This window comes from Glossina fuscipes, unplaced genomic scaffold, assembly GCF_014805625.2.
Source record: "Glossina fuscipes isolate IAEA_lab_2018 unplaced genomic scaffold, Yale_Gfus_2 112, whole genome shotgun sequence".
In the NCBI taxonomy this organism is placed as follows: domain Eukaryota; kingdom Metazoa; phylum Arthropoda; class Insecta; order Diptera; family Glossinidae; genus Glossina; species Glossina fuscipes.
In genome coordinates this window covers 9353833-9425607 of record NW_023998455.1, presented here as the reverse complement: position 1 = coordinate 9425607, position 71775 = coordinate 9353833, and the positions used below count along the sequence as shown (strand labels likewise).

General features: G+C 33.8%; 7 protein-coding genes across 8 annotated transcripts in view; 2 read left to right on the top strand and 5 right to left on the bottom strand.

The window, feature by feature from the left end:
* Positions 1-25675: 25675 nt before the first annotated feature.
* LOC119639264 (28S ribosomal protein S5, mitochondrial) lies at positions 25676-27620 on the bottom strand. The gene is made up of 2 exons (XM_038036553.1): positions 27452-27620; positions 25676-26891 (listed from the first exon to the last, which is right to left on the bottom strand). Exons 1-2 carry the CDS (start codon positions 27570-27572, stop codon positions 25750-25752), a joined length of 1263 nt encoding a protein of 420 aa, XP_037892481.1. The 5' UTR covers positions 27573-27620; the 3' UTR covers positions 25676-25749.
* Positions 27621-28830: 1210 nt separating this feature from the next.
* LOC119639226 (autophagy-related protein 2 homolog B) lies at positions 28831-47185 on the bottom strand. Its single transcript, XM_038036507.1, has 20 exons — positions 46840-47185; positions 45793-46117; positions 44588-45729; positions 43764-44035; positions 41406-41571; positions 40449-40531; positions 39759-39892; positions 38309-38432; positions 37687-38246; positions 37455-37627; positions 36956-37060; positions 36818-36900; positions 36616-36748; positions 34750-35466; positions 34004-34221; positions 31086-31931; positions 30906-31033; positions 30691-30845; positions 29775-29921; positions 28831-29079 (listed from the first exon to the last, which is right to left on the bottom strand). Exons 1-20 carry the CDS (start codon positions 47002-47004, stop codon positions 28849-28851), a joined length of 5907 nt encoding a protein of 1968 aa, XP_037892435.1. The 5' UTR covers positions 47005-47185; the 3' UTR covers positions 28831-28848.
* Positions 47186-47539: 354 nt separating this feature from the next.
* On the bottom strand, positions 47540-48684 carry LOC119639419 (U3 small nucleolar ribonucleoprotein protein IMP4). Its single transcript, XM_038036779.1, has 2 exons — positions 48450-48684; positions 47540-48375 (listed from the first exon to the last, which is right to left on the bottom strand). The coding sequence occupies exons 1-2, from the start codon at positions 48634-48636 to the stop codon at positions 47660-47662; spliced, it is 903 nt and encodes a 300-aa protein (XP_037892707.1). The 5' UTR covers positions 48637-48684; the 3' UTR covers positions 47540-47659.
* A 514-nt stretch (positions 48685-49198) lies between these two features.
* Positions 49199-62064, top strand: LOC119639564 (E3 ubiquitin-protein transferase MAEA). Of its 2 annotated transcripts, none has more exons than XM_038037013.1 (8): positions 49199-49444; positions 49563-49735; positions 51595-51700; positions 52368-52643; positions 52720-52844; positions 52900-53042; positions 53727-53799; positions 61986-62064. In XM_038037013.1, exons 1-8 carry the CDS (start codon positions 49258-49260, stop codon positions 62055-62057), a joined length of 1155 nt encoding a protein of 384 aa, XP_037892941.1. In that variant the 5' UTR covers positions 49199-49257; the 3' UTR covers positions 62058-62064. The 2 variants fall into 2 exon arrangements, with proteins under 2 accessions (XP_037892941.1, XP_037892940.1); XM_038037012.1 differs by lacking the exon at positions 61986-62064 and adding an exon at positions 54357-54470.
* Positions 55627-57054, bottom strand: LOC119639566. The gene is made up of 2 exons (XM_038037015.1): positions 56544-57054; positions 55627-56476 (listed from the first exon to the last, which is right to left on the bottom strand). The coding sequence occupies exons 1-2, from the start codon at positions 56660-56662 to the stop codon at positions 56164-56166; spliced, it is 432 nt and encodes a 143-aa protein (XP_037892943.1). The 5' UTR covers positions 56663-57054; the 3' UTR covers positions 55627-56163.
* On the bottom strand, positions 56611-65226 carry LOC119639565. Its single transcript, XM_038037014.1, has 5 exons — positions 64858-65226; positions 62083-62229; positions 60238-60414; positions 57996-58268; positions 56611-56696 (listed from the first exon to the last, which is right to left on the bottom strand). The coding sequence occupies exons 1-4, from the start codon at positions 65000-65002 to the stop codon at positions 58192-58194; spliced, it is 546 nt and encodes a 181-aa protein (XP_037892942.1). The 5' UTR covers positions 65003-65226; the 3' UTR covers positions 56611-56696; positions 57996-58191.
* Positions 65227-71742: 6516 nt separating this feature from the next.
* The window catches only part of LOC119639348, a 918-nt gene continuing 885 nt past the window's right edge, over positions 71743-71775 (top strand). Inside the window, exon 1 of the mRNA XM_038036656.1 lies at positions 71743-71775. This exon is cut by the window's right edge and continues 261 nt beyond it. The gene's annotated coding sequence lies outside the window, so the exon portion shown is untranslated.

Below are 71775 nucleotides of genomic sequence, written 5' to 3'. Positions count from 1 at the left end.
TTATTTTTTAGATCGTCAAACCTGCTGGGCTTAATGATATTTGCAAAGAGCTTTTTTCAGTTGGGTGAGATAGTGTCACCACATAAAGGATATCTAGCTTTGAAGTGTCCTGCTAAGATAACACTTTTTCTCTATCAAAGAATTTACAAAGGCATTGCATATTATCACTAGAGGAATCTCGGTAAATTGTGTACACTAACATAACACATTCATAATGTTAGGCGTGAAGTTAAAACATAACAACGTCAGAAGCAGACTTGCAAAACATCTGCTTACACTGAACTCCCTTTTTAGCATTTGGTGACTGAGATGAACTCGGCAATTTTGCAATCGTAAACAATCCAATTGGACATTTAGAGTACAAAAATCTGTATCTTTTTTGGTCAAGAAATAGTCGAAAAATGGGATATTCTTTAAACACTTAGCGGACCATATTGTAGAACGACACCCACAGAAGCCTTAGAAGAGGTGGATGGAACACCCTCACTGACCAGATTTCTGACATCTTGGAGTAAAAAATGTCTTTTTAGTCATTTTGAATAACTTACGAAATTTCTGCAAAACCTCAATCAATCTTAAGAAATTCAGAGGAACGGATAAAGTTATAACAAGTCAATAGTTGTTGAAAGCCGTTCAGGTGGAGGCGGATTCGGTCATGACCGAAGCTTTTACACCTGTCACCGTTATTCTAGAAGAGGGCAAAAAAGCAGAAGAACTAAATCTTCGTGCTCTGTAATATGGGGTGGGCGAGGCTCAATTTGTTTATTTTCAAAACGAAAGATTTTGTGACATAGGCGTGTGGGTGTTGTAGGCATGTCCTTAGAAAAGTTTGTCACCTCCAAATTCTTTTGTGAATTTTTAGGCAATATTTTCATTTTAATTTTAGCTAATGGAAGAATGTTTACCGCATATACTATACAGCCGCGAATATAGACAGATGAATAAACGAACATATTTAAGTACATTTTAAATTTGTAATTGGCCAAGAATATGTATACTTTAAGGGGTTTTCGAAGCTTATTTCTGTGCCTTATAAAGGTATCGAAAAAATATAATTTTACTATACTACAATATTGGTCAATTTTTTCCATATTCGTACAGGTGCTACAGCGTAGCCCACAGAATATGCGTCCAAAGTTTTGTAAATTTATCTGTTGTAATTTATGAGTAACGAACAAAAAACCAATTTTTTATTCCTTTTGAAACACAGAGGTGTTCTCAATTTACGTGCCGCGATTTGGCCCATTTTAATGCCCACCTGCGTGAAAGGACTCTCCAAATTTGAAGTCGATAGTGCAAGCGTTTTGACGAGACTAGTATAACCTACATTCTCCAGTGATAGGCGTAATCGTCCACAGACAAATTGCAACAATTAAGTTGGATAGATTTTGAAATCAGATTATCTTTAAAATCAATTTTGACGCCCGCAGTCGGGATAAAATCCCCCTTATCTTCTGTAGTAATTGGTTGAATGTCACGATCGTATAAATTGATTTATTCTTGTTTTATCGGAATCAATAGCCTTTTTCGAATAATCAGTGTTTACATCCTCGCCAGGAGAACGGTCGTTGTAAGTGTTAGTCCTTTTATAGGTTTTTTTGACACCAGATGTATTTTGATAATGGTTTTCATAAGTGTCCTGATTAACAACAATTGACTGGGACCCAGTCTCCATCGAGAAGTAGAACGCATGAATTTGGTTTCCTACAGGTGCAAATCAATTGGAACTAGCTTATTGTAGAAAATATATCTATAGGAGTTTAATGTTTTTTTCTTCTGTTCAATTAAAAACTTACTAAAACACTCCAAAGCATTTCTTGTTTTCGACGGTTGCTTGTTGACGGTTAAAAAAGTTTTTATGCCCTTTATAGTTTAGTTAATCTGAAAGAAGAGTCAGCTGTTTATTTTTTGGCTTATAAGTACCAACATAAGTCTCTTTATTTCTGCTTTTTCGTGCCTTGCGAATTATAAAAACAAAGCGACGACAAAGGTCTAAAATAAAGAAAGCAAAGCTTAACTTTCGGGTACGTCGTGGACAAAGATGTAGACACATAGTTAAGCAAGGTGATGGTTCAGTTTTGTTTTACTGCGATATAATGTAGAGATAAGCTACAGCTGATGTTTCAACTTGTGATTAAGTGCATGTTATTTTTTGCCCTTTTTGGCAAAATATTATCAAATTTCTCAAGTAATAAATATTCCATGAATCTTGTACATGAAAACACAAAAAAAATTCCAGCGATGTGTCCAGTGTATTTCGTAAATAATACATCATCATCAGAAAATTTTTCTTGCTTCAATGGAGACGCATAGACATTGTTGAAAAACCGATCATCATAAATTTTAAGTTTCAAGAATGTTGGCGTAAATCTGGAAGCGAATCTTCTTGATAGTCATCGATACAAAGTATACATTGCGAAATTTAATTTGGTTTCATTTCATTTCATTTATAGTACGCATATTAGATATTTAAAATGTCAAGTTTTTCCTTTTTCAGCCGAATAGGGAATTACTGTCTACAAAATTTTATAGACGAATATATGTAAAATAAATCTTCTGAAGGTAAAAATTAACAAAACTTATTTTATTGAAAACAACTACTATAATACCTATGTTTGGTAGAAGTGACGAGGTGTGAGGTAGAAAAGAAATGAAATAGTTTATATTTTATATATATTAACTTTAATAGAATATGGGTTACTTGTAATTCGTTTAAGTGACGATGTGTGCGTATAGGTCAGATAGGGGTATAGAGTATAAACTGCATAGAGTATAGAGTAAACAAAATATTGGCTTCGAAAGGAGTTTGTTGTTATTAATATTTAAGCTGGATTTGCAATTTATAAAAACTTTTTGGTTTCCATTGAAAGGTACTACTATTATTTATTGTATTGGTCTGCGAGACGTTACAGTCCATGCTTTACCTAATGGAGGATATCGCCTAAGTGTTTGGCGGCTTATTTATTAAAGTCGAATAATGTTTTTGCAAATGTTCCTTGTAGATTAGCTAGTATATTGCGCGCCATGAGTTGAGAATTAATGTGTCATCAGTAAAAGTGGACCAGACGACAAGGTACGATAGTTAAATTGACAAAACATTTTTCCCGCACAGCAAAAGAAGAGAAAGAATGGAAGGAAACAAGAGTCGGTGATGATAGATCGGCAGCAAAAGCAATGAGAAAAATAGCTTTATGTCAATCTTTTCAGGCTTTCATCGTCATGTAAAAATCAACATTACGTAACGTTTAAGGAACGTAAAGTTTAAGGTGCGTTTTGCTCGTGTATCGTATAATATGTATATTTTGCCCATTTCGCATAAAATAGTTTGTAGTTTAAAACGAATTGAACTGTACACACATATAATAGAACTTTTAATATGAAAGGTCGAAATAACTATTGTAAAAAAAGATCAGCAGATAAAAATAAAAGCAAATATTAAGTTATCGATCTGCTTATAAAATAAGAGATATACTTCAAGTAAAAATTGCCAGTTAAAATATTGTTATGGAAATCCCAAATTAGTTGATTCCAGCTAAGTGATTTTCCCAAATAATAAACTCCGTAAAGAGAAAAGAAACCAAATGCGTGAGGCGTCATGCAGCTGCAGGCCGATAAAAGCGATTAGCGGAAAAGCAGACGGGTAAAAACCAAGGGCATATTCGCAGGCGCGTCATGCAGTTGCAGATCAATGAAAACGATTACCAGAAAAGCAGGTTAACGAATTAAAAATCAAGCCATTTTGTGAAAGACAAGAGAAGTAGAAAAAGAATACTTGAGTTAGGCAGTCCAAAAGTATTGCCAAAAATAAATTCTAAATAATTCTACATTTAAAAAAATATAATTGTAAATAAAAGAACTTTGAAATGTATTTCTCTTGAACAAAATATCCGCGATCCAGTGACACAGACTGTATCTTACCAAAGCGAATTCCATAACAACTGGTGTCAGAAGTAAGATCGTGGAAACCAAGACAAATAGTGAAATTAGAAGAACTCAAAGTGGATCAGCTTAAACAGGAGCTGCGAAAAAGACACCTTCGTACAGTCGGTAGCAAAACCGAATTAAAACAAAAACTGGTCGAACATCTGGAAAAAGAAGGAGGGGACTTGCCCGTACTTGAATTCGAATATAATATCGAGGGAAGGGAGCAAGCAGACAACTTGGGAGGAACAGAAAATGCAGCTAGAGCAGGGAAAAACACAGCAAAGAAAAAGGCGAAGATGGTGCAAGCACATCAAACGTTATGCAGTTTTTACGAAAAATGCAAAAACAAATGCAACAAATACAACAACAAATGCAACAACAAATGCAACAACAAACGGAACAGATAGAATCAAAAATTGACGAGAAAATACAGGAAAATCAACGCATCCTGGGAAACATATAGACGAATCGTACAAGCAATTCGAAGGCAAAGTTAATGTGCTGGAAGAAAAAGTTGATAATACGATAGGCCAGATGGATGCCAGAATAAATGCCCAGAAAGAAAATGCAAACGCCGTGAAAAGTGAAGTAAAAGACTTAAAAAAAGAAGTGGCTAAGCTACAAACTAATGACGTAACCACCAGCTCTATCAGAGTAAAAACACCTCTATTTGACGTCACCACTAACTTTAACGCATTCAAGCTACAATTCGGTGTTGTTGTAACAAAAAAATGTGAACTGACGGCGATAAAGCAGTCGCCTTGAGAGGAGCAGCAGCGGAAATTATCCAGATAATCCCGGAAGGGAAAAGAACGGAATTCGCTGCAATTATGTGTGCACTGGAAAGAAAATATGGTAGCAAACATGTGAAGGAGGTAAGCCATCTAGAATTATCTTCGCGCTGCCAGAAGCTGAACGAAAGGATCCCAGATTACGCTACCGAAACCGAACCCCTGGCCAATCTTGCGTATATCGGTGTGTCCGACAACGTGCTGGAAACATTGAAAATCGATGCCTTTATTAAAGGACTGTGTGACGCGGACCTTAAAAGAGCTGTAAGGACTTCACCGAAAACGGCGTTTACGAAAACGCTGGGCTTGGCGCTTATACAAGAAGCAGCTGTCGATACCATGCATGAAGGTGAGACGCACAGAAATTACCAGCGGGAACGATATTTTGGAAGTGGTCTGCGCGGCGCTTCGACAAGTCATACGCGAAAATAAGCAAATGCCGGCTTCAAAAACACGCAAGTGTTATGCCTGCCAATAACCTGATCATATTGCACGGGAATAAAATAAATAAATAATAGGTTTCAATACCTAACTTGGTTATTTCGGAAGATGATGTTTTCAAAGGGTTGAGTTCTCTAAAATACAGTTGTTCGCCTAGACCTGATGGAATTCCGTCATGTGTACTTAAATCTTGCGCTGTCGAGTTGTGTGGTGTGATCTCAAAGACTTTTAACTTTTCCCTTCATTTTGGAAGAGTAGTTTCTTTATTCCTATCCACAAGAGTGGAAGTAGACAATTTGTTGAGAACTACAGAGGCATAGCCAAGTTGAGTGTCTTGCCCAAGTTGTTCGAGCTTATTGTGACTCAGCATTTGGCCTTTGCCATTAATTCGTATATTTCTCCGCACCAGCACGGCTTTCGGAAAGCGCGATCTACAGTCACCAACTTGTTAGAGCTTACCTGTCATGTTTTCAAGGCTTTTTCTAGTGGCTCTCGCACAGATGTTATTTGCACTGATTTAAACAAAGCATTTGATATGGTTAACCATAGACTACTTATCTTTAAACTCCAAGCCTCTGGTTTTCCACCCTACTTAGTGAAATGGATAAGCTCTTATCTGGACAATAGATCCTTCAGAGTTTTGTTTAACTCCATTAGCTCGGATGAATTCCCCGTTACGTCTGGCGTACCTCAAGGAAGTCACTTAGGTCCCATTTTATTTAGTTTATACATTAACGATCTCCCATCGGTGGTTAATTCCAGCCAGATCTTAATGTATGCTGATGATGTGAAACTGTTTTCTTCCTTCTCTGTTGAATCGCAATCACATCAGCTTCAAGGTGATTTGGATAATTTTGTTGCATGGTGCTCTTTGAATCTCCTGAAACTAAATCTGAGTAAATGTAAGAAGCTTTCATTCTCAAGAAGAAAGTCATTCATTACTCAGTATTTCATAGATTCTCATAAGTTGGAGCACGTCGATTCGATTACGGATTTAGGCGTTCTATTTGACCATAAGTTTCGTTTTAACTTGCATATTGAGCTCTCGATTAGCAAAGCTAGGTCCGCGCTTGGTTTTATAAAAAGGTGGTCCAAAGAGCTTGATGATCCCTACATTACGAAAAGGCTGTACATATGTTTGGTTAGACCCATACTCGAGTATGCCTCAGTTGTGTGGTCTCCTTCATATAGGTGCTATGTAGATTCAATTGAATCTGTTCAAAAGCAATTCTTGTTGTTTGCCCTTAGAAATTTGGATTGGTATCCGATTGCCTCTCTTCCTCCGTATGAAAATAGGTTGCTTCTGCTATCCCTACCGTCTCTTGAGAAACGTAGATTTGTTCTTGGCGTTTCCTTTCTAATTAAAGTAATAAATGGTGCTATTGACTCGCCTTCATTACTTGGTGAAATAAGCTTTAATGTCCCTAACCGCTTCTCTAGGCACTTTATCTTGGTTAAGCTTAATCAGTGTAAATTTAATTATGAGCTGTTCAATCCACTCAGAGTAGTTTGCAAGAACCTAAATGACGTCTACCACTTATTCTCATTATCGGACTCTTTAAAGTCCGCGCGATTTACCTATGTCGTATTTAAACTAGCTTTTATCCTTAAAAAGTCGTTACGTTTCGAAAATGAATTATTGTCAATTTATTATCGGTTGCCAGGCTTATGCATGTTTGCGATGGCTTAGGAGTTCATTTGCAATTTGGTCCTGTACCGGTAGTAAGTGTGCTCCTATGCTGATAGTGTACATGCTTTTTTTTCTTTTTTTTTTTCTTCTTATTTGTTTTATTATGCTTATACTCAATTTTATTGTTAATTAATATTAGTTTTGCATTAAGAGCCTATTGAACTCGACTGTTATTTGTTTAGTTGAGTTTCTAGTATAAGTGGAATAAAATAAATAAATAAATAAATGTCGATCAAAGCACAAAGAACACACTCGACATCACCTACATGGAATTTTAATGAAGGTGCCAATGAAATATCCAACAAAAAGGCGTTAAACTAAAAAGAGTCAGCACAGCGGAGCAACGGCTGACTCAGAAATTTAGTAGCCCTATGGTCATTATTACTCATGCAAAGAGAAGTAATAGCAGCCTAACGATCGATGGGAAAATCCAGCGCTGTAAACACGTCATCACGCTGGACACTGGTGCCTCTCATTTAATTATCAATAGTACAATAGTCAAAGAAAAATTCGACCCGGTAGTTGGAGCACGGTTCCGAACGGCAACTGGCGAGGAAGCTGCTATTAAAGGTAAAATTATGAGAAACATTACGATTAGCGATGTTTCGATGAAGCATAAATTTCTGGTGGCAGATATAATGGGCGAGGTATTGGGGATGGATTTTATGGCAAAACATGGTTTCGTACTGGATATGAAAAGGCAAGTGTTATAATATGCTAATGTGACTTTGCTGTTGATTCTGGGATACGACAGACAAGCCGAAGTGTTACAAGTTGTACTACGACGACACCAGAAGATCCCTCCAAACTCTGAAGCAATAGTGTGGGCCACAGCTACTCAGGAGCTAAGGCTAAACAAGAAGTAGAAAAGTAAAGAATGTATGAAAAGCAACATGATCATTGGAAAAGCGGTTGTCTCACCGGTCAACAATTTAATACCAGTACGGCTATTAAACCCAACCAGCGTTACAACAAAAATTCACAAAAGAGATATTATAGCGCAATGCCAAAAAGCCGAATATGTGGTAAATCATCAAGCCGAAATTCCGGAAACATGCCCAAAGATATCCCCAGAGGCTAAAATTCTCATAAAAAGATGGACCAGCAATCTGGATGAGCAGCAGAAGAAAAGTCTTCCAGCCAAAAAGTTTTTGCTGGAAAATTGGTCCGGCGGTACATATTCAAATGGACTAATGCAGCGAAGCGTATAATCAACACTGCAGGAGCTGATCCGATTCCGCAACGGCCTAGAAGAATTTCACTGGCAAGAAGAGGAGAAGTGGTGGACTTGATCAAAGACATGCAGGAGCGAAAAGTTATCGAACCATCGAATAGCCCTTGGTGTTCGCCAGTAGTTCTTGTAAAAAAAAAGATGGGGCTACCAGATTTTGTGTGGATTACAGTAAGTTGAACGAAGTGACTAAGAAGGATAGCTACCCTTCGCGGGTACGCGGGCACGCGTTCGCGCAGTTGGAAGAGCTGTTATGTGCGGCACCCATTTTAGCTTATCGAGTACCAGGAGAAAAATTTATACTGGATGCCGATGCAAGCGCAGAAGGCTTAGGCAGTGTGCTCTCCCAGCAAATTGATGGTAAAAGTAATAGCATATTACAGCAAGAGCCTATCCAAATCCGAGAGAAATTGTTGTGAACGAGAACTGCTGGCAATAACGCAATCTGTCAAGCACTTCCACAAATATCTGTATGGGCAACAAGGACAGATCGTGCTGCTCTGAGATGGTTACTCAACTTCAAAGAATCAGAAGGGCGGCTAGCCAGGTGGATTGAAAAACTGCAAACCTACCAATTCTCGATTTCCCACCAGAGCGGCAAATCGCATGGCAATGCCGATGCTATGTCCAGACGACCATGCGACCCGCACTGCAAACACTGCGTAAGAAACGAGAATAAAGGAAGTGGCGTCATCTGCTGGACTATTGTGGAGTCCAACGGAAGCTTTTCGAAGGAAGACATGCGCAGTGCTCAAATGGCTGACAAAGATTTAAACACAATATTAAAGGCCTTAGAAAAGGAAGAGCGTCCTACCTGGGAAGAGATTTCAAAAAAAAATCCGATTACGAAGGCGCGTTGGGCTCAGCGGCAACGCCTCATCGCTGAAGATAGGTGCTTGTGGCGCATATGGCATAGTGAGGATACTTCATGGGCTAAGAAATTACTGGTGGTCCCACAAGCGAGAACTCGTGAAATTGTAAGGGAATACCACAACGGACAAAGCGGAGGAGCGTGGAGAAGATCAAGGAAAATTTCTATTGGGTAGGCATCAAGCATTCCGTAGCTGCATGGATTCGCCACATGCGCCGACAGGTTCGAATTAGAACGCAAATCGCAAGTGACAGGATGAAAGCAAGATACGATCTGAGGGTTAAAGCTGATGGATTTAATGAGGGGGATTTAGAACTGACCGTTGTTCAGAATAGACATCGTCAACTCATGAATAGATAGACCAAGGATATCACCGAGGACGTCGTCTATACGTTATAAAGTTTACATCCAATGTTATGAAGTTTACATGCATACAAAAACAGTATTTTCTACCTTGCGCTAACGCGAAATTTTTGCGACTTGGAAGTAATTACACTTCTTGATTTTATGTTTTTAACAAGATAATGACTTTGGGGATCGCTTTTGGAATATGTCGCCAGGATTGAATCCCCGACGATGATGACAGCATTATCTAAAATCATCGTAATTTCGGTAATCTTATCTTTGGCAGTTATACGCAGCACATTGTGAATTTGTATACCTAAGTAGGTGACTGGCGAATTCGAAATGGGTGCCTTTGTTCTAGTCGACACTGATACCATGGCTGAAAAAGCGTCCGTTGACGTTACGGAAATAGTGGAGAGGCTAATATTTTGGTGTTTTGAAATTATGTAAGTGTTTGCTCATAACATTAACTCAAAACGAGGAGCGAAAATATCAAGACAAGTGCTGTAATTGTTAATTTAAAAAGGAAAGAAGAAAAGGAAGAAAGTGGTACTTTACCCTGGATTGCATCCTGTAATATGTATAAATCTTAATATATGTAACGTTTGTGTTTATTTTTATGCATTTTTATAAATTAAAAAATCATTTTTAATATTTTAATGTGCCAATAATATAGATATAAATAAGATTTTAATAGTTTGGTAGGGGAAAGTGAAATGAAGGAAAGAAGATTGTGTGCATAATACTTTACCCTGAATTGTATCCTGTACTATGTATAAACTTTAATGTATGTAACGGTTATGGTTATTTTTATGTATTTTTATTAACTAAAAAATTATTTTTAATATTTTATTGTGTCAATAATATAGATGTATATAAGATTTTAATAGTTTTGTAGGGAAAAGTGAAATTAGACAAAGGTTATTGCGCAATGGGAAGAAAAATAATATACCTCAATGTAATAACATGCGCACTTAATGTGAGGTAGACATACTGCAGGAAACGAGTTGCAAACGGACGTCAGAAAAGTTACGGACGAAACCCTGACAAGTAACAAACGAAGCCTTTTTTAATTCTTCTGTATTGTCATTTTTTTTTTAATTGTAATTCTTCTGATGTCGATTGAAATAAACCGAGGTAGTGATAAAATATTCCCCAACGTTGTACGTTCTGCAGGATTTACTGATGCTCGACAATAAATTAATAGAGCAATAAAAGATGAGCAATCTGTCATTGTATGCATTGCCAATCTGCCGAACCAAGACTTGGATTCTTGTAAATTGGAAAGCGCGTCTTTTTCTTTTCAACATTGGTGTTCAAATATACAACTAACTTTAGTAGAAAAGTCGACGCCTGTCATTATTTCGATAAGGAACCACCACTTTTTTAAAAGTCATCCGATCACTAATATTTTTAAATGACCCGAAATTTGCAAAAGAAAGTACTACAAAGAGTTAATCGACTGATCCAAAGTGTTCTCGGTTGTTTGAAAATGAGGCAAAAGTTAACTTATAAATTACTAGTATTAATTGCCATATCTGCGTCAGTCCCGTCCAATTCAATAGAATTTCCCACTTCTCCTGACGTTGAATTTATCTCCATTCGTGCGAAAATGCCTAATAAACAGCTATTTATAACCTGCTCCTATATTTCCCCAAATTGTGATATCTCCATTTACAAGCGGCCTAGACTTGACGATTTGGTCGTTGCATTGGGTGACTTCAACTTGCCTCAAGTCACTTGGTGTAACAATAATAATTCTGGCTGTTTGATTCCTTCTTCAACGTCTGATAGGGCTGTTGTGTTCTTTAATGAATTGTTTGATCATAATTTGGTTCAATATAATCGTACCCCTAATTGTAATGGTAGACTGCTTGATTTCCGCTTTGCCAATTTTCCTGAGATTAACGTAAATCGTTGTCCACCTTTTAGTTTACCTGAGCATCCTTATATCGTCTTTGTCTGTACAGATGACGCCGATACGAGGAAAACGAAACTTCTTAGACACAATATTTCCAAAAATGTGTTCGAACTTCTGAAAATTAACTATTTGAAAAAGTCTTTAAACAGTTTAATACGATAAGAAATGATATTAGACGTACCTTGCACAAAAAAAAAAAATCAAATTTTTCTTCGACGTCAATAAGTAGAACTTTGATAAAATAGCTGTGATATATGTTAACTTTGATATTAGCAACACGTTTAGTTTGGTGACAAGTTGAGTGCTGTGATCCGTAACAGTACTCAGATATATAAACCAAGTTATTATCATTTGCAAATTTTTGGAGTCTAGTGGCCATAATTTTTTTGAGCAATTTGTCCATCGAAATTAAAAAACTAATTGAACCCGCTTGGGAATAGGAAAGATTTTGGTTTGAAAATGCTTGGAAAATAGAAATACTCTACGCAAAAATTAAATATTTTGACCAAGATCTCTAAGACACAAATAGAAAGATCTTTATCCAAAGATATTAATTTCGCTGTCAGATGCATTAGCATTTATTGAACATTTGTCTTAGATTCTTCGAAGTTCCAAAGATGGGCAACTCAGGGTTGATTCCAATGGTGGAGAGATCAGCGAAAAATCATCGTATTGGAATGTTGTGTTGAAAAAGCACAATCATGGAGTTTTATTTATTTATTTCTATTTATTTTAATTGTACTTATACATGAAACTTAAGTAAACAAATAACAGTCGAGTTCAATTGGCACTTAAAGCAAAACTTATATTTACTAATATTAAAACTTAGTATAATTACAATAAAACAAATAAGAAGGAAAAAAAAGAAAAAAAGCATGTACACAACCAGCATAGAGCCACACTTACAACCGGTAGAGGAGAAAATTGCAAATGAACCCCTAGGCCATCGCAAACATGCATAAGCTTGGCAACCGATAATAGTTAACAACAATTCATTTTCGAATCGTAACGACTTGTTAAGGTTAAAAGCTAGTTTAAGTACGACATAGGTAAATCGCGCGTATTAAGCAATGTTGCTTTAATGGACTTTAAAGAGTCCGATAATGAGAATAAGTGACAGACTTCATTTAAGTTCTTGCAAACAACTCTGTGCGGATTAAACAGCTCATAATTATATTTACACTGAGTAAGCTTAGCCAAGATAAAGTGCCTAGAGAAGCGGTTAGGGACATTAAAGCTTATTTCACCAAGTAATGAACGCAATAACATCATTTATTACTTTGATTACAAAGGAAACGCCAAGAACGAATCTACGTTTCTCCAGTGACGGTAAGGATAGCAGAAGCAACCTATTTTCATAGGGTGGAAGAGGGGCAATCGGGTTTCAACCCAAATTCCTAACGGCAAACAGCAAGAATTCCTTTTGAACAGATTCAATTGAATCTACATAGCACCTATATGAAGGAGACCACGCAACAGAGGCATGTTTAAGTATGGGTCTAACCAAACACATGTACAGCCTTTTTTAATACAAGTTAAAACGTAAGCTATGGTCCAATAGAACGCCTAAATCTGTTATCGAATCGACATCCTCTAACTTATGCGAATCTATGAAATACTGAGTAATGAACGACTTTCTTCTTGAGCAAGAAAGCATCTTACATTTACTCAGATTTAGTTTCAGAAGATTCAAAGAGCACCAAGCAACAAAATTATCCAAGTCACCTTGAAGCTGATGTGATTGCGATCCAACAGAGTAGGAAGAAAACAGTTTCATATCATCAGCATACATTAAGATCTGGCTGGAATTAACCACCGATGGAAGATCGTTATAAATAAATGGGACCTAAGCCGTTTCCTTGAGGTACGCCAGACATAACGGGAAATTCATCCAAGGTGATGAAGTTAAACAAAACCCTGAAGGATCTATTGTGCAGATAAGAGCTTATCGATTTCACTATATAGGAAGGGAAGCCAGAGGCTTGGAATTTAAAGATAAGTAAGTTATGATTAACCATATCAAACGCTTTTACAAATCGCTGAAACATTTAAGCTGAGTTTCTTAATCTGCAAACAAACTAAAACATTCTAAAAGGGGCAGTAATTTCGGATTTATAAATATTTTCACGCTAAATTGGGAACGGGTCGAATATTTAGCTATCTTGGAATAATTTGACGCGGCAGTTAGGGAAGGCTTCTTCGTTAGTAATTTCTTGTATTCCGTTTCTATCGGGAATAACGTCGGTAGGGGTACACTGCAACTCAATAAGACATTATAAGAGTGCATTGTTTTGAGATTATTTTTTATTAGCGGGTATCGTTCCATTTCTGGACGAAACCTCCCAAAAGTCATCAGCCAATTTGATCATTTCATTACTGTCTGTTTATGTATGGCGTTTAACAAAGGTCTAGTATAGCAGCCAAGGCTCAGTTTGCTGGCCTTATGCACAACTAAAAGTGTCTTGTTCAACGCTTCTGTAGTTTGTTGGAATGACGACGCTGTTTACTTTTTTTTACGGAGGTGCAATATATTCTTCAAAGCTCCCTCGACGTTTTTTGACGATAAGTCTTCCGACTGCTAGAGTCAGTAACTTTTGCTCTACGTCGATTATTCGAAATTCAATTGTTCTAAATGACAGGATCACCATTTTTGTTAAGTTATTAGGATATGTGTTGTGAAGTATTAGCAAAATTATATTTTCGTTTTATTTTGAATGTTGATGTCCTGAACACAACATTTAGCACAACCACTTAGGTATGTAGTACGTTGCAATCACCTTAAGATTTTATCCGTCTATTCCACATTTACTTTTATTGTAAAACTGCAGAGACTTTTTACAATTTAATGCCTTTTTTGAAAAACTTTCTTTAATGCAAAGGTTTAATAAGAGAGTTTTTGGTTTAAAGCGCAGGGGTACGTAACATCTTGAGAAGCTAGACGTCGACTTATTTAACTAGCTTAAAACTTTGCATATTTTCACGAAGCGTTATTACTTACTAATATGTTTTAAATACGGTTTTTGAACTTAAGGAAATTGTGAAGCTAAGCTATAAAGTGCCAAACGCACTAAGGTGCAGTGTTTGCTGAAATGCGAACCAATAAAGATATCTAATATATATCTACATACTTCATAACAGCGTGGCAGACAAAAACATTTTTCGAAGTGCCATTCCACATGTTCGTTTTGCGCTTGTATGGCACTTTCTTTGAACTAAGCACTTTATCGAATTTTCAAAATAGGCATGGTACAAACTGTCTGTCTTCGCCGATTGTAATTTGGCGTGCAGTAGCAAATCTAAAAACCAGTCATGAAATCCAAACATGAAAATTCTATTCTTCGATCCTTCGAAATATTCAGATTTGTTCAATCAAGAGAGATTTCATTTTTTAAATTATGGTTTTATCTATTTGTTTCGAACCATTATTAAGGAACTGAGTTTGACCATTCCTTCAGTTTAATAAAAACCCCGCTAGCTGCTTTAAGAAGCTAATAAGTTCTTTCCTTTACGGTTATAAGGGATTGGAGTGCTAAAATAGAGTCTCCGCATAAACAGACCCGTCCATCAAGAAGTTGCTCTTCCAGATTCTAAAGGCTATTTGCATCTACCAAACATACGTTAACAAATTTTTTTTATTCATCATATAATCATTTTATAAAATTAACTAATTAATAATAAGCTTACTATTTCCTCCGGTTTGTCAAATCTTTGTGATGGCGTTAGCAAGCACACTAACATTAAAATAAGTTACGTTTGTGTTTCAAAAAATTTCCAAAACGTTGCACCGGCACCTTGAAGAGGAATCGCAATTTAATATTATTCGAGCAAAAAAGATTATCAACGACAACTTGGAAGTAACAATGAATGAATGCCGTTTGTTGCGTTAATAAGGATAAATTTATTTTGCCTGATACTCAACTAGTCTACGATATTACGATGATACGTTTCGTACAGCGAAACAAGTTTGCCGTCAATTAGAGCATGGTGCACAGGTTCTTTTCGGTCCCACCGATCCCCTCTTGGCGGCCATATACAATCTATGTGTGTAAGTTTTGATTTACCTCACAGTGACATACGCCTCGATTTAGATACAACTATTAAAGACTTCTCCATTAACATGCATCCATCGCAATACCATCTCAATTTGGCTTACCGAGATTGAATGGTTGATCTTAATTGGCCAAGGTCGGTACTTTGTAAGGAAGATAATGGTAAATTAATGAATTTGAAAAATTTCCTAGTATCGATATTTCTATCCGTTTTTTTTTTTTTGTAGAACTTTTTAAATAACAAGATTTACCACCACTGCTGATTTACGTACACAAATGCAACATCTCCTGATACATATCGTCAAATATCTGTTGTCTGGACGACACTTTATGACCCTTTACTCACGAAGGCATGCTAGGCGTTTATCACAGTCTCACTTAGCTTATCGTAAATCGTTAGCTATGGTCTTTAGTTCTTCCAAATTATCTTTGCAAAAAGTTCTTTACGTTCCAAAAATTCTATTCGATTTTGTTAGTATGAGAATTTTGCGTTCGATTTTATTAGTTTGAAAATTTTGGGTACGATTTTGTCAGTTTGAGAATTTTGGAGTCGATTTTGTTAGCATGAAATTTGGATTCGATTTTACTTGGATTTTCAAACTTTGACAGAAAACTATTCAAAACTATTTAAACTATGAATATGTGATTAATTTCACGTTCTTTTGTTCATTCAAAGTGTTGGAATTTATGAAAAGCAACTCTTTGCGCTCTCCGTTCTCCACACGTGATATTTTTTTTTATAAAACTGGTAAAGGAAAAACCAGCAGTTGCATATGATACCGTCAGCATTGAATCACTCTTGTTATTGTTTATTTTATCAACGATATGTATGCCAAGCGAGAAAATGGATGTTTAATTATTCGGTCTGTTACAATAAAAATTCGTCCTGTTGGCCTTCATATAATGTTTATTAGCGAATTATGGATGATGAAAGACAACGTTTGGCCTCTTGAACATCTGAACGTCTGTTAACAAAATTATTTTCGATAGGTGGACTTTCTTTTAGAAAGCCTTCCAAACGCGCTTCATCCACCAGGAAGGTAGCCAAACATTCTAAATATTATTGGCTAACAGAATTTTATCTTTCTTGTGTGCTTACGCTTAACATTGTGTTGAGATCCTGTTTTCAATTCCTCTGATAAATTAATTAGCTTTTGCGATCTGCCTTTACATCTAGAACTTGTAATAAATGCTCCTAGTGCTTCTACTTTTGTAGAGTTACGCATTCAATCACTTTTGGTTTTCATCTTCAACAGTCACCAGGTTCCAACATGCACTGCACCGTAACTAACGCAATTTCAGCGTGTTGTAAATGCAACTGAAGATGAGCTACAACAATTTATTTTCCGAAGGTATCAAGCAAATCATCCCAGTCCATGTATTTTTAGTTTAAACTGCTAATTACTAATCTGGAGATGGCATTGGATCAAGCATTTTTATGATTCTTCCCTTGTCTGAATAAGTAATTTTAAGAAAATTTATTTTTATTAATATTGGTTGATCTTACATATTAAATAAATGAATATGAAAAATTTGGATAGATTGGAATAATTTTTCAAATACCCCTTTTTTCATGTTTGAACATCTTTCTCAAACTAAAGGTGCTTACAGGAAAAACGGGTAATGTGTAATGTTTAGTATTTAGAAATGGAAATTGATGATTTTTTTTTATATGCCGGGAAGCTAGGTGTACTCTTCTTTGCTTTCTTAGGAGAATTAATTCAACGTAATGATTTGAAATGAAGTGTAGGTAATTACTAGTCTATTTATTTTTTTTATGCATATACGACATTTAGAAGGACGGTAATCTGTTTTCCACAGTTTCTCTAAGATTTTTTTTTTAATTGCAATAATTTTTTTAAATTTTTGATGTATAAATGTTTTACCTATTATTATTTTTATATAAAAAAATATTAATTATTCAATTATCTTCAGAAAATATCCAATTAAAGAAGTATAAAGTTCAAGTAAAAGATTAGAAAAATTGTATTCATTTTGTATTAAATAAATGTATATAAAAGTTAAATATATAAAAGCATTAGTTTATAGAAACCGCCCAGATTCCACAAGTGGAATGGTTAAAAAGAATGGAGGAATAACAAACAACATAGGTGAAGATCTTTATAAAAATACAATTCACAAAAATATATGTAACAACTTTTTGAGATAAATCTACATCTTTTGGGATATTCTTCATGTTGTATGAACAAAGGAAAAGCAAATAAAACATGAAAAGTTGCTAAGACAATTTTTATGAAAAGATATCCACGTCAGCCTTTCGCAAAAATTCCAGAAATTATCAAAGTAACGAAAACTTTGCAAGAAACGCAAGAAAGTTCATATTAATTTTCAATCTTTGATGAATGGAAACTGAATTATGTTGAAAGGCATGTTTATATATATATATATACATTTGTCAAGTTTATTCTAAGACTCCAAATAACAAAAATTGCACCACCATCATATTTAAAGTAATAATTAAAGTTTCAAGAACACTATTGCTATAGATTTAACACTATTCACATTTTATTTAACAACTACCGTTTATATACTCATACATGTAATAACTTAATTAAGAATGGTCTTAAACATATGAAAGATAACAAAAACCGGCCAGAAAAATTTTCTTTTTTTTGTAATTAATCAAAAGTTAGAGCTATCGAAGTAAATGGAAGTGTAGGACAGGTCGGTTCCAACTGTAGAGCTGTAGCCATGCAATTCGCAGAAGCCGTGTATTCTCCCAAAGTTTCCAAAACTTTACCCAATGAAAACCTATCAAAATTTTTGATTTTATTACAATGTAAAGTGGACGATGTTCCAGATAAAAAAACAGAAGAGTAGTTCACCATATTCTAGGACAATTTGGATCAAATTTGGCCGCATCTTTTAATAATTTCTCAACTAGGCGGGGTTCGCCCAGCATATTATGAGTTTCTCCTAAAGCTCGCAAGGCATCCGTATGATTTGATTTGGATTGGCTGCTGTCGCATTCAGAAAATACTGCTTTGCTTCGTGCCATTGTTCCATTGAAGCGCATATTTGGCCTTTCTAAAACCAAAAGAGTTTAATATGGTTCACAAAATTAAAATAAATATGTATGTACCATATACATTATTTGATGCGACAGAGAAGCCACATAAACAGAATCTTCAAATTAAAATTTTTGTGCAATTCAATTTAAATTCAAAAATGATCTAAGCCAAGTACAAAAATGAATTTGAAACCATAGGGTGAGACACAAAAGAGGCAAGAATTCCATAACAATTCCAAAAAAGTATTTGAATAAATTTCTTTACATGTATTGTCGGCCTTTAGAAAATAAGCGTATACAATTATCAAGAATTTTGCATGTATTGTCGGCCTTTCGAGAATAAACGCATATTCGTTCTCAATAAATCAACAGGTCTTTATAAAAAAGCCATCGATGCGAGATTAAATTAAGGTTGTATGTGCATTTTCACAGAGATGTATCAACAAAACGTTAAGTGTTCTATTTAGTCATCACTGAGAAGATGACTTTTAACAATTGCCTGGTATCTTTTGTTTTATCGAGGAAATGATACATTTTCTGTGCAGATGTTAAATCTACCTCATTTATGTGAACTGCTTTAAATATGTCAGGAAACACCGTTCACTATTCATACCATCCTTCAAATATTTGAGTATCATATCGGAGTACTTTTACATGCTTCAAAAGCAAATTGATTTACGGTCTTATTTGCAAAAAAGCGTCCTTTATATGTCTTTTATATGTCTTTATTCGTAAAAATCCAACAATACGGGATTTATACTGAAAGTACATTAATCATTCTTTGTTGTGCAGACTTCAAACTCCAAGAGAATAAATTGCTTCGACTCAAAAATTAATTCGAGCGGTAGGGAATTATGATCACTCTAATCAGAAGATAGCTGCAAAGCTGACCCAAAATCTCAAAATTCAAACTTTGGCTTTGCTTATGATATATACTATACAACGATGGAATACTCAATATGCAAAAACTCAGAATGCAATTTTCATAAATTTCACAGATTTTAAAGTACGTTTTACATTCGGATTCAATTTCGGCAAACTTACCGTAAGATTCCTTATCGTCTTGCCAAACACGTATTAAATTTGTAACTTGTAAGTGGATCTTACGTACACACTCTATTTTAATAGAGTTTACATGCGTGTGCAATTGATGTAAATGAACGCTATTGACGAGCAAGCTTTGCCACTTTGTGTATGTATGTATATGTACTTACATTATGAGTTTCAATTTTTTTATTACTTACAAAACACGAATATATTTTAGTTATTTCATGTTCGATATCTTTTGATATAGATTTTATTATTCGTTCTTTGATTGAAAAGTTCATAAATATAATGTAATAAACAAGGTAATACATGTACAGCGGTTAAAATACTGCGACGAAAAAACAATTTACTTCCCACTAAGTTATTGTTTCACAGCAACGGAACATTATTAATCCGCTCTGTTTTTGGAAAATGCTGCCAACTTTAATTCTTCTCTTTCAACCCAATAAAGTAGGGTTACCCGCTCATTCCTTAACACAGCAATTTGATGATACGCTGAACCAACATGAAAAAAAACGTCAAATGATCACATATAGTTTATGATCAACGTAAGTGGATATCGTAACCATGAGTCTCTCCAAACTCCACTTTTTTTAGTACCATCTAAAAGGCCTTAAACGACGCTGTATGATGATGTATTCCACTTTTTTTATTATTAAACCGTATTGAAACATTATAAATTTGCTGAAATTTTTCGAATAATCTAACAGAAGTTTTAGCTAATATATTTCTATCAACTAAGCGCAATTACGATGGACGTCTTTACTTTGTCCACTTTTTATTGGTAAGCATCATTCTGTAAGACAAGAGAAATGGACACAATGACAACCAATCGCCAAAGGTTCTCATAGCCGGGTATGAGTCGCAGTTAGTAAAGGAATATTTGATGAACGCTTCTCATCTTACAAAAGGCAATTTGCTTAACAGATCTCTCAAGCAAGGTAGCATTGGTAAAATAAAAAATGCGGTTAAAGGGTTCGAGAAAGACTATCTGGTTTGTACCGATGGCGATAAATTTCAGTGTCTGCCTATGTGGTTTTGAATCAATATCTTTGCTCGACCCTAACAAAATTTTAGTGTGGCCAGAATCTGATTCTCTTTGACGAATTACCAGAGTTTCAATCGCTTCCTTCGTCTCTCATTTTTTTTAACTTTGTACGTACACATAGGTATTATTGATGAATTTAGTGCATGGCAGACAAAACGCGTTCTTTGCAAGATGGCGGCAGCCTACATTGTGAAACTTGAACACGTAAGGAAATTGTAGCAATGTTGATATAGTAAACAATTATTGTTGCTTGCGAAATCCAGTTACGGCAGGATATTAAAACTTCTTTGTAATTCTATAATTCTTTCAGCATCTGCTGTGTGCATCAATTTCTGCTTTTCTTCTTTAAGAAAGAGCACTTTTCCGTACCTTTCTTGAATTGTTTATTTTCCATTTTCTCTTTCGGACCCAGAAACTGTATTTTCGTATTCAAACAAAGACATCTTATTTATCAATCTCCCATTTTGTCTTTTCATATCAGTAGTTGTTACAATAAAGGATAAAAAATGTTGTGTTGTCCTAAATGGTTAAAGGAGTAATTAAAATAAAGCTCGCTTATTTCTAAATACTTGTAAAAATTTATTTGGAGTTGGTGCGTTCCCTTATATACAATTATATTCTAATATTTTTGAACATAATAAAACAAATTGAAATTCATCTTACTTGTTGGGTCCTTCCTCGACTTCGCAGCTTCAAGAACTAAACATTGTGGCATTTCCGATCATTGCAGACAGCAAAACTAATGGTCATGTAAAGAAAGCAATTCATCTGCACAGGCGTGAAGAGGAAAATAATGGGTCATTGCATACATAGGAGTAACCGTTTATTCCTTGGTATATGTGGCTTATCCTTGCGATCTCCTTTAGCTATTTAAATAAGTACAAAATTTATATAAATGTAAATGGTAATAAATTGTTTCTGTTTTCACTGCTACGGTGTAACCTAAACATCGCCTTTAAACTTGAATAAATTCAAAAAACTTTCTTACTCCTTTCCCCAGTTTTTACAACGTTTATAATTTGAATTCAGAGGGTGTCTCCTCATTTTCTGGTCCAGTTGTCAACTTTGACATTAGTTTTCGTTCCAATGTGGCTATAGAGCGAATTGTTTACTAGATTTAAATAATTACACGATGATCTAAGGACATTTGGCGATCTTTATGGAACAAAACGACTGTTCACTAACTCCACATTGATTCAATTAAGGCAATCAAGAAACAGTTGTTATTATTTGTGTTGCGTAATCTTAATTGGGATTCATGCGCTCCTTACTAATTTAAGAATGTAAGTATAGAAATATTGATGCCCTTATGAAAGCGCAGAGGTTTTAATTATGACCCTTATGTAGCCCGCTTAAAGACAGAATTGGAACCTTAGTATTCACCTGTCAATTCCATCTAAATAAGCTTTAACAATTGGGACCTAATTAAAAACTATTTCACGGGTTCCATCACATTTACAACGCTAATTCTATAACGAAATTATATAATACTATCAAAAACAACTGTTTTGGATTCTTCAAATTTCCAAGAATTGTTTGCAAATACTGCTTGTTACTGCTGATGTAGTGACGTTCGTACATAAGGTCGTTGTTGTTCGCTGCGAATGTGTATCCACTTTAGCGCTTATAATCTTTTTTATCTTTAGTCTATTTATATACATTTTTTTTTCTCTCTTTTTATTTATTTATACATTAATTATTGTTTTTAACTTACTTTTTTATTATTATTTTACTTTTTATCTTCCTCCTCTAGTTTTTAAAACAATTAGTATAAGATTTTCTCTTTAAATGCACTGAATTCGATTACAATTTTCTTTAGTAGAATTTCATGTATAAATGGGTAGAATAAATAAAAATAGAAAATAAAAAATTACTTAAATTCATGGCTTCATTTTTTATCCTTTAACCTGCTTTTCCGCTAATCGTTTTCCGGCCGGCTGCATGACGCGCCGCCAATGTCCACTTGGGTTTTCCCTCTCAAGGCAATTTATTTTTTGGGAAAATCAATTAGTTGGAATAAGCTGTATTTGGGATTTCCGTAACAATAATGTTGGCGAATTGGCTAAACGCTAAAAAGCATTAGGAATGCTTTAGATTAGAATAGGTTGCTTATAATTTATTGCTTAAATGCTACAATGGGAAACAAATACTCAAAGCTAAAACCTAAAGCATTAACGCATAACGATAGAGTAATCGTAAAATTGGATAATACGGTGGAAAAGATCGAAACGCTTTCCTGGAGGTGAATTTGTGATAAAAACGCTGAAACAAGGACATTTTCTGGTAACTTGTTATTTTATATTACCTCGTCACGGTTTCAGTTGCCGCTAACCCTTTTACGGTTTGAAAATACCTCAGACAAATTAATTGGCTTTCTCGAATTTCCAATTCGTCAGATACAATTGTAAAGTGCGCTTTATTTTTTTCAATTGTGTGGAGGCCACTGTAGAATGTGTAGATGTGTCATCACCGTAGGCATAAGTGTAATCTTTGTAAGGGCGCTATTTGTTATTAGATTTTGGTGCAAAAAGCAAAGAATGTACTAAGTCGTCTTGGATGGAATATGTTTAATTGCGACACGTAATTAATTCTCTTTATTTTAAGAATCTCAGAAGTTAAGTTAATTTATGTTTGCAATGAGGGGAATGTTCTTTCACTTCGATGTGGTGGTTTATTGAACTGTCGATCAGAGGCAAAGTACGTAAAGTCTGCGTAACGTCTTTAAATATCATAACGGAGCATAGAACGACTCTGCGGTTAATTGCGTTTTAAAGCGGAAATATTGATATTAACTGAAGTCAAGCAAGGCGCTTCCAAATTTGTCATCACATCGTGTTCATTTAACGCCGACAAGCAGACCGAAATGTTCTCCGCACTTCGTTGACTTTGGACCATCTGCTACGATAAATTTCCGGATAGTTTCTCTTTACAATATTTAAACGTAACATATCTTGAATGAAAATTTTTGTTTTTAAGTCTTTTTCATTTGTGAATGCGGGAAATTCCGAAACGTCAGCTTAAAAATCTGTTAGAAATCAATATGCCAAACATATGTATCGCACGAAACGGCTTACTTTCGAATTTTCTTTGTCCACCATCTTTAACATTGAACTTATTCTAGGAATGCATATAACCAGCTCGCAGATTGAGCAGATGACTTTCTATCGGACAATTTCAATGATCCTTAACTTTCCTCGTCTAACAAGGGAGTTTTCAATAAATCGTCACATATTTTTCTAAAAAATAATTGGCTAAATTCATGTAAAAATGTTGAACCTCTTGAAACAATTGTTTGTAGGGCATTTTCCTAAATTCTAGAAATTCCGGTAAAATGCATTTTGCAATGTTTTATTTATGTTTTGATGGATATTGAATGGTGTGGATGGGAAATGCTATTTCATAGCACTTCGAATATAAGTGCCCATCATAAATTAATTAAACCACAATTTCAACATTTCTTCTGTATTTTATCTCATACAATGATTATTGGGCTGAAAAGTTTTTTTAGATGAAGAGAAAGAGAAATTTCCAGATTTCTGCATGTCATTTTTGCACCAATTTTCAGCCGTATCCATTAAGACGAAGACACTCGATTTCAATTTTTTACCAAGTTCTTTGTGCACTTGTAAAATGGCTTTGATTTTCCGTTAGCTGGTTTTTTCCTTTACAAGTTTCCTTTACCAGTTTCTCAGATAAGGATTGGATTTCACTTTTAGAAAGAAACACAGTACTCATCATTTTTTAATTAAAACAATATTTTTATACACATTTTTTGCAAATAATTACTTCACTACCATTCTAACCTTTGATCGTTATCAGCTACTAACAATAAATTTAAAGAAAAATGCACATGCCTTCTCTAAAATTTATGGACATTATGGACGTGGCAGCGGCGCAATCGTAAACTATATAACGTCCGCCTACAAATTTAAGGTAGGGGTTCTCGCCGTATGCTTTGACCAGTAATATCACCAGTGGTATCACATTTTTGCAAGAATAGCGGCTTGACGTTAAGCAAAGGAATCGATGTAAGAAATTGATTTTGTTTTTTTGAGGAGAGTAGTTAAGTAACATTGAAAGATAGAAGTCGATTTTTGTCAGTTCTTAAGTAAGATCGTGTTGTGTAGCAATCAGTTTAACAAATTGGCTTTTGAAAACCCTGCGAAAATAACAGCTATTGTAGTTTAAAAATATCTCTACATATAAAGTATATACGCAAATATCTTTGAATGAAGCTCTACCTCGTTTTTTCAGAAAAAAATGAAATTAGCTCTACATCAACATTGTATTATGAATGCTAGCTTTTCAAATCCTACTTTTTGTGGCTGCTTATTGTTTATTATTATTTAGAATCGAATATTCAAAAACGTGCTAATTATTCAATGCAATTTATAAAATTTATGTAATAATAAGAAACATAGATTTTAAGCATATTACATGAATTGGAATTATAAAACATCTAGTTTTTAGTTTTTTGTAAACTAACGAGAAACTATTTTGACGACAGCTAATTTATAAACATTTATTTAAGTACAAATAAGTATTTATTGCCTGCGTTGTTTTGAGTCATTTATGACGTTGGGGGCGCATCGCTGCATCTCGTTCAGGAAAGGACCGCGAGATTGTATGATGGATATTTTCTGATGAAGTCCACTTTTTTACGTCGTAAATAGTTGAAAATATTGTCAAAAACTTCTCAATATACTTGGCCGGAATTCTAGGCTGTGAAAATTCGTGTTGAAGTCGATAATTACAATGGAAGCTGATTCGATCGTCATCGTTATAATGAATTATCGTTGCAAATATTTGCATAAAAGCAATTGCAGCAAATATTAGAATACGTCATGAAATCCAGCAAGTCGGGAATTTTTCTCAGATCAGTTAGCGAACATGCAGACAAAGCATGAATTGTTCTTGTTGCAGATGGATTTGTAGAACTCTCTGCTTGAGGTTTTACCTGATTAAGGATAATGGATAATATTGTTCAGTCAATGAATGTAGAGATTTCTTTTTTAAATTAAAAGTAAATTTTTTTTAAAAATTAATTAAAAGCTAGAGAGAGAGAGAGAGAGAACTAGACCTAACTGGCTACCCCAATTTATACATTGATTCCAAGAATTCTCATTGTCTATAGTAATTTTGTGCATTTCTAAATGGTATAAAATAAAACTTTTTTATTTATCAAGCAAAAATTATTTCCAATAAAGATAAAATAGGAGAGCTTTGACGCAATGGTGAAAATGCTTATGAAAATTTGGTATGAAGAAAATTTACATTGTAATTATATATAAATTTTTGTAATTATTTGTTTATTAATGGATAATTGAATTTACACGCAAGCTTATATCAAACAAAAGATTTTATGTTTTGATATTTTCATTTTGTTTGTTTGTCAAAAAACTAGTTAATTGGCCTGCATGAACCAGCATATCGATCCGAACTTTATCCTGATTCCTAAAGTGCTCTTGCTTTTTCAAATATAATTTATAGCCAGTTGTATTCGCGTAAAAAGGAGGAAATTTTTTCTTCTTAAGAACAATTTTATCGCCGAGAACATATTGTGTGAAATCTATTACTTCGTCCTTTCCAATGTCATTTTGTTTCCTACAAACTGTAGGACTGGCGACGACACGCGGAAAATGATTTTGAAGCGTGTTAAATTCAACTACGTGCATTTGTTTTTCCTCAGCTAACTGGTGGTGAGTTTTTTGTTTCAACAAACCAATAAAGAATGCTTTAACTATGTGTTGCAAGTTGGTGGATCCTTCTATTTTTGCATGCAGGTCCTTAATGCCAACCACCTTGCAAATGGTTCGAATCGCTCGATGACAAACTAAACCAAACCCTTCCGGCTTTTTGGAGACAAAAATCTTAGTTTTACCAAAAGCGCAAAAAAAGTCATGAAACACTGTACGATTTTCACATAACTCGAAGGATATCAATTTCTGACTGGCACGATTTTTTGACTTTCGTAGTGCTGAGCGCATGTCAGGAGCTTTTGATGTAGTAAATCCCGCTAAACCGCATCCGTTACCAGTGACACTCATAACGGAAAACCTTCGCCTCCTTCCCATATTTCCTTTCATTATAAACACTATTTTGTTTTCCAAAACGCGTGTATCAAATCCTTCAAAAGTTTCCTCGCCTACTGGATCTGGTGTTCCTATACTTCTGCCAGCCATTTTAGTTCCTGACCAGCCACGATCAATTGGATTAATTTTCATAACCCTGAAACCTCCAATGGAGTCTCGCAGTTTTAGGATATTTTTTTCCCTTTCAATAGAAGTGGAATCCTCAGGCAAAGCTTTTTGTTGCAATAATTCTTTTCCGCGAATTATAGGCGCGTTAAGGCCGGGCCACAACATATTTTTTTTTCCATAGCCAATTACTTGGCCTCTGTTTAAGTCTTTTGCTATCTTCTTGCCAGATCCTTTGCCTCTACCACGTTTTTTTCCTGCATTACTAACTGCCGTCACACCCCTCCATAAGTCTGAGGCAGGCACTGAAAAAAGTAAGAAAAAAATTATTTTCACTAACATGAACGTTTAATGTGAAAAGTAAAATTTTACAACATTTCTACAACACCCTTTTGCGTAAAATCACTACTGAATGGAATGCATTACATGACTCAAGTAAAAATCATAAATGCATTTAAGTAAATAAAGACTATACAACACGTAATTCCTTCTACGACAATCTGATTAAATTGTTAGTAATTCAGCCTGGGCAGTAAAGATGATGACATAAATATTATACGTCTTTCGAACTAACCTGTAATCTCGACGAATGCTATTTGCAACTTTCATCCGCACGCACATTCCAGAGTCGTTAAAAGGTACACATAAAAAATATTTTCGACCAAGCTTTTTTTATGCGATTGTGCTAGTTTTAACTTAATTATTCCAAAAGGGGCAATAATGATAGAATCTCTGTGTCGGAGCACATGTATTTATAAACGCTTACGATAAATCTCCTCAATATGCACTATTATGAATATTATGAAACTTACCAATCGAACTGCACTTTTTTTAACACATGCAAGCAAAAGCTGAAATAACTTACATTTATTAAAAAAACTGGTATTGCGTTGAATATTTAAACATGGTATCAGAGTGCAACTAGTTTTTATTTGCATAGAAGTCCTTCCAACGAGTTTAGTAAAATTTAAAATTAACCCAGACATAATTTAGTTTTATTTTTATGTAAATAATATATACATGTCAGGGATGAGAAAATCTCGTTATCGATAAAACAAAACCACTATTTTTGATATATGTTGCCGTGCGCAGTGTGTCAGGGTGCTTAAATCTGGAAATAAACGATTTTTATGACCACTATTTTTTTATTAAATAAATTGAAAATGGAATCTACGTTCGTTCGAATTCAACTTGCACGAATGACACAGTACCAACTTTTTGAGTATGCAATAAGCACCTAATTGGGGTGTTTTTTGTTGATTTGGGGTAAATTTCACTTACACCGGGAACAATCGATTTTTTATTTACATCTGGAAAGGAATAATCATTTAAAGTTTACAACTAATATATCCTTCTAACATCCCTTGATTTCTTATATTTTTTATCTGGGATGGGCCTTGTAGGGTTTCTAACAGTTCGACGTCCAATATTGAAATTGCAGGATGCCCTTGGTTACTAAGACTGTTTAAGACTGTTTAATTACATTTTATATAGTTTCGATCCGGAATTTCGCTATTTTTATCAACTGTTTGCAACAGTTTACAACTGTTTAAGACTGACTGAGATGTTCTTAGCTAATAGATATGCAAACGATTTGAAATGATATTCCGATCTTAAGCCGGTATTTTCCCATCGAATTTACCAAAGGATTTCATAACGTTAACATGATATTTTCCGATCTTAAGATTCTTTCAAAAACTGATTAAACCTTTCAAGCCGTGAAGTCTGACGTCCGCTTTTATTTAATCTATACAATTATGATCTGCCCACGATGATTCAATCCAGCCAGAACTTAAAGTACACTGACAATGTTATAAAAATTCTAAATCAAAAGTGATTCTAAATTGACTTGGACAAGCGATTCTAAATCAAAAGTGATTCTATATTGAAAGAAATTCTAAATTGAAAGAAATTCTAAATCGAAAGTGATTCTATATTGACTTGGACAAGCGATTCTAAATCAAAAGTGATATTATGACATTGCTGGACGCCCGATCGCTATGTTCTTACTTATGTTCGATTTGATGAATAAACACTGCTACGCTTGATGTTAGTTAAATAAGCAGATATTTTGGAAGATTACTACAACGACGAAATTCTCTTATATACTATTTTCGGTCTATTTTATTGAAGTAGTATTAATGTGTACGCTCAGTAAAATGCGTATTTAAAAGTTTTTAAACAAAAAAAAAAAAAGTGAAAACACGATAAGAAAAAGAGTAAAAGACGACAAGAACAACAGCATATATATTTCTCATTTTATTAATAATTGTCATCTTTCCATTTCTCTTTGTTTTCAATATTTGCTTCAGGTACTAGAGAGCTCTTTACGCCGCCTAAGATGTTTGTCGTCGCCTGCGTGGCTAAAACGGCTGGGCATACAACAAGTTGTGGAACTTGACGTATAACTGCACCCACAGCCCCAGTAATTCCTTTCTGATCATGTTCCGTCATCGCAGTTTCAATTAGATTGCTTGCTGAATCGTTTATTCCCTATAAATGTAGAAAAAATACATGTATAGTTTTGTAATTAGCAATCCGTCATATAGTTCTTGTGAGTTCATTTTAATCAGCAGCTTTAGCACTGGATTTTTAGGGATATCCCTAATCCCCACTGTCGAATAATATATACCATCTGGGTTTTTTCGACATAAAATCTGAACAGCGCGATCACGCTGCTTGGGACTCAAACGGTTAATGACTTGATAAATGGAATTTATTTTCCATTTTCTAGTTGTCATTTTCCAGAAAATTTTAACAAGAACGAAAAGAACGCGAAATGGATTGAAAGGGAAATATGAAATTTGCTGATAACAACAGAACGCCTCAAATATGTTTTCCGTTAATCCTTGTGCAGAATGAAGATTTACGGGGTTAGTGTTAATTGTCGAAGGTTATCCACGGCTGAGAGTACTTATCGTCTGAAAAGCTTTCAGCAAAAGTCATTTAGATGCGCACGACCTCAAATTCATTTCATATGTGAAAGAACAAGGAAATATCGAGAACACACCCCTTGAGGATGTAGTAATTACGAATGTGGGTTTCGTTATTTTAAATGCGACAAAAATATATTTACGTAAAAGTTGCATGTGTAAAAGCAGAAGTTAACGGCTTATGAGAGGGTATTAAAATAAAATTTTTGCTAAGTAGAATATGCAAATTTTTTATGATTTGCTTGCAATACTTACATCTTTGACTATTTGATAAGCATTCACGACTCCTTCGCATATGTCTTTAGGGCGTTTCAAACGTCTTTTTTTATCCTTTTTAAATTTTTTCAAACGTCTTATTGAAGGTCCGGGAGAAACGATATCGAATGCTGTTTCTGCCGTAAACTGAAAAAAAATTATCTTTTAATATTTCTTATTGTACTTTTCAATCTTTCAGCTGGTCCAGGTTGCTAAGCTTACTCGTTATTTACTGTGGTGTACACCCCACAAAAATATCAATTATTCAGAAAGTAAGTGAAGTAAGTGGAAACTGTTGTAATGTTTTGAAATATTCAGAAATACACTTTTTATTATGTAGGACGGTATAGTAAACATCTTTAGCATTCAGACGGAAAACTAGTCAAGAGCAACATAGTCATAGAAAATATCCACAGCTGGATTGAAACCATTTCAACCAAAATTTAAAGAAAATCGTGGAAAATCTTAATTTTCGCAAAAATGGATAAGAAACGAAGACTTTTTCAAAAATGCTGCGGCTTATTCGTTTGATTTATTCAAACATACTTTCATATCCCCTTTTTTGTGGTATCCACAGTTTCTGCTATAATATTTTTTAACGATTTTGTTTTCAATAGTTTGCAATCATTTTTACTATTTTCCGCATATATAGTCTTTTCATAAACCGCTGAAATGAAGAAATGTTTACTTTGTGGAATTATTTATTGAGTGCAAAAAGCCAAGTGGACCGCATTTCACTTTAGAAATCAAAAGAGATAAAAGCAATCTCTCATATTGAAGACTAAATTCGAAATACAAAAATTTTTCTACATTTCAAATATTGTTTAAATAAAAAACTTCATTGACCAACATAATCTAGAAGTCATTAAAAATATTTACTGAACTAATTGGATTTAAAATTAAAATATTTATTCACCTGCAGTAATTGAATTATGCGGGAAGTTAATTCTAGTGCGGCTAATATAGTTCTTGCACTAAAACTTTGAGCACCAAGTTGAATACCTCTAATTACTCTTCCATCCTTTTGGTAATGTTCAATAGGCAACCAAATCAGATCATAAATACCTTGAACTAGATTAGATTTTAGAATTATATTTTAGAATTCAGAGCAACAATTTCAAGTTGGCTTACAGAGCTGCACGAAGGCATAAGTCGGTCCCACCCCACTTAATATTTTTGGGAGCTGATTTCTTTTTATATCCTTTAACCATTCCTTACACATAAAGCAAATAAGTTTTTCAAAACCCAAAAGACCGCGCCTTATAAAGAGTTTCAAAAATAAAATGAAGAAATACAAGACAAGCATCGTACCTGTGTATTATTTTTTTCAGTACTATTTTAGAACATTGCAGTTGTCCTAAACCCATTAAAAGGCCTGCAATAGGACCTTTTGAAAATGCAACTCGTCTTCCATGATAATCAAAGCATATTGATACCTCTGGGCTAAATATAACTTCTCGAAAAAATATTGGAGCGATTAGAGAATAGTTTGGCGTTTTGTCGTCACTATTATTTTCGATGAGCTGTAAAATATTTTCATTCACTACTTGCTCTGCCCTCAAATCGGCTACAGACTCTGAAAATTCTTCTGCGTCATTAATCAACATAACTGGAGGTTGCATCTTTTGGGATGATTTGATATTTTTACTTTTAGATTCGCTTAGTTTTAATTCTTCGATATCACAACTCTTTCCGAAGTTATAGAAAAAATCGGAGAGAAATTCTAAGGTGTCTTGATCAATATGAAGTCTCATTGGAGAAAGAGATATACGCAAAGAACATTCCTGGGCATCATCCAATTTTGGAGTTGGTCTAATAAAAAGAGCCTTTATAAGCACCATGTATCTTTTGCTCTTATTTGATAAGTTATTCAAATTTGGGTTATATAAAAATTTATTGATATCCGAGCTTTGTAGACGATCTCTTATCTCTATTTCATTTATCAGAATTACGTGACGGGATGCGTGCGTTGATTGCAATGGATACACATCACGGGAAAAACGAACTTTCGACAGTTCAATCTCCACAAGCACTTCATGATTACGGTTCCTTCCGCCAACAGATTTCCATGTAATTTTTTCTTTAGGCTTCTTTTCGCATTTAACTTTAGAATACGAAACTCCCTGACTGTAATCTTCAGACATTCCTGATTTATTCCTTAAAAAGAAAATAATTATGTATAAAAATTATTGTATTATGGGACGAATGCTCATTTGTAATTACAGAAAAAAATGGTGTCAATGCAAGAATTGTGTTTTGCCGTTCAATGCAGTCTTATTTGATAGCCCTTTTTATTTGGTACACTGGTATATTGGGGGTGTCAAAAACACGAAGTGATGTGGTCCAAATTTAGCAAACTTAATGTAATTGTTATAGATATTTTCATCTGTTTTCGTCATAAAAAAAGTGCAAATTATCTTTCCAGCGAATTTACTTTTCATGAGAACTCCAACCTGTAGGGTCTAAAAAATAGAGCTATGTGGTCAACATTTCCTACGGCTAATCGTCTTACTTTTGCCATAGGGCTTACTGTTCATAAGAATCCTAAAACGAAATTAGGTCTAAAAAATAGAACCATGTGATTCTAATTTGGTCCCCTTCATTTTGATATCAAACTCTTATTACTATGGTGGAAAAATAATCATCATAAAGTGCAAAAAAATCTTAAACCTCTTTGTCAAGCAAGTATTTATTTTTTATGAGAATCCTTTTTTGCTACGGTGTCCAATATATAGCGCTCCTTGATGTAAATTGGATACAGTTTAGTTTTACATCAAGTTATTCATATTGTCATAATAAAGAAAGAATGAGTACAAATGTTGTCATATGAGCGCTTATTTTTTATAAGAACCCTTATATGAATTGTGAACCACAAAATTTTCCTACATAGTTCAAATTCGACAAGGCCAATTTCTATGTTGGAATACTATTATAGAGCTATTTAGAATGCCGAAATGCTATTACGTGGCGATTTTTTTCAAAGAATGTTGAAAATTGCGATCTTTATCATACAAGAAGTTTTTAAAATAAGACATTATAAGGGTACTGGTCGAAAAAGTGACCCGATCCACTCAATATTCGAAAGAGTTCATACTGGGACCAAAACGAAAGTGGGCTAAATTTTACCAAAATATCTAGAAAATTGCGATCTATAGCGAGAACAAAAAAAAATTGGACAAATGAGCAGAGGGACGGGCATGCTTAGATTGTTTTAGCAATTAAGTATGTCCTTAGTCCTTCTGTCTGTTGCAGAAAACCCCATAAACCTATGCGACATGAACAATCGATGCGAATATAGACAATCAGCACATCTAAAATTTTTCCCTTGTTGTCGAAAACTTGCTATACCAACATCCGGATGATGACGTGATATACTTTTTGTTATAACATTTGCAACATTCAAAAGCAAGATTCAGAGTAATCACAAACCACACATATTCTTGATCGGTGCAATATTCTGAATCGATCTGGGCGTGCATGTTGACATTATTCGCAAGCTATCATGGAAAATGAGCCAAATCGCTCAAAGGGTATACCCACAATAAATCGAAAACTGAAAGCAACTCTAGTCACAAATTATAAGAAATAGAAAGTTGAAAGATCCTAAATTTATTTTATTGGGGACTCTAGCATTCATGTTTAGAAATGGAGAAAATCGGGTATGCCCCACAAGGTTGTAAGTGAATAAGTTTTTATTTTTTTTCACTTTTCCGAGGTTTTTTGCTTACTACTCTTAAGGTAAAAAAGACAAAATGTTGAAAAATAGAGATGTTAGAGAAGACTGTTGTGGGCATATAAGATTCGATCTAACTTAATACAACTTATAAGAAAAAAGGTTTACTACTGTTTTCAAAGTTAAAAACGTACGTTTAGTTTAGTTTAATTTGTTAATTAATAATAGTCATTATTAATGACGATACAAATTATGCAACCATAATCTTTATTATAATAAAGATTTACGTGCCAGTAAGACTATAAAGTCTCTTACGGCACACCACACACTAACCTGAAATGTGGATAAAATAAGTTGCTTTTATGGGATAAGACCTGAGCATGACTACACATTGTAGAAGGCTTTTACAGCCAGTTTAAACCTACTTTGTATAACAATCATTTTGATATTGGTGAGTGCGAGTAAGTTCCAAAAGTTAACAGCGTTAACAAAAAATAGTCTTGGATATGATAAATAAAAATATTTGAAACCGAAATTTTCCATAGCGTTTACTTACGGGTCCATATTCGGGTCATTATTTGATGAACCTTGCGAAAAATCGTGTCCTCCATATAGATGCCAGGTAAACGTCATTTCACACAAAGTGTAGCGATATTCAGCCGTAGGGAAATTGTCAGGCGATTTTAATAGATCACTACTTGTTGTTGGTATATAAAAATGGTTATCAACAATTTCTAGGGGTTCACTTAATATTTTCAAATTTTCATAATTGACCTAAAATAGAATTGAAATAGATTTAAAAAGTCAAGCAATTAACTACAATTTATCATTGTACAATTAGCTACAAATTTTATTATATTCATGAGAACGAATAGTCTGTTTTAAAATTTTAGTCTGCCTTAGAATTTATCTGTTTGGCTAAATTAATAATAATAATAAGAGAGGAAAACTGGATGATTTCAATTGCATATTGACAGAGAAATACTAGAAATAAATTTTGGTCGCACGTACGATTCCGAAAAGCTTATAAATGTTTTTGTAAAGAAAAAATTTTAATTCAAAATTTGTTTCTCTAGATAAAGGTCTAAAGCAATAATTTCAAATCATGAGTTCTACGGACAGAGAGAGTCTCGCAAAACAGTCTCTGTATTCACGCAGATGACGAATAGGTGTAATTTCCAACATCCTCGGTCCATGTTTTTACGCGTACGATATTTTGATACCTTATATAACTTTTATCTTATTTAAAAAAATGTAATAAATTGACCGCCTGCAATTTAGAGATTCTATTCTTTGCCTTACCATTTCTTCTTTTTCCTCGCTTTTAATGACACAATAGTCGTCCTCAGAACCGCAAGATTGCTCATGCCTCGATATTTTCACTTCACCAAAGTCTGCAGTAACTTGAGGCAATTGCTCACTTTCCCCTTCTGGAGTATAGTAGGAAGAATTCAGCACTTTTGATTCGAAATTAATAATATCGTAAAATTCATGCTGGAATATTCCACTACAGTCAGGCTTTTGCTGTTCCGATTCATTAGTTTCACCAGGAAAGTAAAAAACATTTTTTGAATCTGTAAATTGATCAGTCACTTCAGTTGACTTAATGATTTTGTGCCCGGTTGCTGCCTCTTGAAGGGCTTGTGCCATAAGTTTATTGATACGCTCCTGTTGCTTTTCAAAAAGCTCATCTGTTTTAGTTACTTTATAATTTGATATTAATGTAGTTTCAATGTTTTCCGATATTGAAACAGTTTCGGAACTTTCATCAAGATTATGGTTTGTGGGATCGCTAACGATATGACTAATTAATTGTGCTAAAGCGCTGCCCGAATCATAGCACGTTCTTAAATGAAAATCATATATCGAGCATCTCAAGTCCAATTTTGGATATTTTCCTGACGCCCGCTCGTTAAGCCGCAACGATATGTCAGTTAATCCAACATCCAAGACGGGAACCAGATCATTACACTGGATGAATGTTATTTTATAGTTAGGATGGTTACAGCTAGCGTCGTCCTACAAAACATCACAACAGTTTATGACACCATATAAAAGATTGTACAAAATAAACATATTATACCTAAGCGCAAATAAACATGCACTTTTATTAGTTCTGAGGAAAGAGAATTCCACTATTTTTTCGGTAGATGAACGTAGTGATTGATGTCTTGTCAAGTATTGATAAAACAGTTTTAGATTTATGATTGTCGGAAAGGTGACAGTTCGCTCTAAAAAAATTCCTTGGCTATTTTTTGTTTGGTCCATTGAGTTGTGAGTTACAAGCTATTAAAAATTGAAGGCAACAAAGAAAAAATTCTGCGCATTTTACAGTTTTTTTTTGTTAAAGGCGAAAATTCAAGCCAGGCGGCTGAAATTGTGAATGATATTTATGGTCCCGATACCATAACAGCCAATTACGTGCAAAAAAGTCCTGAAGTTCACATAAAAATAATAGATTTATTCTTCCTAACCTAATACGCATGACAAGGACTTTAACAAAAATATTAATTCTTTAACTACCAGTTAAAGGGTAAGTAGATTATGAGTTTGTCACAGCATTTATCACACTCAGCATGAATTCCTTAAAGCGTGAGATTACTAAACAATGAATGTGTGTCCATAACATGCACGTTAAGAAACTCACAATCTTAAAATTTGAGAAAGAAACCTAAAATTTCTTAGTAAATGACAGCAAATCATTGGATGTCTTATGACTGCAAAAGCAAAACTGCGCATATTCAAAAACGATTGATAAATCATTAAACGCATTTAACAGCCACGCATGCTGAAACAATTAAATTTGGTGAATATTTATTTAAAATTTATTTGAAAGGCTGATTATTTCTTAAATTTCTCGGCTCCAGTCCGTCGGTTCTGTTACTCTTGCATAAGCCATGGTTTTTTCAGGCATATAAAAATTTTAAATTGAAAGCTGGAACCTGTCCGAAGCAGAAAAGTTGAAATAGGATTTCGTGTTTAGTAAGCAGTTTATTAGGGAGAATGTGAAAAAAAAGAAGATCATAAGGATAGCCTTGTGCAATGAACAAATTAAATTATGAGTAAACTTAAAATGTGTTCCACTTTAAAAGCAGTCTAGTCCATTAAAAAAATGGCTTGTTACCAACTTAATGGAAATTAATTAATTATTATATTAATTTGACTTACGTAAGGAGCTATAGATAAAAGGCCTTCTTCTAAAATAAATCGCAAATTGCAGCCCATCACAGAAGATATAATGTTACTGCTTACTGAGAAATATACAACTTCAACTACTGCTCGATACGAAAAATTTGGAGGTCTGCAATTTTAGAAGAGATTGTTTACAATGGACTTTCTCTCATTCAATTATTTCATAAAGACGACTTACCGGAAGTCAATAGCGCAATCCCAAAGATGCAATTGCATTTCTGTTATAATATTAAAGGGTTGATATCCTTCAATTGGATAATCCTAAGTAACACAAATTATAAGTATGCACATTTAAAAATATAAATCTTTTACTTACAGCAACATCCAAGAAGTCTAATAACTGTGTAAGCCATGAATGCATGGGGAGTGAGGGAATATATCGCAATGTTGTCCTCTTTAGCCCTGTCGTAATTTTTAATCTCTAAACAATAGTAAAAATAATTAATTAAATCTAAGCAGTACTTGCTAACGTGCGATCGCTTATGGCATATTTTTCTTAAAGGAAATATTAAGTTTTATGTATGTGCGTGTGTGTTCTTGATTAGCATTGCTAAATTAAAAATTTTAACAAAAAGTAAAAATGGTTTCTATGCGGTGTTCCGGTCATATTAAAGTTTATTTTTCGATATTAAAGGTTTTTTTTTTTTATTTTTGTGGATTGGTAAATGTGTTTTTTGTTTATCTTTTGATATTATCGTAATTTACAGCCGATAGCCTGTGTTGCTAGCGCTCAATGTCTTTTTTTTTTAGTCTAAGAATTTATTTCATTAGTCTAAAATTATAATAATAATAATAATAATGTTATCATTACTTACCTTTAATTTTCGTGCAGGGATCTTTTTAATTTCAAACACAACTGAAACCATTTCTCTGTCATCGTCGTTTGAACTTGTACTTTTCGTAAGCCCCTCAGGCACTTTATAAAAAGTCGCTTGCATAAACTCATCTAAGGATACTGTGTTTAAAGGCAGATTCATTGGAACTATTCCTAAAATAAAAAGAAAACATATTACCTTTAAAATAATCAATTATTTGTTTACCCATTACCGCAGTGATACATTTGGGCTTCTGAAACTTGTAGACATAAATATGCTAAATTATTATTGCTTTGGTAACCATTAACAAAGAATAGTTTCGCTTTGTCCATAATAAATAAAAATTTGCCCGAAACCTCTGGTAAGATGTGATTCTCTGTATTTCGAACGGGAACATAAAACGCAATGGATACTTCGATCACATTTAATTCGACACAGCAATTGCTGGGAATCACCGCCTTAAGGGTTCCACTGTTTTTTGGAGAACACTCATCATCACTACAACTCGATTTTTCATAATTTTCGCTAGTTTCAGACTGTTCTAAGTAATTCACATCTATATCTTCAATGCTTTTATGGGCTTGGTGGCAGTCTTTTTGGTCATCGCTATAAATTCTAGTGTCTTGAGAAACGGCGGACACATACACAGAATCCCAAAGGTCTCCATTAAATACATTTTGTGTTCTTTCGTCTCCTCCTCTCGTAGAATTGAAAAGATACGGTGAACAAGGCTCCCACATAAAGAGATCACAATTTAGACGATTATATATGACCTCATACAACTGCTTTGACCTAAATTTTAATTATAAAAAGTATTATCCTCTTCGCATTTTTATTTACTTTATTTCATATACTCAAGAAATAAATCCACGACAGGAACGTTTATAATTATTTTTAGTTTACACGTTGTAATATTCGCTTTACAAAACGCATTTATTTCATGCGTCTCTCCAGGAAATAATATTGTGTCATGTTCGTCTGAAAACGAAGAAATGAGAAAGGAATTGAATATATTACCAATTAAATTTAGTTCAAAAACAAAAGTAATTTTTTATAATACGAAGCAGGTTTGCAGGGATAGAGGATTTAAAAACGCCGCGCAACGCGCAGCAAGCTTAAATGTTTTCATAGAATCGCAACCTGAGACGTGAATATAAATAATTGCGGACATGTTTCATTAATTAATTATTATATCATTGTACTATCGCTGAAAATCACACTTTCTCTCTAAGTTTCTTTGCCATCAAGTTACCTCTTTTCATTTCAGGAATAATTGTAAAAACACCAATGTGTTAACCATTTACATGCAATAAACTAAAACTGTAATACAATTAAAACAAGAAAGAAAATCATATTCGGTCGTAACGGAATCTTTTATGCCCATTGCGTTATCCCAAAAAGACAAAAAAGGTAAAAAAATTAAGTTTTCATGCTCTATAATATGGAATGGGCGAGGCTGATTTGTTTTCTAAATAAAAGTTTTTTCGAACAGGTGTTTGGGCATTGTAGGCGTGTCTTTGAAAAATTATCTTTGCAAATTTATACGAACTGAAGAAGGTTTACTACAGATACTACGCAGTTGGGCACACGAACAGATGGACAGACGAACAGACAGACGTGCTTAGGTGCATTCCGATTTTGAAACTGGCTAAGAATTTATATACTTTATCGGGTTTTTGGAGCTTATTTCTTTGCATTAAAGAGGTATTCAAAAAAAAATTAAGATATGATATGTTATGATAACATAGGGTAGGCGTGATCAATTTTTTCCATTTTTGTATGCTTATTTCCTATATAGTTCATGAGTAAAAGGCGAAAGATTTATGAGTAATGAGCAAAAAACCAATTTTATTCATTTTCAACTTCAAGAACTTCGAATGTTTCTGCTAAATTTGAAGTCGATAGCTTAATTTTTAAGTCCAGTAGAATATTTACCAGCGATATTACATAGACGGATAGGAATATTGCGGGACAGACGGACGTGCCTAAATGAGCTTAAAATTGATTACTGAAAATGAGATGTTTTTTGGTAAGTGGTCGAGAAAGTGATCCGATCCGAATCATTTTAAATACTGATCGTCCTTGGATATCCCAGTATACAAAATTTCAACAAAATATATAAAAAATTTGCGACCTGTGAATTGAACACAAAGACACAAAACATGCAAACGGACAGATAAGCTTAGATCGATTCAGAAAGTGATTCTGAATGGGTGTAATAAAAGGAGAGATTTTCTCAAGTCCTTCTATACATCCCGACAAATTTAATATTCACCTTTTACAATAAAGAAAATTTATAATTACCATGATCTATTTTCGCATTTATGGCAGCGTTGGTTTGTCGGCAAATTTTTTTTGAACTGTAAGGTTTTGGTGAAACTCTTGAATCTTGCTCACTACCAACCAGATCCGCTTCTCCAGCTAGCTGAAATAACACCCTAAAGAGCACAATAAACAAAAAAATAAAACTTTATATTAGCAATTCAGATAAGAACTGAAAACTAATCTACATCCCGCTAAAGTATTATTTTATTATATTAATGTTTAGATATTTTAAAGGAACAAGCGTCAAGCAAAACCACTTGGTTTTTTTGGGGGGGAAGTTAGGAGTGGCGGCGGGGGGGGGGGGGGGGGATGATTGAAGCGCCCAATGCAGCGCTATTAACTTTAAGGTGTGCACATAACTTGGCCGAGACTTCTCATTTTGAAAACTCGCTCCAGTATATTCCTTGGTACTGCACCACTAGTGATATAGGGTTTAAAAATCGATGCAGGTATTTGTAGACCCTTCCATTTATATGGAAGTCGTTAAGAGTTTCTGAAATGTTTTACTAGTAACTTCTTAGAGATCCAAAGTCGAAATTAACCAAGTTAGGTAGTTAAACTGTTCAAAAATGGTTTAATGCTGGTTATATCATATGTAATAATGGTCGATAATTTTTGATTTTTGCCTAATATTCTTTAAACAATCTAAAAAAAGTAATTGATACTTACTGTACATTTTGGCAGGATTGTTCTGAAGCGTTTGGCTTTTGTCGACACCTTAAGAATTCAGTTTTAGTTCCATCAGATTTTTCCTTCAAAAAGTTGTTTTACAAGATAAGTGATGTTTTATAAATGTATGATTGTAATTAAAAATCAAAGATAAGATTGTCGGTTTAGACCATATTTGTCCAGACTAAGCAATCTTCAGCGAATTGCTTTAACTATATATTGTTACATAATCACGGATCTATTGCTGTTGTTGATGAATGTTTGTTAATGAATCTTTAATTTATTTAAGTTTTAATAGTCGTGTTGTGGTCAATGAAACACTACACACGCAGCTAAATTGGGTCAATCACCAAATTGCTTCCTACAGATTTTCAACGACAATTGAACTGGTAAGCAAAGATGTGAAACATTACATTCGCAATAGAAGTAAAACTTCTTCGCAATGTTCCTTTTGCCATTTTCCTTTACTGTTTCCTAGTTATGAATCCCATTTTGATTGCGTTCACGGCGGAAATGGGAGGGATTTTAGCTTTTATATATCCAAATAAGTTGCAGAGCGCAACAATACAAAGTTCTTTCTCAAATCTATCGTGTCGAATATATTAGTTAGATAAATTTGACTCGTTCATGTAATCCTGCGAATAAAAAAGAATGGGTCTGCGTCGCGCATAATACTCGTATTGAAAATGTCTCATATTGTGCTAGATATATACGTAATATATCTCGACGTAAATGAACAGCTATGCAATACAGGAAGACTAAATAAGTTCAAAGCAAATGCAATATCTGAAATTCATAGTAGGATTCATTAGCGAGGCCACAATGGAAACGAAAAGAACGCTATCAAGAATAATTACGTATATACTCATATTTCAGTTCAAACTTCAAAATGGCTTTTCTCATTTGTCATAAAAGAAAATTGGAAATATATTTTTTTCATTTAGCTTAAATACTTACACAATAGAATGCTGCCATTTCACGAAAATTAAAGCTGTACCTACGCTTTTCGGCAGTGCATTTAACATTTGTCAACTTCATTAATATAAGATCTTCTCTGATGTTTCGCTCACACCAACGTGCATTGTCAGGCTTATTCAAAGCACTCGCATGCATTATAGGAAACCTGGAAAACAAATTTAAGTTTGGGTTTGGATGTATCGAATATTTACTCTGTCAATAAATGCCGTAGAGCATTTTTTTCTTGCGGCGAGATTGGTAAATTCGCTAAGAAATAATGGCAGTGCATTTAATACTTAATATTTCATTGCTAAATTAACGTGTGCATGAACATAATCATTCAAAGAGCCTTATTTGACTGTATTGCTAAGTAAGCGATTAAGAATATCGACGTATAGATAGGCGTACAGCGTACAGGCGTTATTCAATCTTTTTATTGATTATTTTTTGATCTGAACTATAGTACACTTTGATATACGAAATTACGAACCTATACGTGTCTCTCCGATCTAAAGCATTCAACCGCTCCGAATACGTACGAGAGAAAACACAATAGACCATTAGAGCGGTTGATTGCCAAATCTGTTTAGCATGATTTTTATGTAAAACTCAATTTTTATGCTAAAATTAAGTATCGTAAGGAAAAATGTATCTGTTAATTACAAAAATTAAGCTAATAAGTTAAAAAATGATTAATAAATGCTTTAGCTAGGGTTTTTTCATTGATTGATGTTTATTTTAAACTGCAACAATTTATTTATTATGTTACTAAAGTAGTTTTTATATTAACTCTAATTTTCACGGTAAAATTAGGTATAATAAGGGAGATGTGAATACACCCAAAGTAGAGGTCCATGAACTTGATTGTTCACTTTGGATGGTCTCTTACGGTTTACAGTTTAACATGTTTCCCCATATTTCTGATAGTTACTTGACTTTTACGACGGCCTTGTCGTACGCGTTTAATTATATACAACGTCGAATTTACTTTCGCAACGTTGAAGTTATATACACTTCATCTTCAACTGAGCTAATAGACAGGGTGCATATTCAAACGTTTGAAATGTACCTAAGACAACCGACGATTTGGTAGCTGTAGTCCAACATCGAACTAAAAGCTAAAGCGAATTCAAATTTTATCAGCGAGTGTTAAAAGTTACTAATGCGAGCAAGAAAATAAACAAGAGAAGAAAGTTAACTTGCCTTAACTTGAAATTCTGATTCTCGACTCTTCAACCCAATCATAAAAATTACAAAACACTAGTTACTACCATTTTTTGAAATCTAAGGGAATTTTAGTAGATATAAATAAAATATACTTTCATTATTTTGTCATTGCCTGCTATTTTTTTATAGTAACATTTTAAATCCGCGGAATTCAAAACCTCTAGCGGCCCTATTTGCCGCTTTATGCTAAGTAAGACTTACTAAAAATCGCATTCCATAGGTGACAAGATAAGAAGATGGAAGTGAGGACAATAAATTGCGAACTTCATCAAAAAGAATGAAGAGTGCTTCCCAGATCACGTATATGTATTTAAGAAGTCAAGAAATATTTCAGATGAAGGACCTTCATGACGGTCACATGTAAAACGTACACGACGTCTCATCTAACCGTAAATTTCGATCTTCCATAAAAATATTTAGACAATAAAAGTGAAGAAATGGTGATTGAAAAGCATTTAAGAAGAACTAATTAGATGTATTTAGAAATAAATATGAAAGTTTCCTTACACTTAAAATGATTGGTAATCAGAATTAATGAAGTCAATAAAACGATCTAATCAAAACAAGTAAAAGCACCACGGTGGAACGCGGCTCATAGTTAAATATCCTACACTATTCTACAGTTATTCATATTACGTCTTTTTAAAAGAAGTCATTATATCGGAAATGGTCGAAAAAGCGGTCCGATTCGAACTACTTTGAATAGTGTGCGCCCTTGAGTAAAAATGTCGGTGTATCAATCTCAATACATCTGATAAGTTGCGTTCGCCAGATTAAAACCCCAAAAATCAGAACGGACAGAAAGCTTAAATCGATTTAGAAAGTGATTCTGAATGGGCCGATATAATAAATAGTGGGTTTATCTTAAGTCCTTCTCCATCTTGTATATATTCTCACAAACTTAATATACTTGGCAGTGTTTTTCAGACGAACTCCCACAATTTTCCCTACTCAGGCTATCAATATATTTTCACATACTCCTTCTAATCACAAGAAAATTCCATCTCATCATAAGCAAAATTTCATCAATACCAATTAATTAAGAATGTATAAATAATTTTATGAGGAATCTTTATATATAGTTTTCCGAATTATAATAGTATTTTTACGTAAAATTCGATCTGTACGTACCGTACTTTAATATGAAGATCACTGCAAAAAACATTAACTTGGCTGTTCGATGTTTTACTGGGGTTATTTTCACATGACGAACCAAAAGGAGACGATCCAAATAATGCACTCAATCGATCATATAGGGATACATCAAATTCCAGAATACTCTGTTCTAACGTAATATTTATGCTAGCAGATGAGTTTTCAGACTGATGTATATGGTTAGTATTAGTAAAATTTACATAAATTGCTGACTGTTTACAGCGTAAGTTACTTTCAGATAAATTCAACTGAAATAAAAAATGAAAATAAGCGGTCGATTATATTCTGCTTAGTTTTATAGCCTCGTAGATAATAATTATTATTTGATATCTGTTCTTAAATTACTTAAACTCATCCAGCTTTTAAATGAGAGATGATTGTGAATATTCGTAATTGTAAGTATAGACGGAAATGTGTATTTGATTCGAATTTGCCATTCTTATCAACAACAATCGAAATAAGAGAGTCCCGATTTCGGTCCATATTTTAGAGTTTTTTGAAATTGTTGAGTTTTTACAAAGAGACGTAAAGTTTTTGGAATGCTTATCGTCATTTACTCGTGTCTTAAAATGTATGTTACAGGAAAAATGCTTCGACGCTGTTCTGTTGTATTTGGAAATATGGTGAAGTCAGTTCGCTTATTATATTGTTATTTGCTTTTTTACTGATCAGTCTAAATATTTCAAACAATCTAAAAATTGGCTAAAAAATGGATGAAAACATTCCTTAAGACTTTGAATATCAATCAAGTCGACTTTGAACTAAATGAAACTTATTTTAATTTAATTTCACAAAAATACCTCCTTTCTATTGAAGTTAATTAAATGTATAACTTCTCCTTGCAAGATCTCGCATAACTGCATTGATGTTGCTGAAATCGTTGAATTCAGTTGTAACATATTCTTATTCCTCTGCTCTTTGCCCTCAGCAAATATAGGATGCATCCGCAACAATACGTGATTTCTTTTACAAAAATTATCGCTATTATTACTATCGAATGGATTCTTTGCAGCCTTCGAAAAAAACAAATTTGAAGTAGCTAAAAAGTTAGCGAAACTCTCTTCTTTCCATATTAAATCGCTATTGAGCAGATCAGAGACTAGCAGTATTTCTTCTTGCAATATTATTCCGACAAACTCTGTTATTTTTATCGCAAAGTTAGATATTTCAACGCAAGATTCGTTATTAGCAAATTTTTGACGGCATTTAGTTGCCCTTGTGTCAACACTGCTGGAACTTACAGACCCGCAGTAGGTTTCTGTTCCGCAGTAGCTATCGGTGCTAATACAATTTGTCTCCACAGAATTTACGACATTATCCCCGCTCTTGGCGTCGCTCCAATTGTTATGATCGTTGAGTAGGCCGGCCATTCTCGATTTATAACGGTTGAATTCGAAATTTGCATCATTTAGACATTTTGAATATTCTATTTTTGAACGTTTTCGTTCTGGGAAATCATCTTTATTAAATGCTTCAAAAAAACTTATAACCAAATGAATTTGGCGTGGCGAAGCGAAAATAAAAATTGAGCCCAATTCAATATCGAAACTAATCTTCGGTCCGTTTATTTCTTCGGCTTGTTTAACCCTCATTAAAATATTTTGTTGCCCTTTAATTTGCAATACAGGCAGTTTTTCGCTTTTTATGTTTTCATTTCTTCTATAAGCCGTTCTTGGATTAAGATTGAAAATTTTGAATTCTTCAGTAAATATTTGTATGCCGCTTATGGTTATATTATGTTTAGCATACGTTAGCAATAAGTTTATTGCTTCCTTTGAAGCAGTATAGGTTTCGGATGCAGGAACTTGCTCACTTCCAGTTTCATTTTTATAATTTAATTTTTCAAGGTGAATATGAAAAGACGAACTTCTAGATCTGTGTATCAAGGGATATTCTATTATAACCGTAATATTACTGATGTTAGCGGTGATACGATTTAAAACTACGAATGTGGAAAGAAAAGTAATTTGTTATTACGCATTTTTATAAATTTATAATCACTTACCATTGTCAATAGTTTCCGCAAATTTTTCCAAACCAATTATGCTATTTGGTATTGAACAATCAAAATCGTCTTCATTTTGTCGCATACATTCTTCAGCTAACTGCAAAGAGCTGCTAACAGAAGACCACATTGATTCAAGCATGGAGGTTCCATCATGCGTTTTACTGCGTTTTACTGGGCGAAAACACAACGTTACGTTATCAGCCTCTATGGAACTGTCACTTGTCATTAAAGTATTCCAAGGCACTGATACTGTTAAACGCCCTATATAACCGCTTGTAAATTCAAAAGGCCATCCTTGAGTTTCAAGAAGTTCGTTCAAAGCCTGAAATAGGGCAATCGTAATACAAACTAAACAAACTTAAAGTGCAATTAAATTAGTCGAGCGAAATTCGTCCAATTGATGTCTTTGCTAAACTGCATACTTTCTTTTCGCATTCAATGCGTTTTTCATATTCACTGACAAAGTCCGAGTGAGTAAAATAATTGATTGATTCCTACAACTTCCCATTTTAACAGTGTCTAATTTCTCATATTATTTCAACTGTCGAAGTGAAAGATTTCCGAAATATCTGAGTTAACTCTAGATCTCTTTTTAAGCCTTTTATTAACGCACACAACACACAGATTTGAAGTGTCAACACTTCGTACGTTCAATTGTGTGAGTGGCTTTGACGACATTAGGTACATTGTTAGGAAAACTTTAAGCGAAGATTTTAAAGTATAGAAAACTGCAAAATTTTGTTCTTATAACAACGATGTATAAGAAACTGAAAGTCATGGCTAGAAGTAGAGCTTTTTTCGCTCGTTAAGTTTATTAAGTGGTGCATACTAATGATCTTGTAATTGTTGTTATCTTTAATGCTCCTGCTCTTTATTTATGATAATAGTTAGCAATATTAACTGTAGTCCTTTCTAAACAGGGCTATTTTCAGCACATAGCAAACTTTGAAAATAATAACCTTCAATCTAAAATAACAAAAGTTTTCTTTGTTTATTCCAGGATATTTGTACATTTCTACAAAATACGTAAAGTGATTTTCTTACTTCAACTCTTAATAACACATGGTTGACAGTGGCTTTTCCATCAAATAATTCTATTTTCAATTGCTCCAAATTTAACTGCTCATCTAAAAACTGGCCCAAATATCGCTGTAATAAATATCGACATGTTTTGTTTTTTAAGCCATCCCACACGTTAAACCACGACATTGTACGTGCTCGACAATGGAATTTTTTAAAAATATTTGCAAGTTTCTTTTCTTCTTTTTTTTGATAATGTAAAAAGATGTTTTCAAAATATTCAGTATTGTATTTTTTAAACGCGTAATATTAAGAAATTAACACAACAAAGAAATGTTTATGTATTACTGAAAGAAACACAATGATGCAAAACACATCTGATATTAAAATTGCCACAATATACGAACATGCTGTCAAATTCGGGACGGAATGGAATGACAATAAATGAAAAGTAACTTTCAGAAGTATGAACAGGAAAAGTAGAATTTATAAATTTTAAGAAATAAGTTATATACATAATGCATATATATAAACACATAAATTAAATTTATTTCCTATTTTATGAAAAATTTATAAAATAAATATCACCCACAGACGTGACTAACGATAAATGAAACTACATTATGTGTCATCCCCTAAAGTCGCACATATATTTATCCGCTTTGTTTCCTTGTGGTGCTAATTCTGGGTCCTATGCGATATATTTAAAATTTTTTAAAACACCTTTTCACGCATTTCGATTATTTTATTAATTCGCAATTTTGTTTGTATCAAAAAGTTAAACATGAACCAAAATAGAGAAAAGTAGTTTATTTTCCTGAACACAATGAAACTTAATAAATTCTTAATTATTATTCGCACTGTCTTCTTCTTCCCAACCAGGTTCGTCGGACAGAAAGCGTTTTTTTGACGACGTATTCATGTAAGGTCTAAGAACCCATTCGGTATTCGCTGCTTGGATCTCGTCTAAAGTGCCCAATTTTATTTGGTACAGCTTGAGTTGGAAACGTGGACCAACCTCAACAAGTTGTAATTCTTTATTTACATACTCAAAAACGTGGTGTCGAAAGGCTATGTAGTCGTCATTATTAGCAAATGTAATAACTCGTTTAGAATCTTCTTTGGGTACCGGGAAAAGATGTTTGAGTATTTTTAAAGTACGTTCACCAAGCTTTGTTTTAAAATTATGAAATATTAAATGAGGTTTTTGCTCACTGATGGTACCAATATTTGGTATATCATGGCGCATGATAACGCCAGAAATGTTAAAGAACGCTGTTGGTCCATAGGGCAAATGACAAATTATCAAATTATCGGGGACTCCTCGATGTTCGTGTACAACAATAAAGTCGCTTACGTCGTTAGCTCGACAAGCGTGGATCAATTCTTTCAATTCGTATTTTCCACGGTTCATTCGTTTTGCGTTAGGAAATATTAACCTAAGCTCTTTTACGAACATTTTCAACCTAGATGACGGCTCGTGGGAAGTTGTTAACATTATTTTTGGATTTTGGTAACCCGCGTACCGGTACTCGTCGTCCACGTCCTCACCACAAACCCCTATAAAAAGATTATACATTGAACATAAGTGAAGTTTAAAACATAATACAAAGAACTTTAGAAAGGAAATTCACCTTCTTTATCATATTTGAGACTATTTTGCAGTTGTACAGCTTCCGCTTGCAAAGAGCCCCGGATAGGTCTATTGTTAGCCAAACTTTTCGCGAGTTGATTCTTTTTTTCTAGAATTTTATTCTGACGTACTTCCACCGCCTTTTTATGAAGGTATTCACGTCTTAATCGGGCCTGTCTACGCAGCATAATTGCTTTACACAAATGCTCTAAAGTGACATTTTTCTTCTTCTTCTAAAATTCAGCAAACCAACAAAAGACGACCAACTGTGCTGTGTAAAATGAGTTATCAAAAAAATATTTTTTGTGTAATACATGGGTAAGATATAAGAGGAAAGTAAATTAAACTTTTTGTTAACATTCTACAAGGAAGAGAACAACAAAATTACTCATGTGCTCGTAGTTTTTTGGTAAAAGTTCCATATTGTCTTAATTATAAATTAGAAATAATACCCAATTTTGTCATGCAATGGAGACGCCTCAAAAATATAAGTAGCAACTTATTATGACTGTAAACACAGAGGTGTTAAATATGCAATGCAATCCAATAAAAGAGACGATTCACTCCACAAAAGCCATATCGGGAGACATATCTCTTTCCACTTTTGTTATTTTGTTGTTTAATGCTCACGAATTTTGGTATTTGCCAAAAAATATTTTTGGGACTTATTTGATGTATCTTTAAGGTTGTTATTTTCAAGTAGAAAAAATGCCTGAAAAACAACAAAAAGGAAAAATATATCGATAAATATTTATTATTTCCATCTCTTGTAATATAATGAAGCTTTTATAAACCTTTTACTGAAAACAATGTCCGAAATAAAATGTTTAGAACATTCAACTTTGAAAGTTCCTTATGAAATTATTAACAAAAAATTTCGGGTGGCTCAGAAAGCCATAGACAGAGAAGCCGATCAAGTCCAACTTGCGTCGAAAGAAGTTGAAAAAGCTCTGAAGGTCTCTGTCCATCCAACGATTTCAGACATTAGTAGATTGGGTAAATATTTGCGTCGATTAATATAATTAATATAAAATGTGTTTGCATATTTGGGCTCTGGAAGACGATAATCTTTTTTTTGATAATTTTGCAAAATTGTTATTAATTGTTCTTGAAGTTGGCTGTGTCGTGCAACGCATACAAGTGCTGAAAAGAAAAGCCGAGGAGAACATTGAAGATGAGCTAAACTCGAGCTATGTTTGTAAGCGTAAAATTGAACATCTTAAAGGAATCGCTCCTCCAGAAAATAACAATGAGATTTGGCAAGCTTCTTTCGACAAATGGAAAAGGGTAAGCAAAAGAAATTATTCTGCTTCTGATTACAAAAGATTGTAGGAACTGTTTTTTGATATATCTAGCATCACATACTAATTTTTACGAACAAAATTTTTTTCAGCAGAGAAAACGTTAGCGCTATAACCACATGGTTATTTTTTCTTTTAGAAAATTGATTATTTCATTTTTTTAAATTATAATAAATTTAATTGAACACTATAAGCCTTTAATCTCATGCGGGCATCTATTTTCTATCTATTGCCAAAGAATCATCTATTCTCGCCATACAACTCAGAACAGAAAACTAGCTTTTCCTGGGAATTCTTATGGTCGCAAAACAGACGAATAACTTTGGCATGGTAAACTAACATGTTAGGCCGCTATTCGCAAAATGGTAAAAATTACGTTTTCTAGCCATAGAAAGAGCAGACCCATAGATATGTCCAGCTATCTTCAAGTGTCGCTTTTCAATCCCCTTCCTCGAAGATTCTTTGCCCTAAAATGTCTGTGTTGCTTCATCTGCCAAAGAAAAGATCTCAGCTTTTTCACATTATTTAAGAGGAATTAACCGAGAAACCGGTAAAAATCAAAAACTCATTCAAAACTCTTCTCTAATCGTCCTCAGCCGCGTCTACATTCAACGATCATTTCCATAAGCTTACACCAATATATTTCTTTTTGCAAGTGCTTTCATATGGGGTTGAAGAGTATGCTGATGAATTATTACGTCTTCTTCAGTCAATTGACTCTGATGAAATTAAGAAAAGCATTCGCAACACAGTTTCACATTTCATTCTTAATAGGCTTTAAGCATGAAATAATTTTCTGTTTATTTTCAACGTTATTTATTCATTATTCTTTAGCTTCGTAACTAATTACTTACTACTACTTTAAAATTTTAATTTGTGTTGGCAAATCATTTTTTTTTTTTATTTTCATATTTTTAAGTTTAAAAAATTTTTTTTTATGATTATATCATAACATTTAGAGAAAGTCATTCAGCCTTTAAATCTTTTCTCTATCAGTATAATTTTTGCATTTTTGTTTGTTTGTATTGTTTGTTGTCGGATCTCTTTTTTTTTTCGTAGTAAAATTATAAAATGATTGCACTGAAACTAATGTAGGAGGCAAAGTCAGCCGGACTACTCCAAACCAAACCGCAAAGAGTCCAAAATCGACCAGCAAATTCTTAAATACAAGATCTACTTTTCAGCCGACATATATTTGAAAATTTTGCACAATAACGTTTTTAACGTTAATAAAATAATAAGTTTAAGCATGAGAACTCCGCCTACGTTAATAACCACGAAACAAAAAATTTCGAATTTTCGAGAAGACGAAACTTCAAGAGGGCCCTTGCTAGGAATTTACGCAATGCGGAACACTTAACTCTTTACAGTCTCTTTTCATACATTCACCAAACGACGTTTTGGGCACTTCAAAGTTTTAAATAAACCTTCATGTATGCCTTGTTTTGTAGCATGACATAAAAAATAATTTGCGTTAAAGAAATGTTCCTAGTCGTAGATAATTATTAATAACCATGAAATGTGAGAGGGAAAAAACCCTCTCTCATAGTAATTCGTGATTACTATGTGCACTTTATATGAAAACACTAGAAGAGTGAGACAGAAATAGGTCGGACTTCAGATGACAAAATTTCTTAAATATTATTTTTTGTGAGTGTTGGATTTCGTGACTAAAAATGACATAATTTTTCGATTCGAACAGGGTCAGTCTTCATTTTTTTAAACAACACTTTTATTCTGACAGTCGAGAGAAGTCTTCATTGTAGTATGTCGTAAATTAATGCAAGTTTGTATACGTTCCACTTCCGTTAAAAAATTAACTTCTGCTTTATCCATTTTTTCCAGGTTAGGATCGACAGAATGGTGGTTGAACATTTGCTACGAATGGGCTACTACAAAACTGCAGAACGTCTTGCTTCGCAATCTAATATACAACATCTAACAAATTTAGGTAAGTCATAAGTAATACTAGTTACGATGGGGTTTCAATTTTTTTTCACAAAAGTTGCTGTGTTTCGTTATTCATGGACACTGGTTTCATTAATTTAGCCGTTTATGTGTGTACCACAGGAAGCACTGAATAGACTTTTACAATATTAGCAGAGTCGCAAAAAAAAAAACAGAAAATTTGAATTTAGATATTTTATTTAAAGATTAAAAAAGCTTCGAAATCAGATTGGTTTGCTCAGTAGAAAAAATATGATCATTTCTTGTATTTAACCTTTATTGGGACACAAAACTACTGCAAATTTTTCGAAAAAAGGTTTTTTTTTTTGAAGAACAATTCAAAAACTTTTTCCTTGAAATTTCGTGCTATTTCCCGAAGCACACAGTCTCCATCAAGTGAATCCTTGGTGAGTAGTTACAGCCCAATGTCTCACCTGTTGTTTTTTAGCTGTTCTAGTAAATTAACAAATGCCTTCGGGAAGTGTTTACTTTTATTTCTAGGTATTTCCAAAAAAAAAAAGAAACCCGTTAGCATAGCTTTCTCGAAGCTCCTTCAGTTAAACATTTCTTGCAAAAAGGGTTGCGGTGTTTCTAATTTTTAGGATAACAGCGACGCGTTTAAAAGATTCGGTCACAACCGAGTATAACTTTCTTACTTATTTTTTTTACAGATATATTTCACGTCTCTCGTGAAGTTGAGAATGATTTGGCAAATTACAAAACGACGAAGTGTGTTCTCTGGTGCATTGACAACAAATCTAAGTTAAGAAAGATCAACTCAAACATAGAATTTGATTTACGGGTTCAGGAATTTGTGGAATTAATTCGTAAAAATTTACGAGCAGAAGCCGTCATGCACGCTAGAAAACATTTTCCTGCATTCGAAAAAACTCAAATAAAAGAAATTTGTGAATGTATGGCTCTTTTAGCTTATCAGCCTGACACAAGTAACTGCAACGTTCCTTACGCTATCAACAGATTTTACAATTTAATGAAATATTAAAATTTTTTTTTCCAACACAGCTATCGAACCGTACAAAAGTCTCTTTGGTATGAAACGTTGGAAGGAACTTGTGATTAAATTTCGGAATGAAAACTATCGCCTATTCCAGTTGTCAACACAGTCTCTTTTAACCGTTGCAATTCAAGTAAATCAAAAGTTCAGAAAATGTAAGTTTCACTACGTACACATTTTGATTATAGGCCGGTCTCTCCGCATTAAAAACACCGCAGTGCTACTCTATAACTTGTAAAAATCTTAATTGCCCGGTTTGTCAGGAAGACTTCAATCAAATTGCAAAACATTTACCTTATTCACATTGCGTTCAGAGTCGTCTAATTTGCAGGTAAGCTATGAACACAAACACTACTCATGTCTCAAAATAAACAGTATTCCATTCAAAAAAACAAATCTATAATTTTACATATAAATTTTTATATTATTGAATTCTGAAGCGACGCATAACAATCTGAAGCTCCAGTTTAGATTAAGTTTACTCGATTTTTTGCTGCCCGCTAAAAGATTGGCTGTAAATATAATAAACAAGAGACGATATTGATTTTTTGAAAAATTATTTTATGACAGCTCTTGATTTTGGAGAAGATAGACATATGACCATAGACCTTACTACTAAACAATACAGCTGTATTAAACTTGTCCTTCCGCTTTTAACACTCTAAACTTGTCTTCAACAACTGCAATAAATAGGTCTATATCTTCTTGATTAGCGTACAATTCTGAATTGCTTTAACCGTTACATGTAATTAACGATTTATAAAGACCTCAAAAATTGGGATAGAAAGCTGAAGCATATTCCTAATCGATTGAAAAGAAACTTATAATCTGAAAACTGACTTCAATTGGCAATGTTTCAGATTGTTGTGTTACCTAACTTGGCTGCTGGCTTTTTTCTGAGCAATATTAATGAAGTCATTTTCCTTTTTACTGCTCCAATCAAATAAATGAATTATAAGAAAATTTCTTTTGCTTTAAAACAATTCAGCTTGGTTTGCATATTATATTTTTGCAGAATTACTGGACTTCCTTTAAATGAACACAATTTACCAATGATGTTACCGAATGGTCAAATTTTTGGGCAATTGGTAAGACATAATTAAACGCTTGGCAGTTGTGGGTTTATTTTTATGTTCCATTTTTATTAAATCGCCTACCCACCTTAACTTTGATAAATATATTTCAAGTAGGAGAAATAATTGGTAGAAACCATTCTATCTTTTCCATCTATTTCATTACACCTAGTTCTTTGTTTGCACTGATTAAAAATTACTTACGGTTCTCCTTTGAAAAAAGGCGCACTGAGTTTAAGAAGCAACGAATTTTCTGTCGACGCGCATTTAGAAAAAATGATGTGAGGTACAAGAATGTGCATTGAAGTATGTACGACGTGCAATGCATAGTAATTTTTAAATAATTTTGCAATGATGTCATTATTGAAATTTATTTTTTGCGCCCAAGTCGTATAAAATTTTTCCCTGTTTGATCCAGAGATATTTGTCAATCATCGAAAATTCATTAAAGGAGCGAATACAATAAAACCCACTTGCTACTTACGAGTAGATACCTCTCGGGCGATTAAAACAATTTTATTTAAATAAAAATTGATTAAAATTATTTCATTAGTTCCACTTTATATTTTTAGGCGTTACCTGAAATAACAAAGGAAAATGGAACAGTTCTGTGCCCTATCACAAATACGAAGTTTTCTAATCCGAAAATCGAAAAAGTCTTTGTAATGTAACAAAGCAAATATATTAAATAAGTAAAAGCACTGGAAAATTTTTAAAATTGTATTGCATTGCGGAAAAGTATTTTCTCCATACTTTCTAAAAAGAAAAAAAAAAGAAGAATTTATAAAAATAAATTGATAATTATAAAAATAAATTGGATAATTGAAGCGAGAAACGATCATCAATTATTAAACAAGTGCCTCTACGTGCTACAGGATAATGTTGCGACAACTTTACATCAAAGTGCTTCGACAACGGCAAATGATAAAATAGCTCTCTGATCATTTAAAACATTGAATTGTGCGACAAAAGGTCTTAGTATTGTGCCGATGAGGTCTTTTTCAGCATGGCAACTTTCCGCCATATATTGTAAAAGGAAAAATGAAAAATTTCGAACTGGTATTTACTGTCCCGCTGACGTATTCGCTACACTTTACTTCTTGTGTTGATTCATTCATTCGTCCATTACAACTTTAATTCGCCATATATTAGCTCAGTTTATATAATGTGGTAAATTAATTAGGCGACAGAGAAAAAATAGCAAGATTTAGTTCATTTTTCATTAATAATATGGTTTTTGTAGCACATATCGATGTAAACTTCTTTTTACCTTCTCGAAAATTATCTACGCATATAATTCGGAAACAATTTTTTGACGACATGGGGATCAAACCTTAAGCGAAACAATCTTTTTCAACTTACTTAAAAAGAAAAAAATTCTCTTTAAGGAAACACCCAAAATGAATAAGATTTATGCATCTGTGCGTGCACCGCTTCACTTATTACAGGTTTTCAAAACGCTTTATATGTTTTCATCAATAGCGGCTTTACCATGTCTTATCAAAATATCTTAAAAATTGCGAGGTACGTTGTGGAAAACTTTCATGGACAGATAATTGTACAAGAAGGGCGGTTAAATACTTCTGGCTGCTTGTTGTATATCCTAATAACCCTAAATTAACCTTTACCACGGGTGGAGGGGGGTATAAAAATAAAAAAATAACGTCAATAATTAATAAAGTTAAGACTGTGGACAGAACTACAATGGAAAAAGGGTTCAACTTTTAATGTTTGAGCGAAATATTGGCACAATGGTAACATTTCAATTTCAACTGCGAACTTTCGGAATTCGTACGAAGAAATACACATGTATTATACGCCAATATAAAACGAAGTTTCTTGTAATATATAAAAATATGATTTTGGCCGCACGCGACACCAAGGACTTGTATTCAGTTGTCTGCAGTGTTGGTATATAAGGACGAACGCTTGATACAAAATTTTCTATGTGTGTAGAAAAAGTAGAAGTGTGCGAAAGCTTTAATATTTAAATTTGACATGTTTTTCGATATAAAACACCCACTTACCATCCTTGGTCTTTTAAAATTTTATAATTCATCCTAAATAGTGTAGTATTTAAAAGTAGGAGTTTAGTCCTGTTTTTAATATAATGAGAGTTAAAAACGTTTATAAATATATATAGAAGCGCAGAAGTGGTGTGTGTTCCGTGGGTTATTGTACTGGTTCCGAAGAATGAATTGAACCTGAGCGTTCAGAGCATTGTCGAGATCGAGTTGACTTTAATTTCAGAAATTTCATACCAATTACGTAAATTTTTTCGTTTGCATCTTGAACTGCGTTTGTTAGCTCAGCATTTTTTTTTAGTGCTTCTTCCTGTGGAAAAAAAGAAAATGTAAAAGCTTATTGGGCGTGCGACAATCAAACCAGAAGAATAGTACGGCTGCTGAGTAGCTTTTTGATATTATGCAATTCGGTAGTTATTGCATTTCTCTCGATTGTATGATAATCGCGTTGCGTACTACATTCCGTTTGCAGCTCAGAATTAATACGTTTTAATGCATAAAGCTCGCTTAACAATGCACCCTGCTTATCAATTATGTATTTTAGAAGGCTTTCAAGATTTTCTATAGATATTTGAGCGTCTGTCAAATTCTTCGATAGCACCCATATTTCGGCACGAGCAGCTGCTAATTCGGTGGCTGATACTTCGCTTTTTGTCGACGAACACCCACTGCAGACCAATTACACAATTCTAAAATTAGTCATTTAGATCAAAGCAAAAATGACGCCAGACGTACTTTATTTGCGGATCATCATATTCGTCCACTTTTTTTTTATCGACACCATTGTCTATACAATTGGAGGGAGGAATTGCTCGAGTTGCGTTGTTACCAAAATATTGACAAACGCAAGACATTTCAATTGCTTCTGTTTTGTAGAAAATTTGTCGACTTTTGACGGAAATATGTACATTAGTGATATGAAAGGGAAGAAGTAAAGCAATAATTTCATAAATTTTTAAGTTTTTAGCTTTCAGGTGTTTTATATCATTGTAGAAGTTTCCATTTTTTCTTTTTTAAAATTTGTTCGTGAAATACAGCTAGATGAGGAAGCCTTATGTCATTATACTCATCACCGAAGAACGATAGGTATGATTCATTTTGTCGAAACGTTTACAGCGGCCAGACGGAAGTATCAGAAACCCCACAGAGTATAGATATTCCTGATCAGGATCGCACTCTAAATCGATTTAAGCATGTCCGTCTGCGTAATATCTGTTGTAAACATTCTCCTGGTCGCAAAAATGAAGCTGTCACGCACGCAGGTTGATATTGCAAATGGACCAAATCGTTCGAAGGACAGGCCCACAACGTCAATTAAATTAAGAACACCCCAATGGAGAACACCAAGAGGAATAAAAAATTAGTTTTTTGCTCATTACTCATAACCTATAGAAAATAAATGCCCAAAAATTTGAATGCATGTTCATGATGTAGTAAGTGTACAATAATGGCAACTTTTTACTATTTGTGGTAAACATTATTCCGAAATGAAGCGAAAATGAAGACATCGCCTAGAAGTGTGCAAAAGAGCTTGGAATTGACCTAAACTTTTCACGCGCACCTTGTAAGCGCACATGCCTCTACGACAAAAGTTTTTCATTTGAAAATAGAAAAAATCAGCTGCGTCCACTCCATTTTGTAAAGCATGAAAAGTTTGTTCTTTTACTTCTTTTCTCTTCTTCAGGATAACGGTGATGGATATAAAAGATTCGGTCCTGACCGTATTTAATTTTATTACTTGTTTTCTATTCATCATTTTTCGTTCTGAAGTCAAAGTAATAGAATGTTCGTCAATGTTGTGAAGAACATGATAGATTTAAAAAAAAAATTATTTTCGAAAAATTTTAAAAACAACAACTGGAGTATACAATATGGTGTAGGGTATTTAGTAGTCGGCATAGTACTAGTGCAATATTTTCACTTGTTTGATATTCTTTTTATTACTGGTTTTCTCTACGGCGAACTTTGAACTTTACTACTTGTTTCTCGTTTATTTTTATCTCTGCGTGGGTTTGCTCGCGCTCTATTTCCTTTTTCCTCTAGGATTCTTCTCTTTTGCTCTTATCTTTTTCATTGCTTTATTTACTTAGCTAAGGGTTTATTGATGAAATCAATTTTTTGTTCGGCGTGCTGATTTTATTTAATTATATATTTTTTTCACAATTGTTATTTTTTATCATGTCTTACATCCAAAAAGTATGCGTATAACTATGAAATGAATAAACATATAAGCAAAATACATTTTGTATTGAAATTAAAGCATTTTATGGCAAAGTCTTCAGTAAGGTACGTAAAATTTATTAAATGTTATTGAGATTCGAACAGAAGAGGCATCTCTGCTTGGCTTTCTCTTAGTCGGGCTCCGATCTCTGCACTTGTGATTTTAATTTGAGCTTAGAGTTGAAATTACGGCGAATATCTTCTTCATAATCAATGTACCCGGATTTATCGGTAATGCAGCTGTTCAAACAGTGAAAAAAAAAAGTAGAAAAACTTACTATTCACGTTATGTTGAATTTTTTTTATACCAAACACCCATAAATTCTAACATTGGTATTTTTTCACATTCTTGTAATTAGTAGAGTCACACAAATGTATTTATCTGATATTAATATAAGGGCATTATTTAATATTTCTACTGGGCAGATCGATACTATGACGTCATACGTAAACAGAAACTATTTAGATTGAATTCTACATTAGTTTGAATAAACATCTGCTTCGTTTTAGATTTCAGAAGATATTTAAGATTTTTATAGTAACTGAACAGAATACGCGACGAAGAATATTAAAGGTTTACAATCCCTAAACAAATGATTTATACTTTCGTCCACATTGTAAGAATCTTAGAAACTAGCATCTTTGTTTAATTCCATCAGGTGGCCTTAGTGAGTGTGCTTAACTTGTTCAACAAGCAGAGGATGGCGAAATACAGCATTTGGAAGCTCCTTTAAATGATGCAAAGTGCCTCGAAGGTCAGACGGAACTTAGTTACTCAATGGATAGATAACCATTAAATTTTGCAAGCTATGTATTAACAACAAGTTGAAAACGGAGTATTTATTGCAACAAATAGTGTACACCATTGCGCAAAAGTTAGTTAGTTAGTGTATATAGCAAAACAATAATCAGTGGACGTTGACCTTGTTGCCGGTTTTATGTGCTGCCGATTAAAATATCGTGTGCTTGCATTCCGCCTAACTTAGGCTTTAGGTTTTAGGTTTTAGGGTTTGGGTTTTTGACGGTTCTTTTATTTGTGACATTATTGTTCACGTAAAGCAAAACGATAAGTATGGTAAATCTACCTTAGTTAGGTAAATCTTTTTTAGCCAAAGGAACCCGAATATTTATTAATGCGAGAAGCTTCGAAGAGACCTTTATATTTCCTTGTTAAGTGCAATGGATATAATTATATATATATATTTCATTTCCTAAGGCCATTTAATGGTAACTAAAGTGAACAAGTACTTATAATAACTTAACACTTTGAGCCTGTCTTTCTGTATAATGTCTAAGATATCGCCTTAATATTGAAAGTTCTTGCAGGCAGCTTGATGTTGATAATAGAACAAATCGATCAAAGAACACGACTATGGAGCGACGTAAACCGAGAATAGGACCGTTTTCGCTCATTACTCATAATTCATTGTAGACGTAAAATAAGTGTTTTCGCGTACGATCTATAAAAGCAGAAAAAATCATCCACATTCATCCAATACTTTAGAGTAGGGAGCTCCTTTTAGGGTGAAGGTGATGCGTGTGGCAATAATTTTCTAACTAGTCCTCATATTTTTCTGCTTTTAAATGTGCTTCAATGTGTCTAACGAATTGTGTTAAGTTGTTTACAGCTTTGAATCCGATCGGCTTATTACTATTCTGAACCTTCTCGTTAGAGTTTTCCAGTGAAACTGCACAAACTTCTACTTCTCTCAAGATATTTTTAATTCTAGGCCGAGATATTTAACGTCCTTGTATACATTATACCTCTATGCGTACTACAATTCATTTCCTTAGAATTTAGAGATGTGTGCCCCTAAATTTTACCCTCATCTACTAAGTAAGTTCGGAAACTGTTTGCCATTCGTAACGCGTACGAGTTTTATTGCTCGAATTGCATGTGCGAGCAATTCGAAAAGCGTACGACGAAGCGTTCAACGAATTTTAAAAAGTTTAAAGTTAGTGTAGCTCCAAGACTAAAGTCCTAAAGTACTAGTATCTAAACGCTATCGGCATTATTGAAAACTCTGCCCCACTTGAGATTTTATCTCACGACCATTGAGTTGTTGTCAAGATTCTATTTGCTCGGCCACTCAGCCGGATAGTATAAGTTATTTTTTGTGTTTTACTTTACTTTGATTTCAAGAGTTGTAGGTACAAGAATTTTAAGCATTATTGAACACCTGATATTGTGTTGGAAATATTATCTTACCTCCACTGCATATGTCATGTGATGTATCTTCGAAGTAACCGTTTTCGCTGTCACATAAGCATAACCTCGTCTTTGTTGACATGAACTTAGCAACACCAATAGTGCGATTAGTGTTTTCGAATTGACATACCATACCATCTTCACATTCGTGACTGTTGCTGCACTTATGACGTAAGCCTAATAAAAAACAAATAGAGTTCCAAGTTCAGTAATAATAAGAGCGTACAAATTAACTGAAATTCTATAGTAGTTTATGTACACAAAACAAAACCAAGAAGCTTAGAATAATAAGCATTTCGTTTGTGCTTTCTTTTTACTAAATTTGTATGTAAGCATTTTACCTTTTTGATTAATATTAAATAATCTACACATTAGTGCTCAAAGGTGCCATAAAATCCGCGCATATATATACATTTACCTGTTTTCTTATGTAAATAAACTCAAGTACGGCATTTTATTTAAACTTCATTTCATATATTTGCAAATCATTAGAGAAAGCTCACACCAAAACACGTTCATTAATGTTCTAAGTGAAGCTTGCATATGGCACCTCTTATATGAAATGCTTTGCTATATGCATCATAAGAACTTAGATTGTGCGGAAAGTTATTTCGTTTCTTCCCAACAGTGGACTTAAGCGCATATTTCCACAGCGAAGCCTCCACTTGAGCTGCAGTTTCATTACATAATATTTTACAGCTAATACAGCAAGGCTTGTTTTTGAAATGATTTGATTGATTCTCTCTCTTGGAATAGCCTTTGTTTGGTACCTTATTAACTATGGAAAGTCGCGTAATTCGGCATTCTTTGGTTTTTTACTATCGATAAAGTAAAAATCAAGCAAGCAAAAGCTATTGAATGTGCGTAAAGAAGATATATTGATAGAAGATCAGGGCCAAAACTGGTAAACCGACGAATAACAATTCGTAAGACGGCTGAGAGATTACATTTATCGAATACGACATTTCAAAACATCCAAAAAAATTTTCTTTTATTTTAAGCAAAAGAAACGAAAAGACTTCCCGATCGATCTAATATTAAACAGGAGGTGAACTAGTCTTGCAATCCTTGGAAACTATTGTCATTACGCAGGATTTTAATTATTTATTCGTTTGTTAATTCAAATCGTTGAGGAAGCAATACTCACATTAAATGACTTTTTGATAACATTACAATATTGGCAATGTAACAATGAAAGAGTAAGGTCAACGTTGAATTAAGTCTAGTATAAGGCCCGCAGTAAAAAGTGAGAATAACGGTCCGCAAAAATCATTTAAATTAGAATACGACACATTTAATCAGAGAAGTCGTTTTCAGATTTTATATCGAATTTATAATTTGATTATTCATTTGCCGGTAATTTGTGATGCATTATATAATTTCTTTATAATAGTTTCTGTTTTAATTTTACTCTTGCTTAATATCAATTAGAGCGAGAGAGATTTACAATTTACTTTACAGAGACGAAATCCCTCTTGTACGTGTAATGAACAATTTCTGTGAATGTTCGTCAAACACCTTCTTTTCTAATAAAGATCTTATACTGCGAACGAAAGCCTAGATGCCAAAGGGCGATAAAATAGATGCTATTTGGAAAGAGTTGAAATCCTTATGTCTTTTTGAAACGCTCGCGTTCGCTAAAACTGAAGTATAATGTCACCTGTCTACGTACATACATATTTTCGATATAATTTTAATTAATTTATTTTTTTTTATTTTCTAGATTTGATTTTTTCTTTTGTTTTCAGCACAACACTGGACATTCGCAAAATAATTTATATGAAATTCAAGATGATTTCATATTATCAGAAAATTGGTAACACATAAAACGTCCTGTCTGCTTACCTTTTAATACATCCGGGCACAATCCGTTGTTAGGAGGTGCATCATCCCCGCATAAGCAACGCATGTTGTAATCAGTCGGATCCTTGACACAGCTCGATTTGTCAATTGCGACGCAGTCATCATGTGTATTACATTCGCGGCCTTTAACTGAACAATACATATTTTTTTTCTAATATATTTTGCTTATTTTTCTGTTATTCATCATATATAAAAAAACAAAAGCGAAGCCAGAGGTTATTATATGAAACCATCGCACCTATTCGATATTAAGCTCTGATTTGTTTAACAAAAAAATCCTTTTTTTTTCGGAAGAATCGTTGGAGTTTCCTTATGGCAAAATTATTTGTATTTTATGTACCAAGAATTAAATATCCTCTTAACAATAGGCAAGTAAGTAAACAAAAGTTTGCAAGAGAACGCTTTCCTTTTCCATCAAATTCTTTATAATTGTATATATATGTGTATGTATGATAATGATGCCAAATTGTAATAATTTTAGTTCTGGGTCGTTTGAGACCCGTCTCCAAAACAACACTTTCTTTTAAACGCCGCCATAAGTATTTAAGTATAAGTATAACTGGCAATAAGCCGTCAAGATGTGCTAATTATGTGAAGAAATAGCTGAGAAACAGAGCGGATCAGTACGATGCTTCTAAACGATTGCATGGTTCTTGTAATATGCGATCGAACATTGCCATCCAGTATTATTATGCCTCGTAATCTGCTTCTCCTTTCTCTAATACTTAGGCCGATATTATCAAGTACTGTTGGTAGTCTTCCGCAATAATGGTTTCATTGGCCTAGAGAAATTCATAACACACTACATCTTCTGATCCCACCAGACGTAGAGTATTATTTTTCTCGAAGCGATTTGGCTTGCTTGGATATAAAATACTTTTTTTTCGCTTCATATTTTCAAAATATATTCCTTTTTTGTCGTGTGGTACGACGCAAGAAAGATTTCTTTCCATATTTTTGAAGCAACATTTCATTCGCGACTTACCCGGTGTTCTACCCGTCCATGTGCCGCATATTTTCTGGATTTTTAGATCTTATCTAAGATAGGTAAGTGAGCACTGACACTTGGTTGTTTAACCATTGTTTGTTGTGTTTGTTGCGTATTGTCTTCATACAATGTTGCGTGGAATATCGTTGTTCTATTCTTAATCGGACATGTACTTTTTTCACACACACGTGTATGTGTGTTTAGTCACAAAAAAAAAACCTTTAAATTTGCCCCGTGAGCCGGTATGATTTTTTTACTTGTTATTAGGCGTAAATTCGGTCATTTTGTACATCAGAGATACCCGAGATTAGAATGCAAAACACGCTGTAAGATTAAATATTACTATATATGTATTTAATATATTACGAGGAGAGGAAGAGTAATTTTGTATTTCTTGTAATTTTTTCAAGACGGACACGCGTACAAAGTACACGATATATATTACTTGTTCACCTAGAGCCGACATCCAATAGATCAACTTAGAGGATTATTAAAAATATTATTGAAGATGTAAAATGAAGCAATATGTAGCAAATGAAGTAAAACTTTGGATCCTTCCATTTAGTAATATCGAAAAATTAAGACCAATAGACTGGAATTTAGTATTCCTTGGATCAACGCTTAGCCACAGCGTGTGTATAGTTTGCTTATTGACTACGTGTTCAATTCTCAAAGTAAAACAATGTAGTAAGTCGATGGAAAGGAGATATGTGTTTATATACATGTCTATACATATATATATATATTATGTAAAATTTGTGGCTCCATTCCGTTCAGAGTATGCCTGCAGAAATATCTTTCGTAACTCTTGCCTAACTTTCGCCTTTTCACTTCATTCTACACTCACGTTACAGTTACATTAGATATTTCTAGCATATAATAAAACACAACAAGGCTTTATGAATTCAGATGATTCGATTTTTACCCACAAATTGCATAATTTGCTTTCTTAGGTTCTCCTCACTGAGACAAATTTGAATTATCTCATTTCAAATTCAAAATGATTATTGCTGTCACCGTAGACTTTGGCGAAGTTTCCAATACCTGAAACCAACGGCTGAAAATCGTATGTTATGAAGCATTAAAGCAGCCTAAAACCAATTTTTAAATAAATTCTTAGGCCAATATTCATTCAATCGTGGCAGTTCTGTAGCATAGTAGTGCCCACTCTATAATGTAGAACTAAAACTAAGTTTTATGCATAGAAATCGACCGTACTTTACTAATGGCGTAGATCACAGAACTTTTTTGAACATGTTGCAAGCAAAACTGGACCAGTAGAAGTTAATGGCATGTTTGTTTTAATTTTTGCTTTGATGAATGCAATTTTTCAGATATGTACTTTTTGGGTCTTGGGAACGAAGTTTAAGTTGTCGCCTGATAATCATTTCACTACTATCTCTGTCTCTCGTTCGATGCAAATTTTTTGAAGATTAAGGCAATCAATCAAATTAAATCATACTAGGCTAACCTTATTCTCTAGATGTCACAAGACCACAACCAACAACCTGCACGTTTTAGAACTTCTAGCAAAGGCTTGAGAAAGAAAAACTAAGTGAATTTCTTTTGAGTGCGTAAAGCGGTGTCATTCTTTAATTCTTTTAAAATACCCATTCACAACAGCTTTTGATTTTTGTCGATATTGTTATTTAAAGATTGAATCATTTTTTTTTTTGTATATTGCATGTATTCCTTTAATAATACGCCAGAGTTGGCTTAATTAGAGCAGCGACTTATTTCTTCAATCTTCAATGTATTTGTTAACATACCGATAGGTCCAGAAGTAGGTGCTGGATTATTGCTAGATTTGCCGAACGTTGTCAATGCTGTAGAACTCACTCCAAACAATATAATAAAAATACCAAATAGCATAGTTAAACTACCGCACTGTGTGAAGCGTTTTAACGGCTGCATTTTTAAATAATTTATGTAAACTGTATAATAAAACAAATAGTGTTTGATTTTTGCACTTCCACAAAGAACCGCTTAAAAGTTCAACTAAACGATTATCGTATATTGTATTGCTCTAAATATTATACATTTGAGGGCACGTTTAACCTTGTTGCTTTAACGCTTTACTTGCAAATAAACGGTCTTTTAGCGTGAATAAGGCTTAAGTTTATTTTTTACTTTTTCTTATGCGCGGACACTCACTTTTCTCAAGGAGCAGTAGCCTTCTTTTTGGTGTAACCTCCAAATTTTTTAGGCATACAACATGCATACATCATATAAAGGAAACCAATGACAAATGCTAACAAACCAACCAAATTGACCCGAAGTGAAAAGAATGATATAATGAATGAAACAAAAAAAAAAAAAATAAATAAATAAATAAAAAGGAGAAGAAACATTAACAAGAAAAATCAAAGCGCCTAATAGTTCATACATGCTCATATATTCAAATGCGTGCATACATTTATATTGTATTCATGTCTACATTCACATCCTGCCTGCATGCAGGCCTCCTAAATATTATATTTGCATTATACTTGTGCGCATATATTTATAAAAGTGCTTACACCTCATGTATGTAGGCATTTCGTGAAAGTTTTAATTTTGTTAGCGTGCACCTACTTACTTAAGTTTCGAATATTTTTCTTACAAGTTTATGCAATTGTTTGTGCTCCGTAAGAGCTTCGACTTCTATAAAGGACGTGTGGTTTTGATATGTGTTATACACAATGCGTAAGTAAGAATGAAGTTATGCTTGGCTTGGGTCGAATTTTTTAATTCCCATCCCTACCTTCATATATATAATTGAAAGGTAGAAGAAAATTTCATCCTACCTCAGACGTCGTATACTAATTTTTGTTTGTAATATTGCAAGTTGCTTACAAACTGTATTTATATGGTAATAATGACTTGAACATTTAGAATTCTGAAATGTCGAGGAATATCCAGAAAAGAGGCAAGCAGTAGATTATTATCAAATATGGATGGACCCAATTTTAGCAAAGGTGAACAGTAAGAAAATATCTGAAATCACATTCGTTCTTTTGGGATACAATTCGGTTTACAATTCGTTACCGCGAGTTCGTATATTTCTAAACGGTTAATATATGTATTGCTCTAGACGTAAAATAAGTAAATCTTTAAACGCACTGATAACTTCATTTTTCTCAAAATGATTGCAATATCCAAAGGTAATCATGAGCGATTTTATAAGTTATGTATACGCTTGATCAGCATTTAAGCACGTCCGTCCGCCCGTCCATGTATATGTGCGTGTCATATACATGAAAATACCTGTATCATATGGATATAATTTGCGCCTAAATTCTGTGGATAATCCTGAAAGATATCTTATTTTTTTTGATAGCGTGTAGAGAATATTCTGCTATAACCGAACATAACACTTTTACTTGTTAATGTTAATTAAACCAATAATTCTCCTTATTGCGGGCATTTGCTATTATATATACCTCTAACCCTCGTTGACAACTTTAATCGAAAAGAAGGTAAGGTCAGTATATGCTATGTGATTATATTCACACAACTCGTTTTTTGCTCACCGTCAATCGGAAATCGGTGACTATTACTATGTTCTGAAACTGAAACAAAAATCATGACAATCAACCGTAAAAACTATGAACTCAATTTTATAGTAACTGAGAATGTCATAGATCGTTCAACTGAAAACAAAATAAAACACATATAGATCTAGTCTACATAAGGTTTTCTAACCTGCAATTTATTCGACTTATTTGTTGCAATTATTTGTCAGAAGGCCACCACAATTATCATCTAACATCCGCAGATGTTCGGTTATATTTTGCATCATCAGTATAGCCTACCCGTATATCAACGGTCTATCGGGCTACATTTGCGGTTGTGAACATTAACTATTAAATCATTTTTCAAATAAAACATGGCACGATAATAGTAATGTTTTTGATTAGAGCGAATTGAAGATAGCCTCGCCAATCTGTATGCTTGATTCACAACTGTGTTTTGAAGTCAAATCTTTCTGTATTTATATATTTAAGATTATTATACGTTTACCACGAAATTATATTACAGCTATGCTTATCAAGTTTGGTAAGCAACGCATAAAATTGAAATTATGAGCAAAGCACAATAAACTTATGTTCGATTAAGATAACATGACATGTAAGAATATGGACTTGTAAAATAACACGCTTCACACACCCAGAATAATGGAAGAATCATTGCACAGTTTAAAGTATCGACTTTTTTATACCCACTTTGCCTGAAAGACGGGCGAATATAGCGTTAATTAGAAGGTATATATATATACTAATTTCCTACAACGCCGAACCATGCACTTTCGCTTCATCATTTGGCATTTAACAATTTTTAATTAGCAACAGTATAATGCAAAATGACATTCCGTGCTATGTGTAATGACAAGAACAGCTCTAGTCGAGCATGTTGGTAAATCATTTCTTATCAAGCTTTACAACAACTAACAAGTTATATTTTCTTTGCAACTAACCTTTGATGACCGCCGCCTATAATCTATGAGCACAATTTACATAGTGTTTTGTCAATTTTCACATACATTCGTCTTTATACCCTACCTTTTAGTTTACCTGAGGATCCTTATCATCCATCAATATGCATTTCCTTTCATCATATTAATGATGGTTTGTTGGAATGCCTTAATGTGCCAACTCAAACTTGTTTAAATAATTATTATGATTTTCATAAAATCAATATTGTATTACTAAAACATCGTCTTTCACATCTGACGCTTGATTTCTCAACCGGTAGTATTGAAAACTTAATGCCATCGTTCTACAATACATTAAATCTAGCTATTGCTGCATCTGTTCCGATCAAGCATTGTCGACCTCGAAGCAGATGTCCCCCGTGGTTTAATAAGACAATTAAATATCACAAGAATAGAAAAAACTCGCTATTCAAAAAATATTCGAAAAGTGGCTCTGCGCTCGACTATGTCGCTTACTCGGTGGCGAGGCATAGATTTAACTCCCTCAACCATCATTATTACTGCAGATACCTTCAGTTCATTAAATCCTCTCTGTTTGCTAATCCAAAATTCTTCTTTAAATTTGTTAACTCTAAAAGAAAAATTTCCACATATCCCTCTCATGTTTCTTTTAATGGCTCTGGTTCCTCGGATGATTTTGAAATCTCAAATCTATTTGCTGAGTATTTCCGACGAAACTTTTCGATTGCTAAATTTGAGTTATCAGGAAACTACCCATATCCTATAACTAACTCGGTTTCAATACCTAACTTGGTTATTTCGGAAGATGATGTTTTCAAAGGGTTAAGTTCTCTAAAATACAGTTGTTCGCCTGGACCTGATGGAATTCCATCATGTGTACTTAAATCTTGCGCTGTCGAGTTGTGTGGTGTGATCTCAAAGATTTTTAACATGTCCTTGTGTTCAGGTGTTTTCCCTTCATGTTGGAAGAGTAGTTTCCTTATTCCTATCCACAAGAGTGGAAGTAGACAATTTGTTGAGAACTACAGAGGCATAGCCAAGTTGAGTGTCTTGCCCAAGTTGTTCGAGCGTATTGTGACTCAGCATTTAGCCTTTGCCATTAATTCGTATATTTCTCCGCACCAGCACGGCTTTCGGAAAGGGCGATCTACAGTCACCAACTTGTTAGAGTTTACCTGTCATGTTTTCAAGGCTTTTTCTAGTGGCTCTCGCACAGATGTTATTTACACTGATTTAAGCAAAGCATTTGATTTGGTTAACCATAGACTACTTATCTTTAAACTCCAAGCCTCTGGTTTCCCACCCTACTTAGTGAAATGGATAAGCTCTTATCTGCACAATAGATCCTTCAGAGTTTTGTTTAACTTCATTAGCTCGGATGAATTCCCCGTTACGTCTGGCGTACCTCAAGGAAGTCACTTGGGTCCCATTTTATTTAGTTTATACATTAACGATCTCCCATCGGTGGTTAATTCCAGCCAGATCTTAATGTATGCTGATGATGTGAAACTGTTTTCTTCCTTCTCTGTTGAATCGCAATCACATCAGCTTCAAGGTGATTTAGATAATTTTGTTGCATGGTGCTCTTTGAATCTCCTGCAACTAAATCTGAGTAAATGTAAGAAGCTTTCATTCTCAAGAAGAAAGTCATTCATTACTCAGTATTTCATAGATTCGCATAAGTTGGAGGACGTCGATTCGATTACGGATTTAGGCGTCCTATTTGACCATAGGTTACGTTTTAACTTGCATATTGAGCTCTCGATTAGCAAAGCTAGGTCCGCGCTTGGTTTTATAAAAAGGTGGTCCAAAGAGCTTGATGATCCCTACATTACGAAAAGGCTGTACATGTGTTTGGTTAGACCCATACTCGAGTATGCCTCAGTTGTGTGGTCTCCTTCATATAGGTGCTACGTAGATTCAATTGAATCAGTTCAAAAGCAATTCTTGCTGTTTGCCCTTAGAAATTTGGGTTGGGATCCGATTGCCTCTCTTCCTCCGTATGAAAATAGGTTGCTTCTGCTGTCCCTACCGTCTCTTGAGAAACGTAGATTTGTTCTTGGCGTTTCCTTTCTAATTAAAGTAATAAATGGTGCTATTGACTCGCCTTCATTACTTGGTGAAGTAAGCTTCAATGTCCCTAACCGCTTCTCTAGGCACTTTATCTTGGTAAAGCTTAATCAGTGTAAATTTAATTATGAGCTGTTCAATCCGCTCAGAGTCGTTTGCAAGAACCTAAATGACGTCTACCACTTATTCTCGTTATCGGACTCTTTAAAGTCCATTAAAGCAACATTGCTTAATACGCGCGATTACCTATGTCGTATTTAAACTAGCTTTTATCCTTAAAAAGTCGTTACGTTTCGAAAGTGAATTATTGTCAATTTATTATCGGTTGCCAGGCTTATGCATGTTTGCGATGGCTTAGGGGTTCATTTGCAATTTGATCCTGTACCGGTTGTAAGTGTGCTCCTATGCTGATAGTGTACATGCTTTTTTTTTCTTTTTTCTTTTTCTTTTTTTTTTCTTCTTATTTGTTTTATTATGCTTATACTCAATTTTATTGTTAATTAATATTAGTTTTGCATTAAGAGCCTATTGAACTCGACTGCTATTTGTTTAGTTGAGTTTCTAGTATAAGTGGAATAAAATAAATAAATAAATAAATAAATAAATAAATAAATACACCACTTATGGCACAAGGTATATTAAGTTAGTGCGGGCGTATCCATCGCCCAGAAGCGGTTAAGGTAGGCCCACATTTTATTATACCATCGATTCAGAATTATAATCTGTATTGATCTAAGCCTATCTGTCCGTCTTAAGTCTGCTCATGTAGATTTGTGTTCAAGTTACAAGTCGCAATTTTTGAGATGCATTGATGAAACTGGGTTTAGTAAGTTGTCTTGATCATTCCCCATATAACGCCCTATGTTGAGAACGTCGTTGGCGTAGATCAATTTAGAAAATGATTCTTAATCAAACGGTATAATAAAAAATGGGGCGATCTTAACCGCTTCTGCGTGTTGCATACCTCCACACAAATATAATATAACCTATACTCCAAGTGGTGTGGGGTATAAAATTATATATAGTCTGTCCACAGACAGGTCCACGAGATGAGAAATGGAAGGTAAAGAATCGACAATATATTCTTAAGTTCAATACCGTTGTAGTATTTTCGAAGAGTTCTTATTCAGATATTTGTCGGGGCGATCGACAGATAGAAAAAATTGATTGCAGGCATTTGAAGGTATTTTTATACAAATTAAAAGACATTAACAATTTTTTGTAGTGCAAAATAGGAATGAATGAAAGTGAGGAAGTTCTAGCGCTTGAAATGTATTTGCGTAGGACAGATATCGCTTTGCAAAAGAACTAAACCAACAGTCCCAGATCGAGAAACTCTCATGTTTACTTTGACACGAATTCATTGTTTCATAAAAACCAATAATTTTTCACATAATTTTCGTCAAACTTCTTTCTTTTATATTTTCTTTGCAAATTTTTCTTTTGCACTTGTAAAATGGCTTTGATTTTCCGCTAAAAACCGTTAGCTTGTTTTTTCCTTTACATGGTTTAAAAAAACAGTATCCTGTGTTGAGAATAGAGGCAGCACAGAGTTGCTTTCAACAACTTCCTCAAAGTGATAAAAATTCCTTAACGATCTCAATGTTAAAGTGATGAGAGTGATTAGCTGACTTCCTTTCACTTCCGTATTTATTTGCACCTTTTTTATATCTTTCTATTTTTGATAACTATCCATAGCGTCAAAAAAAGAAAATTTCATTGTTCAATCACATATTTCATTTTTATATATTCTCGATTATTTTATAAAAGTAAAAGAAAAAAATTAGAAAAGGATCAAATTGATAATAAGATGCTAAATAATAATCGATTAAAATATAATTCCAATACAAAAATTTCCGAATTAATTTCGCAATTTTTCATTCCGACACCAACGCATAATTCATATTTAGACGTCCGTATTCTCATTGGACAGGACAATAACTATATCTAAAGCATTTCAATCTAATGTTATTTTTTAACAGAATTGGTGCGGTACTTTTCAAACCATTTATTACACAATCAGCAGCTTTGCATTGCATTGTTGGAAGGGGTTTTTAATTTATATCGAATGAGCACATTTCAGTTCTTATCTGCTATCGCACTCCTTGCAAGATTATGGCATTGTAGCATTATATTAAATTATTATGTTCCAAACCAAGCAGTTAAAACGGCTCGATGACTT

Coding starts and splice junctions, on each gene's coding strand:
- LOC119639264 (XM_038036553.1), bottom strand. CDS start 27,572: ATGTCTGGGTTAATTTTAAATTTTACTAAACTCGTTGGAAGGACTTCT. Junction 26,892..27,451: donor TACCAGTTTTTTTAATAAAT/GTAAGTTATTTC, acceptor TACTTTTTTCAG/TGCCTGCCTCAGACTTATGG.
- LOC119639226 (XM_038036507.1), bottom strand. CDS start 47,004: ATGTCGTGGTTTAACGTGTGGGATGGCTTAAAAAACAAAACATGTCGA. Junction 45,730..45,792: donor TGCGGAAACTATTGACAATG/GTAAGTGATTAT, acceptor CCACATTCGTAG/TTTTAAATCGTATCACCGCT. Junction 39,893..40,448: donor CAATCCTGCCAAAATGTACA/GTAAGTATCAAT, acceptor TGTGCTCTTTAG/GGTGTTATTTCAGCTAGCTG.
- LOC119639419 (XM_038036779.1), bottom strand. CDS start 48,636: ATGCTGCGTAGACAGGCCCGATTAAGACGTGAATACCTTCATAAAAAG. Junction 48,376..48,449: donor TCTCAAATATGATAAAGAAG/GTGAATTTCCTT, acceptor ATCTTTTTATAG/GGGTTTGTGGTGAGGACGTG.
- LOC119639564 (XM_038037012.1), top strand. CDS start 49,258: ATGTCCGAAATAAAATGTTTAGAACATTCAACTTTGAAAGTTCCTTAT. Junction 52,644..52,719: donor AGCTTATCAGCCTGACACAA/GTAACTGCAACG, acceptor TTTCCAACACAG/CTATCGAACCGTACAAAAGT. Junction 53,800..54,356: donor GTCAAATTTTTGGGCAATTG/GTAAGACATAAT, acceptor TTATATTTTTAG/GCGTTACCTGAAATAACAAA.
- LOC119639566 (XM_038037015.1), bottom strand. CDS start 56,662: ATGTCTTGCGTTTGTCAATATTTTGGTAACAACGCAACTCGAGCAATT. Junction 56,477..56,543: donor TATGATGATCCGCAAATAAA/GTACGTCTGGCG, acceptor ATTGGTCTGCAG/TGGGTGTTCGTCGACAAAAA.
- LOC119639565 (XM_038037014.1), bottom strand. CDS start 65,002: ATGCAGCCGTTAAAACGCTTCACACAGTGCGGTAGTTTAACTATGCTA. Junction 62,230..64,857: donor ACCTACTTCTGGACCTATCG/GTATGTTAACAA, acceptor TGTATTGTTCAG/TTAAAGGCCGCGAATGTAAT. Junction 58,269..60,237: donor ACATGACATATGCAGTGGAG/GTAAGATAATAT, acceptor CTGTTTGAACAG/CTGCATTACCGATAAATCCG.